Genomic DNA, 72,089 nt, shown 5'->3' with positions numbered 1-72,089 from the left:
TCTTATTCTTTTTTTATTATTATTTTTCTTTTTATTTAAATTTAAATTTATTTTTTATTTTTATTTATTTTCCTTTTCTATTTCTTTATTTTCTATTTTCTATTTTCTTTGCATTTTAATAACATTAAATTAACTTCTATCAATTATTTACCTAAATTTTGTATTTTAATTACTACAAAATATCTCGGACGTTACAATTGTTGTGCCGAACTGAAGTCTATCTTAGGGATTGGCCTTAAGGTAAAGGATTACATTGAAGACCCCTTCAAGTATGTGACTTGATTGGGAAGCATTCGTGTTGGGTTACACGTCAGAGTGCTAGATACGATTGTTTCATCGGGTATGTGAGTGTTACTGTCTATGTACTAGCTTTGTCTTCTGAATAGTGGATATCCTAGGTTTGGCTGCCCCGGAGTGGTTTTTTTCTTAATTGAATTTCCACTTCATGAACAAAATATATGTCTCTTTAATTTCCGCATTGTGATATTTTGTTGCACACTATTGCACACGTTTGATAAATTAGAAGTCTTTTAATTTTCAGTTACATATCGCGTTTCAGCCCTAGCCACCACATCCCTCTTTCACTTTCTCTCAATTTTTCTTGTCCTTTTTGTGATTTTGTTAGTTTTTCTTGTGGGTTCTTGCAATATCTTGGCTCCTTTTGTCATTTTCCATCTTTTGTCTCATTTCCAAGTATTTTGGTATATTCTTTTTAGTTATTTTAATTTTAAGAAACTTTTGTGGAATATTCTTGAGATAAAAGACTGCATATTGTTGTGCAAATATCTACCTAAATAAATAGATAAATATTTGTACATTTTACTCGCAAATACACAAGATCAAAACAATAATATAGCAGGCAAATACGAAATCATTCCCATAAGGATTGGTATAAATTGTATTTAAAGAAATTCCTAAAAGAGATATGTTGAATAAGACGGGATAAAATATAGAATTAAAAATAATAAGAAGAAAATGTAGGGCTTCGATATCCACCGCTAATCATACTCAAATAAGATTCACAATATGCATAATACTATAATCATAACATGATGCTTAGTGTTTACCAGCCATAAGGGAATGGTATCTTCTCCTAAAGTTATTGATTTCCCTGAGCAATGAGTTATGTATGGTATCTACTCTAACTCTTTTCTTCCTTAAAGGATTTAGCATGGTATCTACTAAGTTGTTCTTCAATGAAGCATAAATATATAGAAATCAGTAAACACACTCAGATTGGAATATGGTATCTATTCCAGTTGTCTTTATGTTGATTAATCCAAGAACCTGTGCCGGGGTTCTTTCGTTACTCTATTATGCCCAGGACTCGGTCATCTAAATTGACATAAATAATAAATGCATACCACATGCATATACCACATGCATATGATGGTGAAACATAAACATGCGAGGAATTCAAGAAACTAAAATTAATCAAGTTAAGCATCAATATATAAATTGTAGCAAAGCAAATTGAAAAACTTAAAGAGACATGATTAAAGCTTCAATCGAGCCCTAACTAAAGTATTAGTTACAACTAATATTGACTAAAATTATATACATACAGAAAATTAATAAAGGAAGAAAGAAAAACCAAAATCCTTCTTGAAGTAGCCTCCAATTATTCCTCCCAAGCTTGTGTGTTTTCTCTTCAAAGGTTAGAGGCCTATTTATAGGGATTAGAGAAGCTATAGAAGCCCTAGGAATCCTATAAAAATTGTAAATAGGTCTCCTAGTCCAAATAGAATAAGTACAAGTCTTTTCATTTTTTGAAATTCCAATCCAAGTAGGAAAATGATTCCCAATTCGTACAGATTTGTGGTCCTTTATTGGTAAGAGATTTTGGCATAGTAAAAATCAAAAATTGGAAAATCCTATTTCTGACATATTTGTTCCATTTTTTATTAGCTTTCTAACGCCACCAATTTTGTTTCAATATGATATTTGATCCAAAAGTTATAATTAAATTACTGAGACATGTTAATTCTAAATTCTTTCCAAAAATAACGAATTTTTGCCAACTTCTCTTTTCTTAAATTCAAAATTGATTTGGAGTTGAATCTTTCCAAAAGTGAGTTTTCTGACTTCGTTATAATCTTGGAATTTGATGGATTTTCTTCCAAAATCTGTAAAATACAAGAAAACACAAAAACAACTCAAAACATCAAACTATAACAAAACTAAGGGCTTAACATATGTAAATTAAGGGGCTTGAATGTGTAACATTCAACACTTATCACATATTTATCTTTTATATCTGTTGCTGAATTGGGATTATCAGTTATGGCATTAATTTGGACTGTATTGGATTATATTGCTATTTGTATTTTTTTGGTAAAGTCCATTTTACTGCCGTTATAATGCCAAATTTTTTTTTTTAAGACTAATTGGAACTAATTTCATTGGTATTATTTTTGTCAAAATGGTTGATTTTTTTTTGCAGAATCATGTCTGTCAACAGTTCACAACGCAGAGTCCGACAGAGGACAGAGGAAGATGTGGCAGCTTCCAAAGCCAAAATAATGAACAAGCCAGTCATTCCAAAGAGGAATGTTGTCAAAGCTGATATTCTGATAGCTCCCCTAGATGTTATCAGTGAGATTATCCAGACCTATCACTGGGGCTACCTCCATAATTGCGCCTACATCGTGCTCACCAGGCTTGTCAGAGAATTGTATGCTCATCTAGAGGTGGTGCAGAATGAGGACAGTGGCGATATTCTTCAGTCTACTATTGCAGGGCATGTTATTATGGTTGATCCTCAAGTCATCAGCCAGATTATTAGGGTGCCAGTGCTTCAAATTTCTGCCAGTCCCTTCCATGAAGTTGTGTTGGCACCTTCTTTTGATGAGCTCAGGAAGTTCTTTCATGCTGTCCCACAGGGCGAGGAGCGAGCTTCTACTATCAGGATTGGTGCTTTGTCTCCCCCGCACCGCATGCTCACAAAGATTATCCAGCACAACCTCTGGCCTATTGTTAGGAGAAGTGATCTGATTCTGAAGAGGGCTCAATTCTTGTATGTCATCTAGCTGAGATTGTCGTTCTGCTTGTGCAAGCATATTCTTGGTGTTATGCTGGAGGTCAGAGATGATAGTAGTACCGGTCTCCCTTTCGGCTGCTTGATTACCTAGATTATTGTGCAGTTAGGCATTGATGGCTGGAGAGCCTAAAATGAAGATTCAGGATCCTCTCAGCAAACAGACCATGATGAAGTCCAATGCCCAACTGAGGCGTGAAGATCAGGATGAAGCTCTGCAGCCTCCTCCTATTCATGTTGAGATGCCTGATATAGCATCCTCTTCTCAGATTGGTCCGTCGCTTCCACAGTATAATGCAGGCTATGCTTAGATTTTGGTTGCCTTGGCATCTCTACAGGGGGCATGAGTTCTATGTAGCAAAAGGTTCACATAGTAACCTCTGTGTGGAGCAGTGACAGCTGGACATTCAGGAGTGTCTCAAGCACCATCATCCATCTAGCAGTGATGACGAGGATGATGCACCCATGGCTGAGGATGTTTGAGTTTATTTGATGTTTTGCTTTGTTTATTTTGAGACATTTGGTTATTTTGTTATGGATATTTTGTAAACACTTTATCACTCTTGGATTATTTTTACTCTGTTTACCCTTGTCCTGCTGAGACATTGAGGGGGAGTAATTATTTTGTGGTTTTTCTTATACTATGTTTTACCCTTTGTCCTTTTGAGACAAAAAAGGGGGAGTATTTTTTGTTTTGGACTGGGATTGCATTTTTCACTAGTCAAATGCTTTTTGTCCCAGAATGGCCAAAGGGGGAGTTTGTTAGTTTGTGATTGGCTGCATTCTGTTGGACAAAATCACTTCTATGTAATGATGCTTATTATATAGGGATGTTGTTTTATTCAGAGTCTACACTTTAGTTATGAGCTTTAAGAAGACTCTGTGCAAGATTCAAAACAGCGTAGTTCAGTTCCCTTGCATCCGTCCGGATGTCTCAGCAACACGTCCAGACGCCTTTCAGTGTTCGACAAGTAAAAGGATTTCTTTCCAAAACACAGATATGGGAAGACAGCTGCAACTGTTCGAACGATGTGGCTATTCTGTCCAGACACTATCCTTGATAAGGCAAGTCGTGCAGAAGAAGTTTAATCGTCCGGACGTCAGACTCCATGGTTCGGATGCTCAAGCCTTAATATGGAAATTGCGTGCAGCAGAAGTGCAACCGTCCGGACGCGGCCCTATTCAGGAAGGAATTTCAAGTGAATTTGGAAAGCCAGTTGCACAGTTGTCCGTCCGGAGGTCCTCAGGTACTGTCCGGATGCTGCCTAGGAAAATCGTATCAGACGCGATTTAGGTTTCCTATAGCATATAAATAGAGGCCCCTGGCATTTAATTTGCAAGAATTCAGTAGTAAATTCCATAGTGCTTAGACAGAATATTTTAGAAGTTATTGTGCTAATCCATCTACTGTTTAGCCACTGCCAAGTACCGTTGCTGTGTTTGTGTGAAGTTTATCTTAGAGGTTGGCCCTAAGGTAAAGGATTCCATTGAAGACCTCTTCAAGTAGGTGACTTGGTTGGGAGGCATTCGTGTTGGGTTACACGTCAGAGTTCAAGGTACGACCACTGTATAAGGGTATGTGAGTGGTACTGCTTTGTAACTAGCTTTATCTTCTGAATAGTGGATATCCTGGGTTTGGCTGTCCCGGAGTGGTTTTTCTCTTAATTGAGTTTCCACTTCGTTAACAAAATTCTTGTGTCATTTAAATTCTGCTTTTATATTATTTTATTAACACATTGTGCACACACACATGGTTAAAATGCTTCTCCTCTAGATCATGTATCTTGAGCATCAGTGAACTCTTCTCAGTCTGTAAACTGTTCAGCTTATGGATGTGCTACTTACGAGTCTCCCTCAACTGTTCGAACTCTACATAGAGGATCTTATAGGCCTCTTTGAGTTCTTCCCCGTCTTCATCACTGTGCTCAGAGAAGTAAGAATCCTTCTCGTCTTCATGTGGAGCCACAAAGGCTAGAAATTGATCTTGAGTAGGAGTTTCTTCTTCTTCGGACTCATCACTGAGAGTTGCATTGTAGGCCTTCCCTTTTCCCTGCTTGAGATTCCCACAGTCAACCCGTATATGCCCAAAGCCTGAGCATTCAAAACATTTGGCGCCTCTTGGGTCTTTCTTCTCAGCTTCTTCAGGTTCAGACTCTCCAGGGGCCTTCTTCAGTCTTTCAGAGAATTTCTTCTTGAATTTATCATTCTTCATTAATCTCCAGAAATTTTTGGCCAGCTTTGTCACTGCATCTTCTTCATTCTTTGAATCTTCCTAAGATGAGACTTTGGCTTTCTTCTTAGATGCCTTTAGGGCAATAGTCTTCACCTTCTTGACTGGAGGCAGGGAAAACTCATAGGTTTGAAGAGATCCCACCAACTCTTTAATCTTCATCTCTTCTAAATCTTTGCTTTCTTCAATGGTAGTCACCTTAATTCTGAAACGCTAAGGTAAAGATCTTAGAATTTTTCGGATGAGCTTTACATCCGAGACGGACTTCCCAAGACTCACCATCGAGTTTCTAAGGTCGCTCATCTTAGAGTAAAACTTTCCGAATGTCTCATCTTCAAGCATCTTAATCTCTTCAAATATAGAAATCAACATTTGAAGTTTGACAGATTTAACAAGTTTTGTGCCTTCATATTTTGTTTCTAAGATTTGCCATGCTTCTAGAGCAGTTCCACAGTTTGAAATTTTTGTAAATTTAGATGGTGAAAGAGCTTGACATAGAGTATGGAGGGCTTTATCATTGGCATGTCGTGCGTTTTTTTCAGTAACAAACTCAATATTTGTATCCTCTGGCCGAGTCCAACCAGTTTCAACAGTTTTCCAACAATCGATGGATTTTAAAAAGAAACGCATACGAGCTTTCCAATAGCCATAGTTCGTGCCATCAAAGGCAGGAACAGTCATAAGATTTTGAGACATGGCAAGATAAAATAGAAGTCAAAAGGATAAACACTCAAGAAATAAATCTAAACAGAGTGTACCAAGCTCTAATACCAATTGAAAAATAGATGACTTTTAATTTAATCATGAGTGTGTGCACAATGTTTAACAAAATAATGTAAAATCGAAATTTAAATGACACAATTATTTTATTAACAAAGTAGAAACTCAATTACGAGAAAAACCACTCTGGGGCAGCCAAACCTAGGAAATCCACTATCAGAAGACAAAGCTAGTATATAGACAGTAACACTCACATACTAGATGCAGCGATCGTATCTAGCACTCTAACACGTAACCCAACATTAATGCCTCCCAACCAAGTCTCCTACTTGAAGGGGTCTTCTATGGATTCCTTTACCTTAGGGCTCCTCCCTAAGATAGACTTCAATTGACGAGCACAACAACAACACAACGGCAACGGCTTGAGAGCAAGCACATCAACACAATATCTCCTAAAATATACTCTCTAAGCTCTAAAAAATTCAATACCAAATTTTGTAAATAATACATGCCTAGATGCCTCTATTTATAGGCTACAGAAGACCTAAATTGAATCTAATTCGGTTTTCTCTAGGCGACGTCCGAAAGCAAGATGAAGCAGTCCGAATGGACAACTGTGCAACCAGCTTTCCAAAAAGCGCTGAAAATCTTTCCTGAATAAGGCCGCGTCCGGACGGTGTTGCCCTAGCGTCCAGACAGTTGCACTTCTACTACACGCAATTTTCATAATAAGGACTGGCGTCCAAACGGTGTTGCCCTAACGTCCGGACGGTTGCAATTCCTCTCCACGTCTTACCTTATCAAGGATAGTATTCGAACGGTGTAGACCTAACGTCCGGAAGGTTGCAGCTGTCTTCCCATAACTGTGTCTGCGAAGAAAATCCTTTTACTTGTCGAACACTGACTGGCATCTAGACGGTATTGCCAGGTCGTCCGGACTAATGCACTTGAACATGAATTCTTCTTGAACTCTGAAGAGCGTCCGGACATGTTGCTGAGACGTCCGGATGGATGCAAGCTTGAACAGTAGACACTGATGGGCGTCCGAATGCATGATTGGGACGTCCGGATGGAAGCTTAGGATCCTATTTCTCTTACATGAAATCTGCACAGAATCTTCTTTGAACTTCTTGAAGTACATTTCTGAAACGAAGACTCTGAAATAAACGGTATCCCTGATAAAATTGCAACATTACATAAAAGTGATTTTGTGAAACAGAATGCAGTCAATCACAAACTAACAAGTTGTATGTGTTGGACTTGAGGATAGTCCGTATTTTTGTATAGACTTTAGTATATGGCTTGTGTCGCATGTGAAACTTATTTTGTATATCTATTCTTTTTATGTAAATAATATTTGATTAAGCCTTAAACAGATAAACAAACGTATGGCTTTAATGTTGTATTTATTTATCTTAGTTATGAAATTTAGTTCTGCTGCATTGTGTTATCTCTGATATATTATGCATATATTATGAGATATATTAGGTTGAAGTTGGCTTAATGACTAATCGTCATGCCACTGTGGTGATTCCCTTTATATATATATAAAGCGTTGTCACCCCTATCTTGTCTTTTTCTTTTGTATAGTCATAACATGATTTCCGGTTTAGCTTCCATGCTACATTGTGATGTAATCATTCCTTGCGGAGCAAGTAGGGATTAATAAGGAGTAAATCTCTATTTATTTTCTACACTTTTATTTCTACGCCTTCTACATTCCAATCACTCATGAAAAGGGTATTCCATGACTACCTTCGTAAATTTGTATTAGTCTTTTTTTAAGGCATATTAGTTTATAGTAGCAATTTGGCACATCTGGAGAATGTAAAGATTGTGTTGGAGGTCATAGAGAAGCAACAATTGTATGTAAAAAGAGCCAAATGCGCTTTTGGGCAGCAAGAAGTCTAGTGTTTGGGCCATGTGATTTTTTCCAATGGGCTAGGGTTTGACCCCGAGAATCTGGAAGCTATAAAAACGTGGCCTAAACCAGAGACTATCAAGGCCATGCGCAGGTTTTTGGGACTCACGGGGTACTATCGGCGATTCATACAAGATTATGGAAAAATTGCGGCACCTTTAACCCATAGGTTAAAAAAAATCACTTGGACGATAGCAGCAGAAAGGGCTTTCAAGAATCTCAAGCAAGCTATGGTTTGAGCACCGATCCTTGCTTTGTCTGATTTCTCCAAGGAATTTGTGGTGGAGTGAGACGCATCCGTCGTGGGCATAGGAGCTGTACTACGCCAAGAGTGACCCATAGGTTTTCTAAGCCAAGCATTGCAAGGAAACCAACTTTTTCTATCAACATACGAGAAGGAGATTTTGGCTTTGGTGATGGTGATGGCGGTACCAAAATGGCAGCCAAACAGAGGTTGAATTACTTTAGTTAAAATACTTCGGTTCCTCATTCTTTAATTTTGTAAGGCCATCTCCAGCAGACTTGCTATTTCCTTCAAAATAGTCAAATTTGACTTTTATTAGTAAATTTTCTTCTCCAACAGAATGGCTATTTTAACCATTTCTCTAAACATATGAACAGTGAATAGCCAACACTGGTTATTCACTGTTCATGTGTTTAGACTTTTTTTATTAATAATTTCTCTCTCCCTCTCTCCCTCTCCGATTCCTCTTCGTCCCTCTCCGTCCCTCTCTGCCACTCTTCGTCCCTCATCTAACAATGGAAGCAACAGTATGAGCCCCGATCTTCCATGGATCGACGATGGGTGACGTCCGGTGGATGGGTCGACGCCAGTGAAGCTGGAGGTGGATTCCGCCGAGGTCTTGATCGGCTTCAGCTGTGCCCTTTTTCCTGTGGATCGGTCTTGATCGGTGCTAATCGATGGTTCCGTTGCTCTGGCCGTGGGTGGATCAACGTCGTGTGTGCGGTGGTTGAACGGCGTTAATCCGGTGGTTGAGTGGTGCGGTATTGAAGTAGAGAGTGTGGTGCGGTGGGTGCTTCTTCTTCGTCGTAGTGCAGTGGGTTGGGGTTGGGGGAGACCGGAGAGTGAGAGAGAAATGAAAACAAAAATTAAAGAAAATGATTAAAAAATAATATTTTAAAAAAGTAGAGAGTGAACTGTTAGAGAGAAAATAAGATAAACAGTGGTTAAAGTAGAGAGTTGTTCTTTTTTAATAGCTATTCTAACTTTCATTGGTAGAGATGGCCTTAGGGTTTAAAGTAGACATGAAATATAAAGTAGCTATGCTACTAGTTAGCTCAAGTATAGCTAGATACTATTTGAATTTGGCTCAATAGATCAACTTAAGTAGCAGTAAATAACTTATAGCATTAGCAAGTAGAATTGTAACGCCCCGACTTTTAACACAAATCGTAAGTGGAATTATCTAAATTCCCACATGACGTAACTACAAAAATATAACAGTTGCAGCGGTAAATATCATGGACAAAATGTTTTTCTTTTGTTTTTCAAACCACAAACTTACCTAAAATATCACAACATACCAAAACTGCTAATTGAACTTCACATTATACATAAAAGGACATTGTCATAACAAACTATAATATTTACACCTAGACTTGTTTCAAAAAGAGCAACATTCCAAAAGTAGAGGCCTTCTGCATAAATCTCTCTCTTGTTTTGACGCTAAGAAATGAGTTTTCATTGACATTTTTGCAAAGGCATGTTGCCGCAATAATTTTTGTAAAAACAATGCGTTTGTTATAGAAAATATGTTTATCTTGATTTTGAGAACCATCTTGTATTTCAAATGACTTTGACAAATAAAGAGAGAAATTTTGAAGTAAGACAAGGGCTCTCATTACACACAGTATTGATGGGTTGTTTTGCTCACTGAGTCGTTGACTTACTATTTGTACCTGTAAAATTGTTTAATTTTACAGTTTTAACAGCAGAAGGCAAGGAGGAGCCCAATAGTCATTTGGACAACTATCCTTAGGATTTGAGGAAGGTCCAGCTTAATATACGAGGCAACTATCCTTAGGCTCTAAAATTTTATCTCTATTATTCGTAAGGGAAGAGTGAAAAGGAAAACTTGATGAAGTTAAAATTAGTCCGAATAGCATCTCCCTACTATTTGCGGACGACTTAATGATATATATGGCAACCTGGAAGGCATTTTTCATCAAAGATTTCATTGAGGCTTTGATGCAAGACAAAGGAAGTAGCAAGAAGAATAATAAGGAAATGGGAGGAAAAAAAAAATGATATATAGTCACACAATCCTAAGATAATGGGAATTTGGTGGTGTCACACCACCAAAAAGAAGAGAGAAATATGAAGAGGCATCACACCTCAAAATAACAAAAATTTGTTTATTCATCAATTTTGTCTCTATTGGAGTACAATAGTTCACTAAAATGAAATTAATGACTAAATCTAACTTTAATTTGACTGACTTGGGGCCAAGATCATTATTGTTGAATTACAAAATAACAAACTCTTAAAAATTAAATATTACTAACTAATATAATTAAAATAATATTACATGACCCAAAACACTCATCTTGTCCCACACTAGGCTTATTCCTTTCGGTCACTATCGAAAAATTTGATCCTCTCACTCTATTTTGGGTATCTCAAACCAGCTAAGGTTACATTTGATACACAAAATGACTATTCTATTAAGAAAAATAATCATTTTTATTGAAAATAAAATAATGTGGAATGAAATAATATTGGAGTAGCCATTCTTATGGCCCATATGAGAATGACTATTCTTTAAATTGAGGAATAGTCATTCCCTCATGGGCAATGAGAATGGCTATTTCAAGTGGTATATTCTTATTCAATTAGGAAAAAAAAAAAGTTGCAGATTCTTATCATTATAGTCTAACACCAAGGCGCTATTATATTTCATCTTCTTCCATTCCTAATAAAAGCTATTCCATTTTTCTAATGAAATAGTCATTCCGCATACCTAATATAACCTAAATAATGGAATGTAGCTCTAGTAATAGTGTGGAATGTGATCTGAGCTCACTCCCAAAGGGAGGACAAAATTATGCTTCTCCTGAAGAGATCAGACTACTTTTCTATCAAGCCGGCTTATAATCTCAGCTCTGGAAGCCTAATATTAATAAGAGATTGAAATTGATGAATTGGAAAATATCTTGGAATATTCTTCCCATCTCTGTTATAGATGAATCACATCTCCAATCTCCCCTTTGCTCTTAAGCTACTGAAAACCATTGAGCATTTATTCTTCTCATGCCTCTTTCCAAGGATTATATGGAGACGTTAATCATTCTGGCCTTTGGATATTCTTCATTTCAGCAATCTGGACATTGTGGAGTGGATCAAAATTATTGTTTCTCCCTCTCTCATTAATATTTCTTTGGAAGAATCTCACCATTTCTAACTTTTTGCTTCCATTGCTTTGGTTCAAATTTGGTTCACAAGGAACAAAGTAATCCACCAAGGATTCTCTCCTGATGATATTCTTCTTGCATACCAAGACAAAATCCAAAGCCTTGAGTATCTTCAAGCTTGGAAGCTCGCTCTCTCTCTCTCTCTTTCTCTCTCTCTCTCTTGCCAGAAGTGCAATTGCTTCAATCCCCCAGTCTCCTAATAATTTTCTCAAGATTTATTTTGATGTAGCTGTTAGAGCATCTCCAACATATGCTCTAAAACCTCCATATTGTGTATATTTAGTTAATATGAGGCAAAAATCACGCTCAATAACTTGTCTTCTCGTCATCTAAAATACATATTTTATGTTTTGATAGCTACTTTTAGGCAAGTATTTTAGCTTATGTATTCTTTTTTAATCATTTCTCTCTCTTCTCTCTTGATGGTTGAAGAAAACATTAAAAAAAAAAAAAAAAAAAAAAATACTGAATAATAATACTTAAAATTGGGCTTTTGATTACCTAAAATGTATAACATTGCACTTATTGATGAATTCTCCATGCTAACTACAATTTGTAGATGTTCTAGTGGCTCTTCTCTTCATACCTAGACTAAATTATGCCCTCCATGGGAACCTAATCAAGGGAGGAGCTCCTCATGAAGCTGGAAAGTATGGTTTCAAAAAATTTATTTTGAAAAGGGACTCCTTAATAGTGGTTCTTGCTCTTCAAAACAATGAGCTTACTAAGACCGTCAAAGGCATCACATTTTCAACTACTTTATTGCGGTTTATTAGGTTTTTAGAATTACTACTTACTACTGTATTTTGGAAAATTGTGGGTTTGGATGGTCACCAAAAGGATCGTTTGTAATGACTTACTGCCCGTTTAGTTTGTGGAATAGACCGTTAGAATTGAATGATTATTTTTATAAAATAATCATTCTTTTATTTGGTAGGAACCTATTCTTAAGAATAACATAGAATAACTATTCCCTCACTCATAAAGATGAATACTTTTTTTCTTTTTTCTTTTTTCTTTTTTGAAAAAATGAAGAGGAATACTTATTCCTTTAAAAAATTGGGATGAATAGTTATTCCTTAAGAAATAGACAACGTTTTTCAAAAAAATAAAAAATAAAAAATAAAAAATAAAAAATAAAAAAAGAAAGAAAGAAAGAAGAAGCAATTTTATTTTATTTTAACTCTTCGACCCTTTCAAAAAATGTGTTTACATCGTTTAAATATTGTGGGTAGCCATCCACAGTGAAACCTGTGTCGGCCACACCAACCCTAAAGTACCTCGTGATGAACCCCATAGGTACTCCAGAGCCAGCTGTTATCACCCTTGGAGTCTCTCGGGGGTGGCTGATGCTCTTCAAGGCCACCCCCAATGGTACCAGGGGTGGTGCGGCCACCCCAGGGTTCTTTTGTGGGTGGTCGGCCACCCACATCAATTAAACGCTTTTTTGCCTTTTTTTTTAAAAAGAAAAAAATCATATTTATTCATTAAATTTTCATCTGATTTGGATTTAGTTCTTAAGTTTAAAAAATAAGGTCCTTAGGTTTTGTCCATGTTTCAAATTGATCCCTCTATTAATTTAATGTCAAAGTTAACGATTTTTCAGTTGTAACATGTATTTCATTTGACACTCTAGGGATTCTTATTAGCACCCAATACAATGTCAATGTCCATGTCAGCATCAAATTTAACGGTTTTCCATCTAATGTTACAAATCTAAGAAATTAAGATGATAAAAAAAAATTGTTTTTGATTCTTGAGTTCGGTTTTTTTTTTTTTTTTTTTTTTTTTTTTTTTTTTCTTCATGGATGACTTAGCGTTTAATTATGTGGCATTAATATTAGTTACTGATAGGGACACCGATGTGTCAATTGAGACACACATGAAATATAACAAACTATTAATCTTAAAGAAAAAGTGACAGAGAGGTCTATTTAAAATTTGTGAAAAATCTAAAAATCATATTTTTAAAATTAAAAACTCAATGACTAAATTCAAATAAGATAAAAACCTAAAGACTAAATATGATTTCTCCCAAAAATATATATATATATATATATATATATATATATCATGTGAAATTTTTCAGTAATTTTGATTCAATTTCAATTTCGGCACATCTTTTCACTAGAATAATGAATAAGAATAACTATTCCATTTCACGTTCCTTCAATCCCAATAATTCTAATGGAATACTAATTCTGCCTACCAAACTTGGCCTTAGGGAGGTGGACTATGTACATGTGGAATCCCTTTCTTCAATGAGTCAAACAAGGTTTTTCAATCTCACTGGTTAGACATGAGAAATCCAAGTCTGCACATTATAGGAAAATTTACAGCTCTAACATGAGCATTTCTCAAATAGATTGACACAAAATAAGTTATCTAACCAATCTACATTCTTGCTTAGCATGCGTGAGGCGGTGTGTCAAGTATTCTAGGCCTTCCTCCCTGCCAAAAGTAACTGAATTCCTGGCGATTGCATGTACAAATTCCATCCAACACTTCCACCCTTGATTCTTAGGATGGGCAAGACAACTTTTACCCTCTACTACTCAGCACGACGTCCTTCGATGCCAGTGCTTCTTCCCTTTCTTATGATGCAAGTTGAATAATGGGCTCCAGCTCTTTCTGCGTTTGGAGCTTTCACAAAAGAATCCAGAGGCCAGAGCATGCTGAAGCCACAACTCAAATGCTTCTTCGTCTTCATCCAGCATTTCCGCATCCAAATCCCATGGATATCTGCATGAATTGGATCGTTGAGTTTTCTCTAGACCAACCATGTTTACATGGAAGCTGGGACGATGAGTGTTGGGCCTACAAGCCATTCCCTGCACAATGCAGTTCCAAAGGTAAATACTCAGACATGGAATTGATCCGTGTACAAAAACCTCAATCATTTTCTCAACCATTGTTTTCGTCTTAAGTGAAGCAACACAAACAAACAACCATAAGACTCGCAGGGTTCTATCGGTTGTTCACGGGGTTAACAATCCCTAGTAGCCCTCATTCTCAGATCGCATTCTACTTGGCCTGTACGCAGCATCTCATATGCCTATAAAACATTGCAAGGTATTATTGGCCCGATAGGCCCGATAGGCCCGATAACAACATCCATATTTCCTGCAACTTCCACAAGTTCTTAAAGAGTCCAAATCCAAACATAAATGAGTTGTAGAAAGCTAATTGTCACTTTTTCCATTTTGTTATTACCTTCTTTCCTAAAACATGATGAATTGACAACAAAAGCAATTAAACTAGATGCAGCACACTCGGTCAGTACCCACTAAAACAAGCCAAACAATAGACAGCTGAAATATCAAAAACTAAAGCTATTTCACAGCAAGGCTACAGAATGAAAGGACAGTTTTTCTCCAAACTCAGTTGGAAGAATCTCCTCCAACCCATTCTATTACATTGACATGCATCCAAAATGCATGTGATTCTTACATGCTCTATTAAAAATGCATATCACTCACACATGCTCAATTAAAAATGAATGTAATTCTCACATGCATTTTAGACACGTTAGTTTAATATACCGGGTTCAAATAAATTCCTTGAACCCAGTTTGAAGGACAACTTTGTTCAGGATGAAAATTGAAAATGGTTTTTTTTTATAAGTAAGAAAATTTCATTAAAAAAACGTAAGGTGCCCCTAAGTACACAGGAAGTATACACAGGGTCAACTCAACTAGCCCACATAAAAAATCCAAGAAAACCCACAGAAAACTACAAACCCACAACTCCCAAAAATTGAAAATGTTCAAACTGCCATCCAAGCAAATCACCTTGGAATTATAAAATTTTGTAGTGCAAGAAAAAAGTTATGCATTACGTAATAAGAAAAAAGACGTAGCAATCACACATTGTTACTATTTGCTAGAGCAAGGGCAGTCCACCCAACTGCAGGCGCTTCCATTCCTCAGACAATAGACCATATATTATCATATCCACAGTAAATAATGCAGAAAGGAGAATCAACCAAATTCAATGTGCACAAAAGCTTACACAGCCTCACTCTCCAATCTTAGATTGATCCAAGAAATAAATTAGTATTTTCCCTTCCTGACCTAATTATCCCCTTGTTTTCTCTAATCTAGGCAGGTCTGACAAAGCTTAAGACAGGTCTCCCACATCATACTCTAAAACTCAAAATAACTACATGGTCACCGGAATTATAGGTATGAAGGTACAAACCACTGACCTGACAGATAGCCCATTCTGATACATCAAAGATTTTGCTCTCAGCACAGACGAAAGCACGTGGTATTTCCACCTAAAAGACAAGAAACCAAACTTCTAAATGAATACTGCATGCCAACCACACAAGTATAATTAGGAAACACATGGACAATTATTTGATAATGATTCAGTGCAACGAAGCAAACATGCATGGTCATGGTGGTGAACTACAAATTAGAATAAGCACAAAAGTGGGTTTGTACAATGAACTTTTGAGCAACTTCATCAACATGATATCTAATGGAGACAATGACTTTAAAACTGTATCTTGGGCACCTATCCTCCTAATTAACTTAACAAATTTATTCCAAAAGCAGCATTACTAGGGGATTTCAAACTTTTTCGGCGAAATACAAACATAACTTCTGTTCAACATTTATTATACAACACTTTTGATCTATACATATAAGAAAAATGATAAAATTTGCATAGCATGCAGGAAACAAAAAACAATTAATTTTAAATTTAAATTTAAATTTTTTTTAAAAAAAAAAAAACCTGCTCAATCTATGAGGAAAGTTAACGAAATTCAAGGGAAAATATGATTATAAGTAACTTCCAAACATAATTTTTACAAGCAATGCAACAAAACCATTGACTGCTGCTAGAATGCAGCGACTGTGCTTTCTTTTCCTGCCTTGCCAAGAAAGCACATATGATCTTTAACAGAGCTACAAATTGAATATTAGCTGCAAGCCCTACTTCCATGAAAACTTAAATGTCTTAAGTGGTCATTACTTTACACATCTCTGCAAGCACGTGCAGGCGTGTGTGTGTAGGATTTCAGATGTGTGACGACAAGAGCCTTTTACATTTAACCTCAGCACTAGACCTGAACATAATATACTTATGTACAAATGAATTACCTTCTGAGGACACTCAAAGACCAACGAGCCTCTGTATTCAATCCATCCATCTCCATCCTTAGCTTGATGATACTGACGGCAATCCTGATGCCAAAACAAGCCTCACAACTCATGTCTACAAAGATGAAGTGCAGAAATGGAAAGGTGGCGAGAGAAAGTAACCTGACACCATCTTGCCTTGGCCTTACTCCTATTGGTGCACACCCATATATGTGAATGGCCACATTTGGTGCACTGTATACGCCTTGACTCTTCAGAGTGATAATCAGGATTATCCTGCTCATGGTAGGAGTATGGTTATGAATTTTCTTTTGAAGTTATACTCAGCATCAGTGATTCAACTCACCCACATGCATGGACTTAAAAGTACAGAATTTTGCATCAGCTTTCATTAATTAAAGACATAACCAAAGGCAAGTTTCCATTAGCAAAGATAAATCTTGCACCTAAGAACAATTTTGCTCCCTATTTGAACTTTTGCCTAATTGATTTAACAATGAGAGATCACAGTGCATATAAATAAGATGGTGACAGAAAAAGAGAAAAAATTACATTTACAGATTATGTAACCTAGATAAAGATGTCATATATGTTGTGAATTAATCAAGAATATTGAACAAAATTTATGAGAAAACAGTAATATATTACCTATTATGCACATAAGTATCTAAGATTATTCTTTTTCCTGAGTTTTGTCATGATTTTTCATCCAAAGTTAAAAGTCACAAGTAGATAAATACTCCCAAAAGTCTATGGAATTCCAACAAAAAAAAAAAAAAAAAACTAAGCAATACCACATGATTTACCTGATGTGATGTACTATGGGACTTTTGACAAACGCTCCTAGTCCTGGATTCTTCCTTTCTCAACTGCTCATCATAGTCTCTCTTCTTTGTCGAATCACAAAGAACCTAAATATTCATACCATTATGAATTGTAAAAGGACCACAACCGCAACAACCACCCCCTTAAAGTCATTCAATTCCATCACAGCCGTGTATGAAGTAGTAACTAGAAAACATAATAACAAGAGCATATAAAACTGCACTTTACCATTGATGTTTACCTCGTATGCACATTGAAGTTTCTTAAAGGATTCACTGGCTAGTGGACTTCCCATATTTTTATCAGGATGCACAAGCATGGCCTGCAAAAAATATATGAAAAAATATATATATTAAGAAATAAAAAAATAAGAGAAAAGGCTTAGGTCAAAGTACAGGCGAGGTGGATTAACTCTAGTGCACATCAAAAGCTAATTAAATCTGTTCAATCACTAGAATGATACTCCTTTTGGTAATAGGCATATGCTCAAGCACCTTCTTCACCATAGTAAGCATTTCAAAGCTGCTATCACTCAGATCTTCTAGAAGGTTAGGCGGTTGAGTCAAAGTAGAGAAGTAGACAAACACTATGTTTGTTTGGAATGAGAGGGTGGAGGGGTAGAAGGAGAGAGGGAGGCCGAATCCATCTTTTGGTAGGAGGAAAAAAGGAAGGGAGAGGTGAAGAGAGGGGGAGTGAGGGCTTGTTAAGAAAAATGTGTGAAATTTTACTTTTGTCCCCATTTTAAACCATTTAGATAAGGATATAATAGTAATCTTAATCTTTACAATAACCTTCCTTCTCTTTTCCTTCCCTCCTACCAAACAGCATGAGGGAGAGAGAGACAGAGAGACAGAGAGATCCTAATAGGTTCTGAAAAAACAATAAGAGAAGGCCAAGTGGAAATTATGCATACCTTCTTCCGGTATTCACTTTTCAAAATCTTTGCATCAACCATTTTGTGTCGAGGGAATCCCAGTGCTTCATAATGATCCGCACTACTTAATATTCTTTTCATCTCATCAACTGAAGTTGTGTGTTCTTTGACCACCTTGCTAGTAGTAGACTCTTTGTAGTTTCTAGTGACGGATAAAGTCACAGGTTGCTTGTTGGATGATTTACATGAGTGCAAGTTTTCAGATTCACTAGTAGGAACAAAGTATTCACATTCTTCTGAAAAGTCATCACCCATAACTCTTTCTGATGGTTTCTCCTCTTCAACGTGTGTACTTTCACTCATATTATCACACCATTGGAGCAAAAGCTTCAATAAATCACTAGATAAGAATGAAAGGTTTATCGAAAGAAAAACACCAAGCCATCCAACTTGAACTTGGACACAGTAACTGGCATATATAGCTGCCATTAAGACCACCAACCGTGCATGATTTAGGGAGAATAAATAACCTGCATTTGTAAGATAGAGCACTTTCCTTAATATAAATAGAAAAGCTGCAGTTGTGCAAGAAGATAAAGGTCAATTTAGGTGCATAGTTATTAGTATCTCACATCGCACAATAGGTTTTAAAGCACAATTCACCTTTTAACCATTTCTTACATGCATTTTATAGGTGTCTCAAATGTAAGGGTATCTGCATGATAAAATACACATGTTTTCCAACATGATACCTAATAATTGGGGGTCTCACTTGTATACTTCTTATGTATTTGGATTGTACCTCTTAGCGATTTCTAATAAGATTGAATTACTTATAAATTAAAAAAAAAAAAAAAAAAAAATGATATGCAATAACAATTGATAGTGTATCGCCGTATCAGGCGATACACTCAATATGCTTGATTTACATTATTTCATTTACTTTTTTGTAAAAGTTTTCATAATTTCTTTTAAAAAATTTCTCCTCTAAAACTAAATCGGAGTCTTTCAATGTGTTATTGTTAGTTGTATATGAGATCTCATGTAAGACTGGTCTGCACATTTTAGTATTGATAATAAATAGCAAAAAGAAATTAAATAAATAAATATGCCAAGAGAGAGAGAGAGAGAGCAAAAGATTGAAAGTTAGGTGAAACCATTATTCCAAAAAGAAAAGGATGTTATCATCTAAATGAAACACCATTTAACACTACTCTTGAGAATGCTTGTGAGAGAGAGAGATAGAGAGAGAATAGTCGGAGAAGATATGAAAGAAAATTGTAAAAGATAATAAAAGTAATAAAGGAAATGCAAAATTTATGCAGTGTGAAATGAGAAATTATATTGAAGACAGTAATGTTTTACTTTATGCTTCATTTTTCAATATGTATCTATATATATAATCATAATATTTTATGTATTTGTCAAGGAACACAAAACAGGATACAATATAATATATGATACAAAAAAAATGTAACTCATTTTTATGATATTATTCACGATTTAATAACCATATCTAGAAACTTCAAATGTAGAAATGAAACCTCATATGGACAGACGGTTTGTACAGATAGATTAAAGGAATTTTATTTTTTGATAAATAATGTCATATCATTAAAGGAAATTGTCAAGTGAGTTATCATGGATCACATAATGAGAATGAAGCAGATCTTTCCTATTAGAAAACTCCAACATAGGAATGATACCATGCACAACTGTACATAAGCACAATTACCAGTGGATAGCATTTTACCAAGAGCCATATGATACACCCATAAATTTTTTACTTTTTGTTTTTGTTTTTTGATGAATAATAAGAATTTGATTAAAAAACGGCAAATCCCTCTTGCATGAAGAGTAAACAAGAGAACCAAAGCTCTAACAACTACTACAATCTACAAACAGACATAAATGAGCAACATCTGGTATGCTTGGAGGGTCTTAACATATTTATATATAACTTTCCAGTTACCACCTGCTAAACATTGCAGAGTTCCACTATTTTGAGTAATATGCCATGGAAACTTGTTTCCATCAGAAAAAGAAGTTACTTTACATTTTGATGTTCATACTTCCCAAGCCAAAAAAAAAAAAAATGGCCACGAGTGTGTCCAATTTGATTTAATAGCGGCATCAAGATTTTGTCGAATATGATTTAATAGCAGCATCTAGTTTGGTCTAAATTAAAGAAGTTATCAACAACATAAACTTTATAACGAAATTGATATTTCAATCCGTACTTAAAATTTTAGCTATTGACTTTGAGCAACTACAAAAAGGAGCATTTCAATGCTTAAAGTAAGTAATCACATTAACCCATACAAACCCTGCATGCTTCATGAGGCATAATCTATGTTTTGCAGCTCACACATGAGGGTATCATGTAGAAAGTTTCAGCTCCTAGGACCATCAGGCTTTGGTAGATGTTAGTGGAAGATAGGCAGCCTAGAGGAAGAGCTCAGAAAGCAAACTTGGGATGCTTCTTATCCAGTTGATCTTTAAATTTCAAATATATTGCTGAGACTTGTGATTTTGCTCTTTATTAGCATAATATTGGTATATGAAATAGATGGTTCCAGCTGGGTTTAGGGAAACCTACATGAAACAGTTATTCCATAATATGGAAACTGTGATTCTATAATCATATTCTTATTGACAGTCACTTATAAGAGAAATTATTAGAAAACAAAAAGAACCAAGAAAAAAAAAAAAAACAATGCTTATCGACTTTCAAGTGACGCCAATAGAGCAACAAATCATAAAAGCAAAGTTTCTGATACTTTTTGTTTTCTGAAGTGCACTTTTGCATAGAAGCCAATGAGTAGATCATCCCACACCTTGTTTTGCAATACCATCAATATAATGGGTAGACCACCCTCATGATCTTCACAACAGATGATGAGGATGGTGGGGATACAAGATAGTGAAATTAATAAAATTGTTGTACAAATCAATTCAAGTTCATAGCAAAAGAAACCAAACCATACCTCCAACTATAAACAATGTTCCTGTTATCCAAAAGTTAGCATACATCCACAAAAGTAGAATAGCAAATAGCCCCACAATAAAAAGTCCAGGAGTGTAGCCCAAGTACTTAATAGCAACGCCAGCAGCTCCCTGAAATATCCAACCCAAAAATGACATTGTTATCACAATTTCATTTATAAGATCAATTAAGTTGCTGCAACTCAACAAAGTAAATACACAATAATTTTGTTTTTAATTTTTTAAGGTTTCTAAATCAAGCTCCACAGTAACAGAATACAAGCATAGACGCTAAAAGTTTTCTTATTAGAAAAAAAAAATGAAAAAGAAAAAAGAAGCAAGCTTATGAAAATGTGAAATGGGCAACAATCTATAGTAAGACTTTTTTTTTTTTTTGATAAGTAAGAATTCATTAAAAGGCACAGATGAGCGCAACCCTAGTACACAGGAAGTATACAAAGGAGCCCCTAAAAAGAGGACTGAAACGAACAAGAAAGTAAAAAATCAGCGTACGGCATACTACCCAAGCTATGCGCCGACACCCAAAGAAATAACATATTAAACACATTTCTACAAAGAGCCCCAACCTGTACCTCCACATCCTCAAAAAGCCTATAATTTCTCTCATGCCACAAGCCCCACAAGACACATAGAAGAACCTGCTTCCAAATACGGTAAACAGGACCACGACCCAGCAAAGTGCCCCAAGCACTCAATAAATCCACAACACTACTAGGCATAACCCACTCCACCCCAAACAATCTATAAAAAGAACTCCAAACAATCCGAGCCACGTCACAATAAAGAAGAAGATGATCAACGGATTCCCCATGCTTCTTACACATAACACACCACTCTACCACCACAATATCACGCCTACGTAAATTGTCATAAGTTAAAATCTTCCCTAAAGCCGCTGTCCAGACAAAGAACGCAACCCGCTTCGGAGCTTTGACACGCCATATACTCTTCCAAGGAAAGGAAGTCGTCTCGTGACAAACTAAAGCTTTATAAAAAGACTTCACTTCAAAATTCCTCCTCTTGGAAAGAGTCCACACCGCCCTATCAACCTCCCCATGCCGAACCCTAGTAGAGTATAACTGTTCGAAGAAGGACATCACCATCTCCACCTCCACCTCCTTTCTTGAACATTGCGCGTAAAGAGAACATTCCAATGAGCCACGCCTCCTACCACAAACAAATTATCCACCACCCAAGCATCAGGAAAATGCGCAATAGAAAATAAAGCTGGAAAACCAAGCTTGAGAGGCCTATCCCCACACCATAAATCATGCCAGAAGCGAATATGAGACCCATCACCCACCTCAAAACGCAAAAACTTGGCAACATTAACCCACCCCTTTCGAATAAACTTCCAAACACCGACTCCAAAAGGCCCCGTCACCGGCAAAGAACACCAACCTCCCCTCACACTCCCATACTTCACCTCAATCACCGATCTCCATAAAGCATCGCGCTCCTGAGAAAACCTCCAGATCCACTTCCCCAATAAGGCATGATTAAAATTGATTACTTTACGAACTCCCAGTCCACCAGCCTTGATTGGAGTACAAATACGATGCCAATTGACTAGATGAAATTTAGTCTCATCACCCATACCACTCCACAGAAATTCCCTTTGAAGCAGCTCCAATTTCTTAGCTACACTCACAGAAATAGGGAACAAAGATAAATAATAAGAAGGAATGCTAGAGAGAGTAGTGTGAATCAACGTCACCCTACCACCCTTGGATAAATAAAGTTTCTTCCAACTAGCCAGCCTTCGTTTCACCTTCTCAATAACCCCATTCCAAATAGAAATAGACTTGAAAGACGCCCCCAACAGCATACCCAAATAAGTCATCGGCAGAGACCCAATTTTACAACCCAGAATATGTGCCAAAGACTCCACATCTTCCACCTCGCCAATAGGGACCAATTCGGACTTGCCTAAATTGATCCTCAACCCTGACACCGCTTCGAAACATAAGAAAGTACACCTCAAATTTCGAACATGCTCGGCCTGTGCTCCACAAAAAATTAAGGTATCATCCGCAAACAGTAAATGATTCACCACTAAAGCTTCATTACCCCTAAGACCCACTGAGAAACCTGACAGCAAGCCTTGGCCTATAGATGCATACAACATCCTGCTGAGCGCTTCCATAACCACCACAAACAGCAAAGGAGAAAGAGGATCACCTTGCCTAATCCCTCGCGAGCTCTGAAAGAAACCAGAAGGGGTACCATTAACCAAAATGGAAAATTTTACTAACGATATGCAAAATTTAATCCATTTCCTCCACCTCTCTCCAAACCCACACCTCTGAAGCATGTAAAGAAGGAAATCCCAATTCACGTGATCATAAGCTTTCTCCAAATCCAGTTTGCACAATAACCCAGCCTCCCCTGACCGCAATTGGCTATCCAAACATTCATTGGCTATAAGAACTGAATCCAAGATTTGCCTTCCACCAATAAAAGCATTCCGAGAGCTCGAAATAATTTTCCCCAACACTGATTTGAGCCTGTTAGCAAGGACCTTAGAAATAATTTTGTAGACCCCTCCCACCAAACTAATAGGCCTAAAATCCTTAACCTCCAACGCATTTGCCTTCTTAGGAATAAGGGAAACAAAAGTTGCATTCAAGCTCCTCTCAAACTGGCAACTATTATGAAATTCTGAAAATACCGCCATAATATCTTTTTTGAGAACCTCCCAACATTGCTGAAAGAACGCCATAGAAAAACCATCTGGACCCGAAGCCTTATCCCTGTTCATCTCCCGCACCACCTCCCACACCTCAAGTTCCTCAAAACCTCGTTCTAACCAAAGACACTCGTCCGCATCAATGGAGGAGAAAGAAATCCCATCCACCCTTGGCCGCCATGAACTTTGCTCTGTATACAGTGAGTCATAATAATTCACAATATGATCCTTAATTTCCACTGGATCCGAAGACAAAGCCCCATTGATCCTTAAGACTCCCACATGGTTGAACCTCCGATGCGAATTAGCCACCCTGTGAAAGAATTTAGTATTATTATCCTCTTCCTTTAGCCACAGAGCTCAAGATTTTTGCCTCCAATTAACCTCCTCACACAAGAGACTTTTTTCCAGCTCCCTGATCATGTCTGACTTCTGAACCCACTCCTCCTCCACTAGCCCCCGAGCTTCTTCAAAACACTCCAACTCATTAATACCTTCCAATAATTCCTTCTTCTTCTTCCCCACATCCCCGAAAACCTCCGCATTCCATTTCTTCAAATCCACCTTTAAAGCTTTCAACTTGTTAGCCAGCACAAAACTTGGCAGACCTTGAAAAACATAAGACTCCCACCAACGTTGCACAAGATCTACAAAGCCATTGGATTTGAGCCACATGTTTTCAAATTTGAAGTATCATTTCTCTTCTCTTTGTGCTCCACAATCCAACATCAAAGGAAAATGATCCGATAAAAGTCTAGGCAAACGCCTTTGTGACACATCAAGGTAATGTTCTTCCCATTCCGGAGATAAAAGGAATCTATCAATTTTAGACCATACCTGATTATTGGACCAAGTGAACTGCCCTCCTTGGAGAGGAATATCCACCAAACTCTGCCCATGAATGAACTCTGAGAACTCTTCCATAGCAACAGAAAAACCACCAGCACCGGAACGCTCACTTGGAAACCTCACCACATTGAAATCTCCCCCAAAACACCACGACCTATCCCACCAACTCATCAATCCAGCCATCTCATTCCACAACACCCTCCTCTCCCCATCATCATTAGGCCCATACACACCCCCAAACGCCCACAAAAAATTATCATCAACGTTACGCATCGAAACAGCTAACATATATCGTCCCACGCAATCATCCACCTTCTCCACAACCCTCCTATCCCACATAATTAGAATCCCACCTGACGCCCCACTAGCCCCCATAAAACACCAATCCACATGACGGCAACCCCATAAACTTCGAACCACCTCTCTAGAAATGACTTCCATTTTAGTCTCCATCGAACACACCAAATCAACCTTCCAATCTCTAATGAGCCCTTTAATACGCAATCTCTTGTCTAGCTCATTAATCCCCCTAACATTCCACGATAGAATTTTAAGCTTCATTAACACCAAACAAGCCCCTACCCTTACCTCTCCTTCTATAAGATTGCTCCCCCTTCTTGTCATAGTTAATGGAACAATCCAACCGCTTAATCTCCCTCTGACCTTTCACTCCTGACGCAGTGGGAACCATAGCCAAAGAATCGGCCCGCCTGGCTTCAATTAGTTCAAACAAAGCCAACAATTTATCTTCAAATTGGTCACAAGACACTCCTATTAGTTTATAGTAACTCTTCACCCTCTCCATCACCCATCTAGGAGACACATTCAAGCTTGAATCCTTGTCCAACTCCATTGCCAGAGGCAGAATTGATAACGGGCCCAAACCCTCCACCTCATCACCTACACCACCCTCCACCATCGCAGACCTTAGAACAAATTGAGCACCGAAAGAGGACCTCTCCTTTGAACCCTCCTACTTACAAGGAATGCCCCAAGAAAAAAACTCCCTCCTCCGGGATCGAAACAATATCCAACCCATTCCTACACCCCAAACTAGAACAAGACTCAAGGGAAGGGCCATAAACCAACGGAGAAATAGAGGGGGAAAACTCTGAAAGAACCAAAGAAACCGGAGGGTTCGAACCAGCCCCGACACCCAACGCATCTTCTACATGCACCGGAGAAACACCCGAAACAAGATTGGTCTCCAGACCAAGAACGGACAGCGAAATCCCAGAATTAGGTTCCGGTCGGGGGGCCAAGCTAGCCAAAACAGGGATAACTGTGGAAGAATCCGACCCACCGGAAATCTCTGAACTCACCAGAGAGAAGCCCAGCAACTCAGGCGAACCCACTCCATCCTCCAAAACCGCTGCCCCGTAATCAAGCCGAGGACCTCGCACGGGTTTGGGAGACCGAAGCTCCGGACCAGATAGACCAGATGAAAGCGACATAGAATAAGACCCACCGGAAAACTCAGAGACTGCCGGAAGTTTCTCTGACCCACCGTAACCCGACGTCGGCGACGGACCCACCTCAGGACACACAGACGAATCAGCTAATGGGTCCGAGACGATGGGTTTTGGGACTTTCGGGACCCAACGCAGTCTCCTCTTCTTTTTCTTGGTCTTGTTCTTCCGCCCAACTCGTTTGGACTTAAGGCCAGGCCCAAACAAAGAAAGCCCCTCACAAACTCAACTAAGAACTTGGTTCACTTCATCCTTCAACTTCTCCAGCTGGCTTTTCCACAACAAAAGAGCGGGGAACGTGTGAACCACACCTGTCAGCTGAGAATCTGCAAAGTGATCACCAAGGAAGATATCCTACTTGCCTCGAGCAGCAGAATTTTCAAGCAGCCAACTGATTCTCTGCATCACAACGGTCACAAGGGACCTTTACCGAAGGCTTCTCTGAACGGTACAGCTTCTTCTCCTTCACTGAGAGAACACGGTGCTTTGCCTATACCGGAACCACTGGGAGAGATAGCTTCTTCTCCACCTCCAGGCAATTGGCGACCCTGCACAGAACCTCCACGAAGGAAGACTCTGATTTTGCCGGGAGAGACGACAGGGACTGAAGGGGCAGAACCTTCAATATCAACATCACCTGCTCTCCGCATCTTCTCTGGATTTGATGTTGAACGCAGCAAGCCATGCCCATCCGGGATATTAAGAAAATCTATGACCTTCCCCAACTCAATAACGACTTTCCTCCAGCCCCACCCCTCATACCCTTCAGGAAAGTAGATAATCCCTCTCCGGCCACCCACAGCATAAGCTGCCACTGCGAGGAATCTACCATCTGCGTTACCACCTCGTCTAACAATAAGCACCTTAGACCCCTCTCTACAGGACCTAACAAAGTCCTTATCCCCCGGGTACCACAGGAAACTCTCCATCGTCGTCACTAGCCAACCAACACTTTGAGCACCAAGCAGTACCAGCCCTGAGAAATTCCTCCTCCTTTCTTCCAGTCTCACCACCGAGGCTCCTTCTACTACCATAAACACAAACGACTTTGCCTCCACGCAACACCGCCTCTCCATCTCCTTGGTCGTACTTCCACTTACAATGATCCACATGCAACATCTGTTTATCACGATATCATGGCTCTTCCTAAGATTGTCCAAGGTGAAGATCTTTCCAAGAGCCGCTGACCACGAAAAGAAGGCTGTCTTGAAGGGGCTTGGGTCCGCCACACACACTTCCAGAGCCTATAGTAAGACTTCCTAAGATAGTGGTGCATTTTAAAGAATGTATCAAAACATACGATATAGATAAAGTAATATGAAAAGCTTATACATTTACTTATTTTTTTGATGAATAATAAAACATTAATCACGTGTTCTTAGTGAGATTTACACCCCACCCCCCCCCCCCCCCCCCCTCGGCAGAATGCAAAATAGTATACTTCATTCTTGTCATGGATGTTAATATTGAGGGGCATGAAACTTCGGTCTCGAAGTTGAAGCTTTTGTTTTTCTGTTCTCTCAAAGATCGGATGGTAGCTTCTAGTTGCTTCTCTTTTCCAATTGGAGTTTTATTGACTTTTTAAACATCAGTTACTAGATCCTTTGTAGGTGTTACACCTCCCGTGTCATAGGTTGTGCCGCTTTTTGCTCTTTTTTTCTTGACAAATTACTTGTTTATATAAAAAATAAAAAATAAATAAATAAAAAATAAAAAATAAAAAATAAAAATAAGAACAAGAACAAGAATAAAGAGTGAAAAACTGGCTTGTTTAAAGAATGAAACCCATATAAGGATGAAAGTCTTATCAATGAGACGCCAATAATCCTTTATTTTTAATAAATAATAGCAAAAAATCAAAATATTGCAACTTGCAAATGGATTTCTTTCAAACAGATAGCCATTGGAGTAGAATTTAAGCTAAGAATTGTAGATACCTCCAATCTTGATGTTAAACTTACAATCTAATGAATATAGTCTAAAAGTTTACAATTTTTTCAACATTCTGATACAAAGTCTTCCAAATCTATAAAAATAAAAATAAAATAAAATAAAAAGAAGAAAAAAACTAAATCCAAGTTCTCAGAACATATAGTTTGAAATTTTGCATCATAGTATCACCCTAAAAACCACCAAACATGTCAAGGCTCTTATCTTTATCAAGTAAACCTATACTAATAACATCAAACACGAAAATGGAACATGGAGTAAACCTAATGAGGGCCAACAGTGGTATCATAGAGAACATGTGAATGCTTAATTACATGACAAGGCTGAAACTCTTTAGAAACCTGTCCCACTATAGTTTAACATATAATTCCCGTTGAGCATTTTTAAACCTAATCTTTTGACCAAGTATAACCTTCTTCCCTAGCCATAATCACCTAACACATTCATTGACCATAGCAATAGTACTTTTTCCACTGAACCTGGGACCTAGTTATGTTCTTACACAGTATCTTTCTATGTGCATGTGGAAAACAAAAGGCAGCACAAGCATCCAAGAATCACATTGTTGGGGCTTATGAGAAAGAGGAATGCTATAAGGAAAGACCTAGCATTGTTATCCTAAACTAAAAGCAATAATAACTTGAGTAGTTGTTTTATGCATTCTGGGACATCCCTTATATCCACTAACACCATGAATCTCAAATACTTAACCAAAAAAAAAAAAAACCTACAATATCAACCAACTTTAAGATTGCATCATGTCACAAAACTCGGTCAAACCAAACTAAATAAGAAGCACAAACCATATCCAATAATTAGTCACTAGAATAGTAAACCACCCACTGCAACATGTTTCATTGAACCCATAAAAGAAAAGAAAACACGCAAGTCCAAACAGGTTACAAGCATGAATATCATGTACTATAATAAGAGCGATCAATGTTGAATGGGCTCACATGTACCTTCACTAAAGCCTTCAAGAACATAATATCAACTAAGTGATAAGAAACCGAGATACTAGAATGTCTAGGATCTGTTTTTCCCTCTTAAAAGAAAATTTTAAAGGTATATTCATTAGACTGAAGGAGAATTTTTTTTTTTTTTTTCCTAGGAAGGAAGAAATCAAATATTTAAAGCTTGCAAGGACTTCAAGTTTTGCCAGTGGCTTTGTGTCAGTTTTGTATAATAAGGAAATAGTAGATGCAAAATATGGGGAAAAATATTCACCTTCATGTGTCAAAAAGGAAACTTGTACGAACTTATCTTAAAGCCATAAATGGTGAGTCCAAAATTAGAACTGTAAAAAGATTGTAGGTGTGAACCACATTATTGCTACTGATAGGCTTTAGAATATCAGTAGCAAACGTTATTGAAACAAATTGTTGACTAAAACTTTTAGGTACAAAAATCTTTCTACTAGTAGCAAAGTTATTGAAACTTGTGGTTGACTAAAGTTTAATTCTATTGACAACATTACCCACAGGGGAATCAGTTCAATGTAGATCAAAAGACTAGAAACAAAATTAACAAAATGGCAGTACTGAGAAATGCATAAACTCAATAAATATCATCTACTTAGTCGTTATCAGCAATGAATCAATAAAAGAATCAAATCCTCTCATGGATTTGCTACTTTCCGCATTACCGTAATAAGCCATGTTAAAATCAATAAACTCATCTGCATTTCGATTTTTGTCATCCAATTGAAAACAAAATAGAGAGGAAAACCATAAAAAATAAAAAATAACATACCATACTGAGAAGCACAAAGACTAAGCAAGAGATTGAAGTAAGACTAAGAAAGCAACTCCACATGATGAGCAGCAGCGCCGCCGAACCCAATGCGATCAACGACCGAAACCCCCTTATAAAACAGTCCCTCCATTGCAGCAGCAAGAAATGGAGTAAGCTCCCGAGACTGACTGCCCCGGTGCACACCGTGGGCCAATGCCGCTCCAGAAACACACCAATCTTGTCTTTGCAACGACCGAGTGCGATTCGCGCGCGCAAGCACGCATCTTTCTGCGATCGCAGCCATTTCCAACCTTGCTTCACCAGCCGTATATCCTCCATCAGTACCACTAGACGATATTGGCCCTAGAGAAATCCCGAATCATACAATATGGCGGAATTTGATGCTAAATCTCCCAAGTTATCCATAGTGAAAATCTCCAATCTTCCCCCCCTAGCTACTCAAATCACTCAAAAAAGAAATCACGGGATGAAGATCCAGCGGCTCTTTTAGGAGCAGTGAATTAGCTCACGTTCTTCGCTCAACGCTAAAGTTTGCTTCATAAATACGTTTTCATGAAAGCAATTTTTTTTTGTTCAAAAAAATAAAATGCTTCTTTGGTGACAGTGACCAATGCCTTTTGGTCTATGAAATCAACAAAATCCGAAGCATAAAAAAAATTAAAAAATAAAAATAAAAAAAAGGCCAACTATTTGGGCTTCTCCCTCTGCCACTGGGCTACACCGAAAATAAATAAATACGTATACATATAAACATATATATATATATATATATATATATATATATGAAAAGGAAATGAGTTACTGCGGCAAAGAAGATCTGGCTCTGGATATCCGAGAGAGAGAGAGAGAGAGAGAAGCACCGACAGGTAAGATAGCTTTGGCGGGGGCGGAACCCTAGCTTTTTCAGGGATTGCTCGTGAAAAAGAGAGATTAGTTTTCAAAAAAGTTTCAGAAAGGTGCTGCTACCTTTGTTTATGCGGGGAGAGGAGGAGTCAGCAGAAGACCCGGCCTCTCTTTTTCTCTGTTTTTACTTTTTATTTTTCATTTTTGGGAGAAGGGGTTGGTAAAAGATTTAATGAATTGGGCAAGGACTAGTTGGCTGTATCGTAACGTAAGACAGTGACCCTCCCCTCCATTTTCTTCTTCTTCTTCTTTTTTATTTTATTTTTTTTTAATTTTTTATTTTCCTTTTCCTTTTTTGTAAGGGCATATATTGGAAATGAAACTACTTACCATCCACGTCACACCCCTGACCCTTGTCGTATTTAAGAGCAGAGCATTTCCCTTTAATTGAATTAGTTAAAGTAACTCCTCAATCAAATTTTAGTAAAGAGCATTTTCTACTGGTTTAGTTATTTTCTATTTTTTTTAACTAAAATACCTAAAATAAATTTAAGTAATAGCATTTTCTAATGGTTTAGTCATTTTATATTTTTAACTAAAATACCTCCATCTCGATTTGTGATTTGTATGATTTCTCTCTTTATACACCAACTGATTTCTCTGCGATTTGTGATTTTATTATCAGGCGATTTGCAATTTTTAGATAATTTCATTTGATTTGTGTGATTTTCTTCTGATTTTTTATTTGCCGATTTCGTCTGACTTGCTATTTGCAATTATTAACTTAATTTCGGCTGATTTTCATCTGAACAAAAAATTTAAAAAATAATTTTTTCAATAAAAATAGGAAAAGAAAATAGATAAATAATTATATAGAAAAGTGGTTAGTTAAACTAAAAATAATAATTAATTAACCATTCTGTATTAAAAAAAAAAAAAAAAAAAAGATAAATTACTGTAAACGGCATGCTCTTTAGGATTTGACTAGTATAATGGGATTCAGATGATGATGTGATTCAATTGGTCTTTTGGGAATACCCACCGACCACTCCATAATCACCACCCAAGTAAAGGATGTGGCATTTGATTACATTCTCTGTCCTTTGCTGTCCTTAAAATAAAAAATTAAAAAATTAAAAAAAAAATTAAAAAAAAAAAAAAAAAAAAAAAGGGAAATGATATCTACGTGCCACCTCATCCTTACAAGTTTCCAGCAAAAGATTGGTTAAAGCTAGTAAATATAGAGTAGTGAGATGTGAGTTGAGAGTTTAATCTCTCCATAAATAGTCGCAAGAGGAAGAGAAGTTTGGTTATGGTGGGCGGCGTTTTCCTTTTACTGTGCGGGCTATCAATGATGCCAGTGGTGCCCACCACCAGCAACGCCCTTTTTCTCTTTTCGCCGTTGGCTGTTTTCACCTTGGAAGGTTGCCCACTTGGCATCGTACCATTTATTGTCAGTACTAGAAGGTTTCAACTTCTGCATTTTCTGGGTTTCCTTTTTTTCTTTTCTTTTTTTGGTAATAAAATATTAAATAAATCAAGAAATAAGTGCTAAAAAGAGATACTTGAAATGAAAATTCAAAATAATACGATACACATACAGCATTCCATGGTGGAAATTAAAAAAATTTATCGAATTAAAAAAAAAAAAAAAAATTGTTTACCTAAATATTTAGCACGCCAAGCGGTGGATGGCAATTCCACATTTTGCGTCAAAAGGTCTAGACATAATAAATGTCTCAATTATATGAAGTGTGTTAGTGATAAAAATTAATAAAATAAAAAAAACAGTGGGCCTACACATTTTAATAAACTACTTATGAATAATTATATAAGTGGGCGTCATACTAAAAGCATGATATTAAATCTACTGTAAAAAATAAAATTAAAAAATTAAAAATAAAATAAAATTGTCTTTACTAACAATGCAGCCTAACCATGTGGCAAACTTTTGGGGAGATAACGATGGGAATTTTCTTTAAACTTTTTTTATGACAAAAAGTATAATTAAATATTAATGGTTGCATTATTTATATCAGATCTTTGGGTAAGATTATTATAATACGGTCCCGTATTGGGAAGTGATACTGATATCCTAATCCAATTATAATGGTCAGTATTGAATAGTTAGATGCATCGTAACGACCAATACTAATTGTTACTGAAGATAATATTAATTGATACCAATACTTATACATTAAAGCTATGGCAGTTTCTTTTACGAAATTTATTTCATGACCTAAGTGTCCGTGACTTGTAATGACTATACACCTTTTGCAATTAATTTTTTAACTTTACTACTATATTTTTTTCTTTGAATAATATTTAGAAAATAAGAGATAAAGTGAATAGATTGAAACAATAATTCAAATAACAAAAATAAATAAAAAAAATCCTACATGTGTTATATGATAGAATTACGAATTAATATACACACAATATTCTATCTGGTGATACCATTTATTGAAGGCCTACTCAAGCCCCTCTAAATCCATTTACCCCCTAGTCCTGCAGAGCCTATTTGCCCTCGAGCTGGATTGTGCCCGTTGGTTGAAGAGGACCCATGCCGGCGGGTTAGTCCTAATATTCCTCAAGAGAATTGTCAAACGACAATCTCCAGCCCAATGATCACATGGCAAAGGGACCATTGACAAATGATAGAACCACACTAGCAATTGTGCCAAGTGAAGCATTTGCCAGCCACTCAACCAGGCAGGGCAGTTCGTGCTAACAGGATGTCGGTAGCTTAGGAGTAAGCAGTTCGTACTAAGAATGTCAGCCATCCAGGCGGTGCAGTCCGTACTATCAAGATGCCTAATACCCAAGGGTAAGCGGTCTGTATTACCAGTGTATTCTGCAACCGGACGGTGCCACGTGCCCTCGTTAATTACTACCCCAACTAGAAGGTGTCATGCAGCCCAGCTAACTACACCTCCTTCCCTATAAATAGAAGCCCATTCTAGCATGTAAACAATCAGAAACCTTTGACATCTATATAGCTCTTTATTTCTCTAAAAACCTCCATTAACTTAGGCATTAAAGTTTCCCTCGTCAACACCTCCGACGAGTCACCTTTGCATATTTCTTGTCTTAGTAGGTCTCATCAACTGGACTAATTGTAACGACCCGATTTAGAAACATTATTTTTTTTAACCAGGTCGTCACAATAACCTATACATACTATCGTCATCTCATCCATGAACATATCATATCAACGATTTACACATAGTAGTGGAAACATTAATCTTAACAAAAACTTACATAATACATATAACTGACAATACATCTATATAATTAAAGCTTAAACATTGTATTCATTATGTTGCAAATAATGACTATTCAAAAGTGTCGCATGCAACACAATATATATATATACATACCATAAAGCTCTATGGACATGACAAGAGACATACAAAAGATTGACTAAGCTATCAATCACACCCCAAAACGTCCAGCATCCCAGACCTCGGTCATAATAACCTAAATATGCGGTTATCAGATACTCATCCAAATCCTCGATACTTGCAGCAACAATATCACCTAAGCGATCGTGGAATAGCCACGTTCGCCCAGGCGAAAATATGAGTCCACAAGTTCAACGAGATAAAAATCACTAAGTTTTCACAATGAGCCGACTTTTCACTTTCTACGTGAGTTTACAACAACAATTTACCTTTGGTTTTACATTCTTTTAGAAACAATTTGTAGATGATAGAGTAAACATTGTAGTTATGAAAACCTTTGAATGTAATATCTTAGCCTAGTGTATATGGGCACGTTTCAAACTCACATTCGGAAACATACACATGCGAACCCATCTAAGTCATAATATTGTACATATATATAGCATAGCTCAATTACATATTTATATATATGTCACACCCTCTGGAGTAGAGAAACGCAAGCATATATGCGTATCTAAACATGGAAACATATAGCATCGCAACTCAGTTACAAACATATACATGTGTCTCACCCTCTTAAGTAGCATAACACAAGCATACAAACATATCTAAGCATGAAACCATAAACATCATAACTCAGCTACACCCATTTACATGTGCATTGCCGTCTTGAGTAGTGAAACACCCGCATATAAGCATCTGTAAGCATGGAATGTATGAAAGCATCATTTGCAACCAACCGTAACGGTATATATATGCTCTGTCCCATTTAGACACATATACATACTGATACATCTATCATAGAAACCCTGACAATTCATAGCATATTCACCATCATAAATTATGCTATGCATGCTTCCATTTATTCCTTTAGTCTTTTACATTCTTTCTTGCTTATCACTTTAGGAACTTGTCTGATGGCTTTTAGGATATCCCTTCGCATTACATATATATCATCATGAGGAACTTATCCTTAAGAAGTGAGAGCTTGCTACTAGGGGTGTGCAGATTCCACTCGTACCCGCGAACCCGCCCTGCCTCGCACCAACCTGCCCCGCCAATAACGGATATAAGATATTTCCAGAAAAGTGCAGACCCTAAATATGTCAACCCGTGATTTATGGGGCCGGTTGTGGTATTAAATTTTTTTCCACCCACACACCCGCCTCACCCCGAATCCCTTTATACTCATACTATCAAATTTTTCCCAAAAAAAAATTATAAGAGTCACGACTAGAGGTGTACCTTTGATTTCATCAAATTTTTCTCAAAAAAATTACAAGAGTCACAACTAGAGTCACGATTAATTGCCCAGATTGTGTACCTTTGATTTTATGCAATACAGTTATGAAATGTACAGTTCTGCACTATCCATTTCATTTCTATTCTTATTCTATTCTCATATAAACTTCCATCTCTACATTCTCACATACACATACCCATTCAATCTACAATCACATAAAAGAATAAAAAAAGTTCTTTACAGTTGGGTTTTGAACTGGGTTAGCAAGATTGTGAATTATTTTTCTAGTTTTGGGCCCCAAAAAAAAAAAAAAAAAAAAGGAATACCCAAACCCGCATGAACCCGTCCCGATCCGTGCTACCCGAGGCCCAGCGGGTTGAGTAGTCACTATGTGGGCTGCTGATCTCGATTTTAAAACCCGTTCACTGCGGGTTGGGTTGTGGGAAACATGCAAATCCGGCCCAATCCGGCCCGCGCCCACCCCTACTTGCTACTTACTTTTTTCAAGGACTTCTCCTCCATAACATAATTAAGTTAACAACATCGAGGGCTTGCCCCCAAGGACTTGTCCCTTAGTGTAATGCTGGGGACTTGTCCCAATACACTAATCTGTTATGCACATTAATTCATTCTTGTTCATGATTATGGTTCATGCCATAAAATTATCATACTTTTGCTTTCGTGTTCATGTATCATTCAACAACATTTCATCACTCATAATTCATCAAACATATCTTGACCATACTTGAAAACATCAAAAGTAACCATCATACATTTGTCAATACAACATACAATCGACTCGATTTCAATTCATACATCATGCTTTCGAAATCATCTTAAAACTATTCTTTTGCTCAATAAGTAAAATGTTTACTAATCATTAAGACGTTAAAACGTAGTATCTTTTCTCAGTGAGTAATATACTCACAATATTTGCTTGATGCTTGAGATGGATCCCCAACTCAAGCTTTGCAATGCCTAGATGCATTTATACATTGCAAATACACCATAAGACTCAACTCAAAACATGACATACTTGGGTTCCTCAAGTATAACACTCTCATGAGAACCCATAGCAAGCAAGAATTTACATTTACCATCCAAAAGTTAATAAGCTAACTCATAGAAAAATTCTAGGGTTAGGCATCCACAACACCCAATTTACATAACTTTACAAAAATTAGGGTTTGGCTCTATACCTTGCTCAAACAAAGGAGATGAAGTTTCTATCCATGAAATCTCAACGTGAAACCTAATCCAAGACAAAAAGTCCCCAATAAGTAAAAACCCTAAAGAAATCATCAAGGTTAAGCATTTTCACTTTAAAATGTAGCTCAACTTGACTAAATTTAGAGTTCATGGATTTACCTCAAAACGATTAGTGAAAAAGACGCTCTAGCACCAAGAATCGCGTTTTCCTAGTTAGATTCGGCTCTAGAACACACTTGGATTCAATACCCAAGCATTGGGTTCAAACCCTAGAGAGAGAGATGAGAGAAAAATGTTTAAGGGAGAGAGACTTTAGTGACAAAATGGCTGAAAAATCATGATTCAACCCTTTTATAGTCATATCTGGCAACCCCCATCGAATGATCTCAAAATAAGATAAAAAAATGAGACACTTGTTTGTCTCTCATTCAAAGGAGGATGGAACGAGACCTTTTACTTGATGCCCGTTCAAACAGAAGTGGAATGGGAATGGAACGAGACTTTTTGAAACACCTTGGAGCTCACCGTTTGAACGAACTTGGAACGAGACTTGCTAGAACACATTTTTCTGTTCATTTAGACTCCCTATTTGAACGAGAATCCTCCCAATTCGAAAGAAACACTAAAAAAAAAGGGTTTTTCTACAAACTTTTCAAGCAAAACTCGTATGTTATTACTTCTAATTGTTGTTTAATTCATGACAATTGTAATAAACCTTCTAATTATCTTCTTAGGTGTTACACTGCTTGTTAGTTTGTAATTGGCCACATTCTATTGGACAAAATCACTTTGTTGTAATGATGCTTTTTAACAGAGATTCTGCTATTCATAAGTGCTTCCAGAAGATTCTGCACAGTTTGCAAGTCAAAAAATTCGATTCCCTGCCAGTCGTCCGGACAACGTGTCATACCGTCTGGATGCCCATCTGTCCATAGCATCATCCGTCCGGACGACGTGGACTTCTATCCGAACCTTCCTTTGTGTCGAGAAGCTTCGAACTGCTACAGCTTGCATCTGTTCGGACGTTTTAGCAGCCCGTCCGGACGACCCACAGTGCTCGACAAGCCTCAGGATTTCTTTTCAAAACACAATTATGGGAAGATTGCTACAACCGTCCGGACGGGAATGGATTCCCGTCCGGACACGCTAAATCCATAAGGCAAGTATCGCAATTCAAATCCAGCCGTCCGGACGCCAGTCATCATTGTCCGGACGAGCGAGTATCAAATATGGAAATTACGTGCATCAAATCACCTGTCCGGACGACCAACCTCCGGGTCCGGACGCGCGAAGCCTCTATATGGAAATTACTTACAGTGGGCGTGAGACCATTCGAAAGACAGGGCAACACCGTCCAGACGCGGCTCTCAAACAAAGCGAAATTTTTTGAATTTCGGTCGCACAGTTGTCCGTCTGGACGACGCCCAGTTTTATCAAGCCAGACGCTCATTTGAACCCTCAGCCTATAAATAGAGGCCCCTAGGCTTGAGAACTGCAAGAATTCGGTATTGAATTCCATTAGCGCTTATAGAGCTATATTGTGAGGTTATTGAGCTGAGTTGATGTCTCTAAAGCCATTGTTGTGTATGCTGTTGCTGCGCTTAATCTGAAGTCTATCTTAGGGGTTGGCCCTAAGGTAAATGATTCCATTGAAGACCCCTTATGGTAGGAGACCTGGTTGGGAGGCGTTCGTGTTAGGCTACACGTTAGAGTGCAAGGTACGACCACTGCATTAGGGATATGTGAGTGCTACTATCTTGCAACTAGTCTTGTCTTTTGAATAGTGGATATCCTGGGTTTGGCTACCCCGGAGTGGTTTGTCTCATCTTGAATTTCCACTTCATTAATAAAAATTCTTGTGTTATTTTATTTCCGCATTATTTTGTTAACACATTGTGCACACACGCACTTAATATTTATTAGAAGTCAATTTACATTTTTCACTGCTAACATGCGATTAACTATGTGAACAATTTAACGCCATCTGTGGGGACTGACAAGCACTTGCAATATCCCTAGACAAAGACCCATGCCACAAACTAGATTAAAAAATGTTTAGTTGGATGGTGTTGGCACCTCGTATCATCCAAATCACCATGATCAGAGGTTCGACGGCTGAAGCACAGCTGTGGGACCTCGCTTAAAACATGGACATTGTCCTGTAGCAAAACCACGAGCTCAGGAAACACCTAAACCATTCCTCAATCCACAATGAAGAACCTTCTCCCTCCAGACCCCTTGAAGAAGAAGTAAAGGGCAACGACCAACAAAGTGTTATAAGGGCTAAGGGAGAGTCTCCCCCGTCCCAACCATAAGATCCCAAGGTGAAGAGATGAGTAGAAGGAGACACCCACGAGGCAGGCATTGAGGTTGATGCTTGCTTCAAGGACCTCCAGGATAAATTCGATACTATGGTGAAGACAATCAATGGCAACCGGACCTTGACATTCGAGAGCCTGCTCGATGGGACGAATCTCCCTTTCACAACCAAGGTGATGGAGTTCCCATTGCCCTCGAAGTTCAAGATGCAAAAAGTGAAAGGCATACGATAGCAATAAGAACAACCTAGACCATATAGAGACTTATAAGGCCTACATATTCTCCAAGGGCCCCCGACGAGATCATGTGTCGACCCTTCCAAACCACTTTGAGAGGGCCCGCTCGGAGGTGGTTCAGAAGTTTGCCATCCATTTACGTGGGATCGTTCAAGAACTTGGGAAAGTAGTTCCTGATGCAATTCATCGGAGGGAGGAAAAGGAAGAAGCTTGCGGCTTTACCTCCTTACCCTTAAGCAAAAGGAAAACGAAATGTAGCACTCGAAAAATAAAAGTATTCATGACACATGTCATACTTTGAGACCCATGAAGGCAAAATGTTACATGGATTATGACATCTTCATGCCATACCTAAGAAAGTCTATCCTAGTCTTATTTGAAGACATATTGGTCTATAACAAGAGTTGGACTAATCACATTTCATACTTGAGAACTATTCTTGAAACCCTAAGAGAACACCAATTTTTTGAAATGAATTTAAATGCAAATTTGGTTGTGCAAAGGTGGATTACTTGGGGTATGTCATCTCTAACCAGGGAGCTAGAGCAAACCTTGCCAAGTTAGAATCTATGATTGGTTAGCCAACACCTAAGACCTTAATATCTCTCAAAGGCTTCCTAGGGCTCACATAATACTATAGAAAATTCATAAAGGAGTACAACCACTTTGCTACACCCATCACTACTCTCCTTTGGAATAATGCCTTCCAGTAGAGTGATGCAGCTGCACTTAAGCAAGCAGTTTCTATCCCCCCCCCCCCCCCATGCCCAGTATTGGCCCTTCTTGATTTCTTTAAGCAATTTGTAATTGAATCTGATGCCTCGGTTTAGGAGCAGGGGTTGTACTAATGCATGAAGGGAGGCTCATTGCATTGATAAGCTAGGATTTGAAAGGAATAACCCTACATTTGTTTACCTATGAGAAGGAAGTATTGGCACTAGTGCTTTGTAGTGCCCAAGATTATTAATAGGATTAATTAGGTCTTAATTGAAAATTATGACTTTTTGACTTTTTGCGTTGACCGAACGTTCACTGAGAACCACGAACAATTGAAGTTCCCACAACGAACATTCGATGACATGTTATACTATATGTCAAAAGGAGTATCTCACACAGTAGGTGTGTACAATAATAGTATACGAATTTTCAAGGACCATACAACGAACGTTCGAAATAGTACGCGAACGTTCGGAACCTGAGTGCCAAACGTTCGATAGGTGGCAAATTGCTTCATCCTTATCCATTATGACCTTTACCATATAAATACACCTACCCCTTCATTTATTTTGTGTATTTCTGACCCTTGGAGCTGGTGTTACTCTCTTAAAAGCGTTTGAGATCGTTTCAGTGTAAAGGACATTTTCGGTTTAAGGAGGTAACTCCCTTACCTTAAACTTGTTCTTTAATATCCATCATAGGTTTAATCATCTCGTTGTTATATTAATATTAATGCAAGTTTGATATTAAGTGTAGTATTTTGATGCTTTAGGCATTATAATTCTTGCTTGATGTAGCGATGTGACTTAGGACCGTATTAGGAGTGTTATTAAAACCCTAAATCTTGCTTAGTAGTAGCTTAGATTGGTTTTAGTTCGAATGCAGTTTCTGCTAGGAGCGAACTATTGATCTTTCATGCTTCGAACGATCGTTCTCGTAGTACGAACGTTCACACAGCGTATCATGAATGTTTGACCCTTGAACACGAACATTTGAAAAGTAGGCAGAATACCCATTCTTGAACTTGTTATAGCATAGGTTTAGCTTTTAACTTGGGATTAGGTCTAACAATATATATATATATATATATATATATATATTTTATTTTGTGGTTATGGAGCCTTATGAAGAACTTTCTAGAGGAGCCTTGCAATATGATAGGAACCAATGACTAATTGAATAGAAATAGATAGATAATGACTCCTTTCGGGTAGGAGAGACCACAAATGAATCCAATCCCTTAACAACATAATAGCATCCACTACCCACAAGTAAAATCCCGTGATCTTCACGTGTGCGCTTGGTGTAGACGTAGGACTCCATCATTTGTCCCCCCTTGAAGAGGAACCTTGTCCTCAAGGTTCATGTGTGGAAATTGATGAGAGGTTCAACCTCTTCGGTTCCACACTTACCACCCACAATTTTGGTGTCGCCATTTTCGAACTCCTCAAACCTTTCCTCTGTTGCAGAAACCTCAATAGAGAGTGCTTGAGGTGTTTGGCAACGATGCCCCGAGGTGAACTTTTTATTGCAACCAAAACACAGGCCTTTCTCCCTTCTTTTATGCATCTCTTCCCACGACAGTTTCTTGGCAGCACCCGATGAATATGGGCGTGTAGTATGTGTTGAGTATCCGGCTGAATTTGTCGACACAATTGGCCTTTCACCGCTTGCAATCTTTCGGTCTCTAGAGAGATTATCATCTCTCATTCATGCTAGCTCAATGGTGTCACGAAGGTCTTCGGTTTGAACATTTGCACAGTAGATACAATATCCTATTTCAGCCCTCTAAGGAATGTTCCCATGAGTGCCTTTTGACGCCACCCAACCACCCGGTTTGCCAAATGCTCAAGTTCTTGTTGATAACCCCGCAATGTCCCTTCTTGTTGGATTCTTGAAAGTGCCTAGTCAGAATCTTCGACCTCGATAGGACCAAATTGAATCAACAACTCCCATTCGAAGGCTTCCCATGTGATGGGTACTTGTTCTTCCTTGTACAACTTTTGAACCCATTGCCACCATTGATTGGCTTCAATTTCGAGATGAAAGGCTGCCAGGGATGCCTTTTGCTCCTCCGGTATTTGCTTATAATCGAAGTACTGGACTACCCGGTTCAGCCACACGTTGGGGTCATCTCCCGAGTACCGAAGAAACTCCAACTTAGTGAAATTACTCGATTCTTTAGAACCATTCGAGTGCCCAGAAGAATGATTTCCGTGACCTTGAAACGAGCTGTTTCCTTTGTCCGTAGATGATTCACCATGTGCAAAACCCTTGAAGAAGAGTTCCTTAAGCTTTGCAAAGCTGGACTGTGATTTCGTATTCATCTTCTGCATTACTTCTTTTAGCTCCTGCATTTCTAATTCCAATTTCTTGATGCGATCCTTGTTGGGAGCCATGCTCTGAATGGTGGAACAGCTCTGATACCAAGTTGATAGGAACCCACGACTAATTGAATAGAAATAGATAGATAATGACTCCTTTTGGGTAGGAGAGACCACAAATGAATCAAAAATTAGGGCTGGATATAAACCACAATGACAAATGTCAATACAATATTCAACAATGAACCTTACTCCTAGTCCTAGTCTTATACTAACTTAACAAATATAACTACTGATGTGGACTTTTGTTTACCAAAATATATTAATAATAATATTACCACTCGCAATAGTACGAATCCTTGTAAGATAAGGCTATAGAGAGAGTGTTGAACCTTAAGGACTGCGTAGGAATTGCTATCAAGTTTTTCTAGATTAAATATAATTTAATTAAAAGAAGTTTGATTTTATTTTATTTATAACTAAGTTAAATGCATAAAAATAAAGAGAGTTGTGATGAGAGAGAGAATAGGGGTTTGATTTCACCACTCAACGCATAACAATGGTCAATCATAAATTAACAAGAAAAACTTATACTATGTATGATATAGGGCTCGTTTTACTCGAGTAGTCAAGAAATTACCTCTAAAGAATCAGAATAATCCATCTTCGGTTGGCACAGACCGTCCACCTAACCACTAAGATGCAGTACAACCCGTTTTCCTTGGGGGATGGATTAGCTACGTTTTTAATAGGATACGCACAATCAATAGAATAGTATAATCCATCTTCAGTTGGTACGAACTGTCTACCTAAATTACACTAAATTAGAGTGTAGTGTAATCCACCTTCCCTAGGCATGGCCTATCTAACCATCTTGATCATATATCAATTAAAATCGTTGTATAACAATCATTTACATAATCACAGAAAATATGAAGGATTGAGTTCAATCAATATAAAAGACTTTCTAAGACAAGATAAGAAATTCATAATAATTGAATATAAACATTAAAATCAATTCTCACAATTATATAACCATCATGTATATAGAAAATCCCAAATTAAAATACAATTAAACCATTGTTACTTGGAAAGGGCTACATCAACAACCTAGTACGAATTTAGCCACTCATCATGGTGCTGGGATGGCCTCCTGCCATGTTCTTCTCCTCTTCAACTTGTCAAGCTTCCAAGAAGAGTTTTATGTCTAAAGCTAAGCACAAGCACACATTCTCTTGAAGCTTAAGGGTCTATTTATAGAAACTATGAGAGGCTTAAAAGCTCTATAAACCCAAACAAAAATCGGAACTTAATCTCTTAGTGCAAGTAAGAGATTGAAACTTCAATTCATGTAAGAAAATGATTCCAAATTCGTCCAGATTTGCAGTCTTTTATTGCGGGGCGATTTTGGCATAGTAAACGTCCGAATTAGGAAAAAACTATTTCGTACATATTTGTTGCATTTTTTATTAGATTTCAAACGCCAACAAGTTCATTATAATCCAATATATGAGCCAAAAGTATTGATCAAAACACTGAGACATGTGCATAATCCAAATTTGAATCCAATCCGATTTTGACTATTAGTAGAGAAATTATGATTTAATCCTTCCCTTGATTTGATTAAACTTAACCACATTTTTTAAGTCTTCTCAAAGTGTGCTTTAAGCCCAAAATCAATGGAATTAATTGGATGTTTATTTAAAACCTGAAAACAATAAAATAACACAAAATTAAACAAATAACAATGCTATGGAATTAACATATGTAAGTTAAGAAGCTTGAATATGCAACATTCAACGCGTATCACACCCCCAAACTTACATATTACTAGTCCCTTAGCAATACAAAAAAAGAAATAAAACTGAAAAACAATAAGATAAATCCTTCTTTCGTGGGATGTACGATTGCATTTAGCATATGCAACAAGCCTTTTAAACCCTTAGGACTCCCTGGTGGACGAGTGAAGTCTCGTGAGGGTTTGTCAGGAATGATACCCACAGACATTTTTCCTACCATGTTATCCCCAAGAATGTAACATCATAAAAATAATGGTTCTCATTTATTGGCAAGCTTAACAAAATAAACTTCATCTTTACAATTTCATAGAATTCAAAATTAAGCTACCAATATGGCATCATGAGATATCACAAGATTCAACTATTGTAAAGTAAACTTAACACATTGTAACGCCCTGAATTTGAGCCTGCAAATTCGTAAGTAGAAACCTCCGGTTTCCACGTGACATTACTACATCAGAGATAAACTCTCGCAGTGGAATATATATTTTTTTCTTCTAAAGCCTTAGGAATTGATAGCATAACACATTTAGAGCTGACTGAAATACCTCGGTACATTTATTAAAAGTTACTTATGTTTATCTTTACATGTTATATGCACACTAGGTGCATCAAAATTAGTGCCACAAACAGCACATAAGCTTATAACATAAAACATGCTAAACATGACACCGTTATACATATTTACATGCCATAAAACAAAACATAAGCACAACTAGTAATTTCTAAACTAGAACATAATCGCTCGTTGAATGGTTTCAAAAACCATCAAAACTGGCATATGGGTCCATGCCTTCATTCTCCCGATCTGCATCAGTAACTATGCAAATATGGCGTTATCATATTTGCATAGACAAACAAGTGAGTCATCTATTTTCATATCTATGTTACCATCAATCTAATAACAGTTCATATAGAATGCAAATGTAAGGGTTGTATGAATATGCATCGTAGTAACTATTTAGTTTGTGTTTTAGGATCATCTTACTTCAGACCTCTCGTTCTAGGTTATCTGAACCCGTTCACGTCCTTTGCCTCACACTTAAAGTCTTACCTGTTTGCACTGGAATCCTACCGGTCCCAGCATTAGTTATATATTAGGACTTCGGACACCCCTGGGTCACTCTGAACCCCCTGGATCCACTGACTAGCCTTCCTTCCCCTTGCTACTACATCAGCTTGTTGATGGCTATCTCATCAGCCGTTATATTAATTGGACACAACATGCAATGCATGAACAACCACATGCAATACACACACACCACACAGTCCTAATGAAACATAGAATCATTCCTCAGTAAGTACATCCATACTTACACTCTTCCCCGTGTAGTCCTTAGACTTCTTTTCTGTATAAAAATCCATCCATACAATAATATACAAATCAATTATCTATCAAACAAATCATTGTTTATAGACCATCATCTCTTTATATTTATTATTATCCATCACTTCATTATATTTGAGACGATCACTTACGATAATCGTAAAACCTTGGTTCATAATTTGATGATGAGGCTATATGACCAATACCACCAAATATGAACTTGAAGGATTAAAATATATCATAATGACAATAAGAGTAAATACGATCAACTCATGAAGGTCATAAGATCAGTCATGAGGACAGTGAAATTTAAATATGAAATATAAACACGATCAACTCATGAAAGTCATAAGATCAGTCATGAGGACAATGAAATATAAGTACGAAATATAAACACGATCAACTCATGAAAGTCATAAGATCAGTCATCAGGACAATGAAATTTAAATACGCAATATAAATACGATCAACTCAAGAAAGTCATAAGATCAGTCATCAGGACAATGAAATTTAAATACGCAATATAAATACGATCAACTCATGAAAGTCATAAGATCAGTCATGAGGACAATGAAATGTAAAAGCAGTTTATATTACCCTTTACTTTAATTCTTTTATCTCTTAAGCTTATTGGGTCTTTTAAACAATTCATAAAAAAGTAATGAAATCAAATAGTAAGGAAGAAGTGTCAAGATTTACTTACCAATTTGATTTGGAGAGAAAAATAACTTCAAGAACACCGAAGTGGTTGTGTGGTAGAAGGAGAGAAAAAGGGAGAGAAAACCAAAGCACAAAGCTTTCAAGGAAGTTGTCTAGGATTTGTGTGGGAAACAAGGAGCCTTGCATGCTTATTTATAGGAGGAAGGTAGGGGTATTTAGGTCCAAAATGTAATAAAAGAATTAGCTTATTGGATAATGTCTTGTAAATTTGGAATTTAGAATTTTCGTCCAATTAGAGGGCAGCCTACTCCGAGAATTATTTCGATGGTCAAACCTACTCCGATTGATGTGAAATTTTGAGGGTAGATAGAGGACTTCATGACAAACATTTTCTCTTTTTGGTTCGTCTCATTTTGAGTTCGTTTTGATGTAGTTTCGGTCAAGTCAAAGTTTCTGTCTATAAAGCCAAAATATCTTTTATCCCCTTTTTGCGTTCACACTTGCTTTATTGATTTTTCCTCCTTTTCATGATTACTTTTGAGATATCCTATCATTTCATCATTACTCTTGTTTTTTATACATAAATGTTTCTAGAAGCATGGAGATATTATTCTTGACAGTTTTTCGTTTAATATCGACAGTTGGGTTATTTAGGCTCGGGTCAAAAAGTCAACTGGTGGACTTTTTACTAACTTTTGCCATATGGTAGATCTTTCTTTTGTAAGTACAACGGTTTTTGAATTATCTAAATCTGAGTTCGTTTGACCTATTTTCGGTTCAATCAAAGTTTAAAGCTTAAATGTAACTTTTAAGTTTTTAAGGGTTTTTAGGTTTTGATCTTTTAATTTTTCGAAACAACTTTAGGTTTGCTTATAAAAACATGTGGATATTGTCTCCTCAACAATATCAATGATTTCTTAAGTACTTGAAATTACTGGGCGTTACACACATAGTCATGGGGTTTCAAAAACTAATCTCAATCATGAATGGTTCAATACTCAAAATTTGTTGGACTCCCTATTAAATAAAACAACCAAGCCTATATATATATATATATATATATATATATATATGCAGGCTGTGCAATGCTTATCTCCCTTAAGCTTTCTAATTGACCCATGTAACGAATGTTAGGTCAATGACTCCCAAACCAGATGATTTCAAGGTACTAGGTGTAAAACACCCTAAAGACTTACTAACTAGAGTAAAAAAGGATACGAAGCTAAACTTAGTCACTCTATCAATCAAAGAAAACTTCCACTTTTTGACGTGAATACTCAATACTTAATGAGGCAAGAGATCCGGTTACACAGTGAAAAACTCAAAGTTATTAATATTATTCTCTCTCTCTCTCTCTCTCTCTCTCTCTCTCTTTTAAGACAAGGTTATTCCTCCAATAAGTTACCTAGTTGCATCCAAGATATTGATAACAGGCATAACTTATTTCAAATTTCATACCCCACAGACTACGTGCTAGTGTGCTTGTGAGAATCAAATTGAAGCAAGTAATATCTTATGCTGCCAAAGAAAATAACAAAACTCTAAATTCCCTAGTCAAGTGATTCCTCGGCAACAACGCCAAAAATTGAAGTGGTCTTTTGTTTACCAAAATATATCAATAATAAATAACAAATCGCAATATGACAAATCTTTGTAGAATAAGGTTATAGAGAGGGTGTTGAACCTCAATGACTGCCGGGGTATTGCTATCAAGTTTTTCAAGATTAAATATAACTTAATTAAAAGAAGTTTGATTTTATTTTATTTATAACTAAGTTAAATGCATAAAACTGAATACATAAAAATAAAGATTGTAGTGATGAGAGAAAGAATAGGGACTTGATTATACCACTCACCGCATAACAATGGTCAATCATAAATTAACAAAGAAAATTTATACTATGCATGATATATGGCTCGTCTCACTCGAGTAGTCAAGAAATTACATATAAAGAATAAGTATAATCCATCTTCGGTTGGCACGGACCGTCCACCTAACCACTAAGATACGGTACGACCCGTCTTCCCTAGGTATGGATTAGCTACGTCTTTAATAGGATACACACAATCAATGGAATAGTATAACTCATCTTCGGTTGGTACGAACTGTCTACCTAAATTACACTAAACTAGGGCATAGTACAATCCGTCTTTCCTAGGCATGGCCAATCTAACCCACTTGATCATATATCAATTAAAACCATTATATAACAATCATTCACATAATCACATAAAATATGAAGGATTGAGTTCAATCAATATAAAAGACTTTCTAAGACAAGATAAGAAATTCATAATGATTGAACAGAGCCATTAAGATCAATTCTTACAGTTATACAACCATCATGCATATAAAAAATACCAAATTACAATACAATTAAACCATTGTTACTTGGAAAGGGCTACATCAACACCCTAGTATGAATTTTTAGCCGCTCATTGTGGTGCTGGGATGACCTCCTGTCATGTTCTTCTCCTCTTCAACTTGTCAAGCCTCCAAGAAGAGTTTTCTTTCTAAAGCTAAGCACACATTCTCTTGAAGCTTATGGATCTATTTATAGAGATTAGGAGAGACCTAAAAGCCCTAGGAATCCATGTAAAATCAGAGCTTAATCTCTTAGTCCAAGTAGGAGATTGAAAATTCAATCCAAGTAGGAAAAGGATTCCAAATTCATCTAGATTTGCTATCTTTTTTTGCGGGACGATTTTGGTATAGTAAATATCCGAATTAGAAACAAGCTATTTCTAGCATATTTGTTTCATTTTTTTATTAGCTTTCTTACGCCACAAATTTCATTGCAATCCGATATCTAAGTAGAAAGTTATGATCCAAACATTGAGACATGTTCATAATCCAAATTTGAATCCAATCCGATTTTGACTCTTATTGGAGAAATTCCGATTTAATTCTTCCCTTGATTTGATTAAACTTAACCACATCATATAGGTCTTCTATTATGATCCATATTTTCTAGGTCTTCTCAAAGTATGCTTTAAGCCCAAAATCAATGGAATTAATTGTGTCTTTATTTAAAACCTGAAAATAATAAAACAATACAAAATCAAAGAAATAACAATGGTAAGGAATTAACATATGCAAGTTAAGGGGCCTGAATGTGCAACATTCGACGCTTATTACACCCCAAACTTACATATTGCTAGTCTCTTAGCAACACAAAACAAGAAATAAAACTGAAAGACAATAAGATAAATCATTCTTTCGTAGGATGTACGATTGCATTTAACATATGCAACAAGCCTTTTAAACTCTTAGGACTCCCAAGTAGACGAGTGAAGTCTCGTGAGGGTTTGCCAGAGATGATACCCATAAACATTGTTCCTACCATGTTATTCCCAAGAATGCAGCATCATAAAAATAATGGTTATTATTCATTGGCAAGCTTAACAAAATAAACTCCATCTTCACAATTTCAGGGAATTAAAAATTAAGCTACTAACATGGCATTATGGGATATCACAAGTTACCCAGCTGCATCCAAGATATTGATAACAGACATAACTAATTTCAAATTTCATACCCCATAGACTACGTGCTAGTGTGCCTGTTAGAATCAAATTGAAACAAGTAATATCTTATGCTGCCAAAGAAAATAACAAAACTCTAAATTTCCTAGTCAAGTGATCATGTGTTCATCATGTTAAGCTCACCAATGAAATACAAACCAGAATTTAAGTTCAACAGCATTCTTAGAGATAACATTGCAAAATATTGGACAGTGTTTCACTCTTTCATACCCCAAACTTGAATCACACATTGTCCCTAATGTGTTTATAGAATTGAACATAACAGTAAGAAGATAGGAATATTTGAATGAGCAGATGTGGGGCATATCATACCCCCAAACCAGATTGCAAAAATACATTTCCTGAAAAAGAGAGTAATACTCCAACCAAATACCAGTCAAGTGCAACACATTGTTGTAAAAATATAAACCAAGAATGAAACAACAATGGAGAAGATAAACCTGGAAGGAGATCATGTACCCTGGCCTGATGGAGGACTTGAGCGCACATGGCCTATGCTCGAACCTATGAAATTGACTCATTTAGTCAAATATGTGGGATCCGCCAAGCTAATGGAATCCACATCCTTGATACGCTCAGTGCTCTCTGACCCTTAAGTTTAAATTTGAAACACCAAGCTTTTCTTCTTTTGGACCAAAGAGAATAAATTTTACCTACAGAAAGGTAATTCCGAATGTCCGCATATCAAGGTAGATCATTCTGAGTATTCTCAAACAGTTTCTCATCCGGAAGGGAATCATGAACTGGAATAGGGGTTCAGGGTTCATATGGCTTTTTGAGAATAAGAATGGATGATGAAGGAGCCTCAGTGCTCACTTCCTCGCCTTTCGCCCTATGTAAAGCTTTTGAGGCCTCAATTTGCTCCTCCCTCCTATTTTCCAAGTGAGATTCAACCACTTCTCCATTCTTCAGTATGGTGATAGCTTGCTCATGAGAAGAAGTACTCTCATCCACCTTGTAGTGTCCATCAAGATTGGCCATCAACTGACTTTGAAGCTCTTCTTCTCCTATTTGATTTGCTATCTGCTCCAACTGAACTTCGATCCTGGCTATGGATTGAGAGTGAGAGTTCAATGTCTGACTGAGAGAGGTCACTGTCTGAGTGAGAGAGGTCATTGTTTGATCCATCCTGCTCATAAGTTTCAACATCTGATCTTGAGAGTCAGAACTCATCGAATGAGGTGGTTCAGCCTGAGACTGCTACTGTGGAGTTGCTTGATCATTGAACTGTAGATATGCCTGATGGTACGATTCATGAAATTGTGGAGCATAATTTTCAGGAGCTTGAGCTTACCACGAGATACTAGACTGGTTGCTCCATGCCGGGTTATAGGAATCAGAGTAAGGGTCATTCTTCGGTCTAGAGAACAGTGTGTTTATATGCTCATAAGAATAGTTAGAAAATTGTTCTACAGTAAGACAATCTCTAACATTGTGATAAGGACTATAACAATACGAACATGGTCCATGGGGTGTTGGAATGCCTCCCCACATAAAATAAATTGACAAAAATAAAATAAAATAAAATAACAAAAGAAAAATAAATATAAATAAATAAATATAAATAAAGAAACCAAAATTAGAAATAAAATAAAAGCAAAAAAGAATCAAGTTAAATTAAATCTTTAAAACTTAATAACATAATCGTTTGCAGTCCCCGGCAACGGTGCCAAAAATTGATTTGGTCTTTTGTTTACCAAAATATATCAATAATAACATTACCACTCGCAATAGTACGAATTCTTGTAGGATAAGGCTATAGAGAGGGTGTCGAGCCTCAAGAACTGCGTAGGAATTGCTATCAAGTTTTTCTAAATTAAATATAACATAACTAAAAGAAGTTTGATTTTATTTTATTTACAACTAAGTTAAATGCATAAAAATAAAGAGAGTTGTGATGAGAGAAAGAATAGGGGATTGATTTCAAAATTCAACGCATAACAATGGTCAATAATAAATTAACAAGGAAAATTCATACTATGTATGATATAGGGCTTGTCTCACTCGAGTAGTCAAGAAATTACCTCTAAAAAATAAGTATAATATTCCATCTTCAATTGGCACGGATTGTCCACCTAACCACTAAGATGCGATACGACCTGTCTTCCCTAGGTATGGATTAGCTAGGTCTTTAATAGGATACACACAATCAATGGAATAGTATAACCCATCTTCGGTTGGTACGAACTGTCTACCTAAATTACACTAAAATAGGGTGTAGTACAATTCGTCTTTCTTAGGCATGGCCTATCTAACCCTCTTGATCATATATCAATTAAAACCATTGCATAACAATCATTCACATAATCACAGAAAATATGAAGGATTAAGTTCAATCAATATAAAAGACTTTCTAAGACAAGATAAGAAATTCATAATGATTGAATATAAACATTAAAATTAATTCTCACGGTTATACAACCATCATGCATATAGAAAATCCCAAATTAAAATACAATTAAACCATTGTTACTTAGAAAGAGCTACATCAACACCCTATTACAAATTTAGCCACTCATCGTGGTGCTGGGATGGCCTCCTGCCATGTTTTTCTCTTCTTCAACTTGTTAAGCCTCCAAGAAGAATTTTTTGTCTAAAGCTAAAAACAAGCACAAGCACACATTCTCTTGAAGTTAAAGGGTCTATTTATAGAGACTATGAGAGGCCTAAAAGCTCTAGAAATCCAAGAAAAATCAGAACTTAGTCTCTTAGTCCAAGTAAGAGATTGAAACTTCAATCCAAGTAGGAAAATGATTCCAAATTCGTCCAGATTTACGATCTTTTATTGCGGGGCGATTTTGGCATAGTAAACGTCCTAATTTGGAAAAAGCTATGTTGTACATATTTGTTGCATTTTTTATTAGATTTCAAACGCCACCAAGTTCATTATAATCCAATATATGAGCCAAAAGTATTGATCAAAACACTGAGACGTGTGCAGAATCCAAATTTGAATCCAATCCGAATTTGACTCTTAGTGGAGAAATTCTGATTTAATCCTTCCCTTGATTTGATTAAACTTAATCATATCTTTTAGGTCTTCTCAAAGTGTCTTTACACCCAAAATCAATGGAATTAATTGGATGTTTATTTAAAACCTAAAAACAATAAAACAACACAAAATCAAACAAATAACAATGCTAAGGAATTAACATATATAAGTGCAGGAGCTTGAATGTGCAACATTCAATGCTTATCAACTACCCACTAAGGTTGCATGACTCCATGTATCCCACTACTACCTAGTAACATAATGATAACATCCCACTAACATAACTACCCATGCACTATGGGAATTAAACTACTTGTATCACGCTTCTTCCCACGTTGACTAGTCGTGGACAACAAGGATACAAAAGGATAACTCTAACAATAATAATAACCCTTAACAACATAATAGCATCCACTACCCACAAGTAGAATCCCATGATCTTCACGTGTGCGCTTGGTGTAGACGTAGGACTCCATCACGATACAAGTGAGGCAAAACTCACATGAGTACTTTTTATTTTATTTTTTTCAGAATAGTATGATTATTTTGTGTATAAAAAACTCATGTTTACAACTCAGATGAAATATACTTTTGATTACTAAGAACTATACTTTGTGAAAATGAGTAATTAATGACAAGATAATTGACCTTTGAAATGGCTAATGGGTTTGATAAGGTGCGTTAGGGATTGTTGGAAGTAAGAATGTTAATTTTGTTCTTGGTCAAACGTTCGAAGTGGGATGGCCGAATGTTCAAGTCAAACCTTTGTGTTGAATGTTAGATGTTGGATGTCCAAACAATCATTTGTAACCCTAGATCTAAACATTCGATGTTGAATGCCTGAACGTGTAGATGAAGACGAGAAGACGATCTCTTGAATCATTCTCCTCACTGATTAAACTAAACAATCATTCTTTTTAAACGAAAAAAAAAGAAGCAACAATCGTGAAAAGCAAAGACCTTCGTAGAGCTAGATTCAACTTCCCCCAGCTTGATCGAGGAAAGATAATCGAAGAAAGTGTGAAAAGTAATGTGGCATTTTCATTTAACTTTTTGAAAATAAAATATGACTTCTAATTAACCGTGTGTGTGTGAACAGTGTGCAACAAAATATTAAATGCAGAATTTAAAGGAGACAAATATTTTGTTGACGAAGTAGAAACTCAGTTAAGAGAAAAACCACTCTGGGGTAGCCAAACCCAGGATTTTCACTATTCAGAATACAAAGCTAGTTACAAAGCATTAGCACTCACATACCCCTGATGCAGTGATCGTACCTTGAATTCTCACGTGTACCTATATACGAACGCCTCCTAACCAGGTTGCCTACCTGAAGGAGTCTTCAATGGAATCCTCTACCTTAGGGCTCCTCCCTAATATAGACTTCACAGCTGATCAAATCACACATTGGCAACATCTAGAGAGCTAGCAGATCTTCAAATCTCCCAAAACACCCTCTCTAAGCTATAGAGAATTCAATACCGTATTCTGTAAATAATATATGCCTAGAGGCCTCTATGTATAGGCTACAGAAGACCTAAATCAAGTTTGATACGATTTTCTCTAGGCGGCATTCGGATGCAAGCTGAGGATGTTCGGACGGTTAGCTGTGCAACCGACTTTCCAAAAAGCGCTAATTTTCTTTCCTGAATAAGGTCGCGTCCGGACGGTGTTGCCCTAGCGTCCGAACGGTTGCACCTGTGCTGCATGCAATTACCATAATAAGGAATAGCATCCGTAAGGTATTGCCTTGACATTCGGACGGTTGCAATTCTTCTCCACGTCTTGTCTTATCAAGGATAGCGTTCGAACGGTGTAGAGTTGTCGTCTGGACGATTGCAACTGTCTTCCCAAATCTGTGTGTGCGAAGGAAAACTTAATTCTCCTCAAACTCTAACTGGCGTCCGGACGGTATAACCATGTCGTCCGGACGGATGCACTGGAGCGTTGGAATCTTCTCGAACTCTGAAGAGCGTCCGGACGTGTTGCCATGACGTCTGGACGGATGCAACCTTGAACTGTTTGAAGCTTCTCAACACTGATGGGTGCCCGGACGGTATTGCCACGTCGTTCGAACGGATGTTACTGACTGATGAGACGGATGTTGTTGACTGATGAGCGTCCGAACTCTAAACAGGGTCATCTGAATGAAATCTTGGGATTCAATTTCTCTAAGTTGGAATCTGCACAGAATCTTCGTGGAACTTGTGAAATAGCCTTCTTCATGCTTGTGACACTGAACTCATCTTTAGAGAAATAAACTCTAATAAACTGAAGACTAGAAAATACGGTATCCCTGTGAGAGTAGCAACAATACATGATAGTGATTTTGTCAACAGAATGTAGACAATAAAAAACTAATAAACTCCCCCTTAGGCCATTTTGGGACAAAAGTCACTTGACCGGTTTGAAAATACATTCCTGGTCCAAAAACTAACGTACTCCCCCTTGACCACAGTAAAAAAATACTCCTCCTTGATGTCTCAACAGGATAAGGGTAAATAGAGTATATATAAAATTTACAAACAAAAACGTTCTAAAATCCAAAACAAATAGGAATAATGGAGAAGAGTCTACAAGTGGCCCAAAAGAGTGGAACAAAAATCCTCCAAGTACCAAATCCTGTTAATCCATTGAAAGCAAGTGGCGGAGAGAAATCCGTACAAAAAGCTGGATTTGTGCTACTTCGGCTTCTAGCTCTTTGAAGCCAGGTACCATAGATTGAAAAACTTTCAGTCGCTTGATTTTGCAAAGCCTAAAATTGGTTATCCGCAGATTGACTTCCTCTAAGCAACTGGTCTGCAAGATAAATGTGAAGATTCTCCATTGAACCTTTAACTGATATAGATTTGAGGAAGATGCTACAGAAGGCTATGCATGAGCTAAGGGAAAAAGCTCATCTTAAATCCTGAGACAAAATTTTGAACATATGACCTCAAACAAAATTAATTTTTCAAAGGGTCCATCTATCGGACACTGTGCTGGGAGCCGTTGGATGACATATTTCTGAAACAAAATTAAACAGAAATATCTCCAAAAATAACACCACAAAGAAATATTAGTTCATGTTAGTTCCAAAAATAAAGTGGTATTATGACAGCTTGCAATTTAGATGCGCAAGAATTAGAAAAGCAAATATAGTAATCCAAATAGCATGGATATATCAATATCCACCCAACACATAGACAGAAAATGATTTGCATGCACAATATCTCAAGAAAATATTCCAATATTCTAAAAAGCACAAGATCTTAAAAGAATAAAGGAAGACATAACAAATACCATGGAATGAGAAGAGATATGCAGAGAATGCTAAAATCTCGGGAGAAATTCACGAGACAAACACACGACATGACATGATAAATCAATAAAAATGCAATGGTGTGCAGATGGCAGAGAAAGTAAAGAGACGGATAAGAACCTGTAAGGATCGCGTCCAGACGTGGTACACACTCGTCCAGACGGTCCACTGCTAGATTAGCAATCGGCAAGACCGCGCTTGTCCGGGCATGTTACTTAACCGTCAGGACACAAGAGTAGGTTCGTCCAGACGCTTCACATTGAAAATCTAAAATTGGAGGAAAATTTGTAGACAAAATATTTTTCTTAAAAATAGCTTCAGAACATGCATGTATAATCAATTGATAAAACAGTCAAATAGCATTTCAAAAAAATGCAAAGATATAATTGAGAGTTAAGTATTCAATAAATACAAATTTTCCTGCAGATAGAAATTTTAAATAGATTACTCAACTCATGCAATGCGTGTGTGTGTGTGTGAAAGCTTTCTCAATAAGGTATGATGTTTCCTGATATGACTTAAAGCAATTGAATTTTCTAAACAAGAGAGAAATATTCAATGAAGAATCAGTCAAAAGTCAAACCTTATTTTACTAGGGCCTAGCCACCCTCAATTGATACACTCCCTCTAAGATGCAACACTTTTCTTTACTTAGTCCTTTAGTGACCGTCTATTTCCCCAATAATTTAGTCACTGACTGTTTCTGTAGGGACAAGTGCAAGTACATATTTATAGCACAAAAGCAGTTGATCTTTTTATTTATCCATATTTATTCATTTTTGAATGCTTTTTTATCACTTGGTCCTGCAACTTAGAGAGAATGCTAGAATATTTAGGCTCTAGGTTCAATTAGCGAGTTGGTCAATTTGACCATCTTAGCAAAAAAAAACTCTCTCTTATCAGAATTTCCAGAAGCTTAAACTTAGAGTAAAAAAAATGTACCTTAAGGGAGCTTTGGATAGTACACAATTTTCAATTGCATGAGAAAATCAACTATCTATTATTAAGATGCAACAAGAAAACTTAGCAGATATTAGGCATAAACTCTCAATCATATAAAAGCATAGTCAATCAGTGCACAATGAACTGAGATATCAGGCAAAAATACATACAATATCTGTAAAGCTATTAAAAGAAAAAAAATAAAATTCTGCATCTTCTCCCCTATTTTTTTTTTATGTTGAAAAAAAAAATAGACAGAAAAACAACAAAATCATGCTAGATGAAAACATGTGATGTCTTTTCTCATTACAACTTCCAAATTGAGAATATTCCATGTCAAGGATATGATGAAAGTGGTAATATGCGTGGTAAATGAAGTGGGTTACAAGCTTTATTTCTTAGAGAATGTTCGTATACATATTATGTGCATTGCTTGGCTCATAAACTACAATTAACTTTAACTGCAAAATCTAGAGAAGCAAAATATGTTCATCAGTTCTTTATCCATTTGACTTCTATTATCAATATTGTTGTTGGTTATTCTAAATGTAATGATGATTGCAATCTGCTCAAGCTGCAGAGATTGAAAGTATGATTACTTCTAATGAAATTGAGACTGGAATGGGAGCAAACCAAATTGGTACTTTGCTACGAGCTGGAGATACTCGATAGTCTTCTCATTTTCAATATGTTTGTAGCTTGATAAGAATGTTTGGTGCAACTTGCTCAATTCTCAACACTACCTCTAAGAAAGAAGCCAATTATTCTCAACGTGGTGATACAGAAGGCTTACATGGTATCAATGCCATTTGAATTTATTTTGATATTTCATTTAATGAAACCGATTATGGGAATCACAAATACTCTTTGCCAACCTTTGCAACAAAATTCTCAAGACATTTTAAATGTTATGAGTGTAGTTTCAACTACAAAATCACTTATTCATTAGATGAGAGATGATGATTGAGAGCTGCTGCTTAATACTATTAAATTATTGTGAACAACATGATAATGATGTTCTTAATATGAATACTCATTGCGCTATAACTCGAGGTCGATCCTGTCGTCAAGATGGAAAATCTTCGACTACAATGGAGCATCATTTAGAGTTAACGTTTTTTACTACTACAATAGACTTCTAATTGCAAGAACCGAATAATAGATTTAGTGAGCATGCAATAAAACTTTTTATTCCTAGTGTCGCTTTAAGACCTAAAGATGCATACAAATCATTTAAGATTGATGATATATACAACTAACTGATAAGTTTTACCCCCAAGATTTCATTGAGCAAGAAGAAATCTATTTGAGATTTCAATTCCACAATTATGAGCGTGATGTGCCAAGGCATCTGGATTTTCAAAATATGTCTACTTTGTCTGAGTTATGCAAAATGTCTACTCTATCATTTGTTTGACAGGTTGATTCGTCTTGTGTTGACTTTCCATGTTTCTACTGTCACTACCGAACGAGTTTTTTCTCCCTATTTCGTCTAGTTCTTGTTTCTTCATGCGTAATTTCTAAAGTATTCCATGCATCCTTAGCAATTTCCCACTAAGATATTGTTGGGGTTTATGCTCTAAATCCCAATGTATTGTTGACATATAAATTTGTTATGAATAAAGTTGTTATTCATTGATATATTTTTTACCATAAGGCATATGATATTTTACATGCTTAATATTGATTTATGTATACTTTGCATGTGAAAGGCTATTGGATTACATTGAATATGGTCTATGGTGTGAGTAACGGCGCTATCACACAAGATTTTAGTCCATAATCCTTGTAGTCTTAAATTTTTTTTATAGTTCACAGTCGGTAATGGAATTGGGCATTCCAATTGCGAAGACGGTTACACATTGAATCTCTATGATTTATCTTGATCAGGCGAAGTTGGAGGCTTTGGGTTGATGTGCAGTTGTTATGCGCTAAACGGACCATGGGAGTTGTTTTTCCACTAAAATACTATCGATAGGAAAAACCCATGCTCCCAAGACTACTAATGATATTGATTCTAAATCTTGAAAGGATTGTGTACTTAGATGTGTAGATCACTTTGATGCATTATGGGTGAGACCCAAATGGTGGTCAACATTCTTGGTGCGTTGGGTGGTCGCAATTAACATTGTGAGAAAGCTTTTCTCAAGAAGGAAACCAAGTCCTCTATTAAAAGATAAGAAATTTTCCCTTAAGATAGATTTTATGGACTGGATTATTCTCAGTCTCTGGCTGGAGCTTTTTGGTATGAGATACCAAAATATAATGTACATGTGATTAGACTTTCACGAGTATGAGAATAATGGATAAAATTAGTGACTCAAGGATAAAGAGGTAGAGAAATAAATGGCAATATCTTGAATTTAATTATGCTATGGAAGATTTCATGGAGGAGTCAAAAGTCAATATTAAGTAAGTTTAAAGGATCAATTATTTTTTTTAAAAAAATATATAAATTAGAGTGCAATTAAAATTGTTTAATGGAATCAATTGTAATTAAATAGTGACTTAATAGTCGGAACTATTTTGGCTAGTTTTATTTTTCCTTTAGGTCCTTTACCAAGTTGATTTAATTTAACCATATGAGGCTTTTTATTTATTGAGCTGCTTGTTTTTTATTTATTAAAAAACATGTGCTTGAGAGAAACTGTGTATGGGATACAAAAGGGGAGAATGGGCATTGGGATGAAACCGAAGCCCAAAGGAATAGCAGATGATGCATGGGCCAAGATATTAATCACTTAATACATCTTGTCCCACATTACTTATATCTCACACTTTTCTAGTATTGAGAGCCTATAAATAGATATGTTTGTAGTTCTTCAAAAGATATAAGCAACTGCTACAGTTAGGGCTGAGCATGGGGCGGGGGGGGGGGGGGGGGGGGGGGCGGGGATGCCCATTTTTTGGCACCGCCCCGCACCCCTGCGGGTTGCGAAAATCGCACCCGCAAACCGCACAAAATGGGGAGAACCCGTGCGGTGCGGGGGTGATGCGGGGCGGGGGTGCGGGTTGTGCGGGTATATGCGGGTTTTATACCTAGGTCTAGAAACATCTAGATTTTCTCAGGAACCAAACAAGAAAATTAAATTCAAACAATACCACTATACCAGATTCAAACAATAAAATCACAAACAAATCACAAAACCCAGATTCAAACAAATCACAAAAAAGGGTTGAGACTTAGAGATCAGTGACCTTAAGATCGGTGACTCGGCGACGACGGCAAGGCCTCTTGAGGCGAGCGTCGACGATCTGCCGGCCGTTCCCGGTCTCCTCGGAGCGTCGACGATCTTCTCGCTGTTCCTGGTGACTCAGCGAGGCCAATCAACTTCCATAATTCCATTTGAACAGATGTAGCACGCATGATTCGGTAGGAAATCGTGAAGAAGAAGAAGAAGAAGATGCGAAAGGGTGTGTGCGGCGCTAGGGTTTACGAAGAAAAGAAAGGAAAAATATGAAGGGGGGAGGGGGGGTGCGGGCGTGCGGCACTGTAAGTCTGTAAATGTGTATTTTTTTATTTATTTTTTTTTAATGTGCGGGGCGGGTGCGGGGCGGGGCGGGTCCCCGGGGTTTTTAAAAACCCCAACCCGCAACCCGCCCCGCCCCGCACGGGTTTACCAGTTTTTGACCCGCACCCGCAAAAAATCAACTAAAACCCGTGATTTTTGGGGCGGGGCGGGGCGGGGCGTGCGGGTTGGGGCGGATCCGCGGGTATTTGATCAGTCCTAGCTACAGTTATTTAGTTTTTACTAAGAACTAATATTCTTAAGATAACTCTAAAAAATAAGTTTAATTTTTAAGAGCAAGTTGAGAGCCCATTCTTTTGGTTATCATCAATCATTGGTGAGAAGATCTCATCACACGTTTTTCGTCAATGAGCAATGAGCAAAATCTTGCCCATAAAGTTAAGGAGTGGCCGAATTCTTCAAGTAAGTATTTTATGTTTTACAATTTATTTTAAAATAACATATTTCTTCACATGTTCTTCTTAAAGTTCGATCTCGGCTTAGTAATTTTATTTTCCGCCATGCAAACATATTTTTTCAAACCAATTCCCAATAGATATATGTGTGAATTCATCTAGTGAAACTGCCATGAATATGAAATTCATTGCTTTATCATTTTCAATACAGCTTGTCTGGTTGTTTCCATCCAGACTCGACGATAGTTCAAACGTATATAGACTTGAGATCAACTCTTATACAGATTTTCCAATAAGCATAATTGGATCTATCAAAATAGGGAATGGTATTGGGAGCTAGAGAATGAGACATTTGAAGCGGAGTCAAAGTTCACACCGAGGAAATTAATCATTCACAAAGTGAACCTTGATATGGTACCCATTTAAAAATATAGCTTAAAACTCCAAACAACATAGAAGAGAGGTTGAATAGGTGTTCTCAATATAATGTCGAATTTAAAGGTTATCAATCACACAAACAATCACCAAATATTTTGAAAGCAATAAATCAATCAACATAAGTAATTTTGTGACAAAGTAGAAACCTTTTAAAGAACTCTTTAAAAGTAAAATCACTCTGAGGTAACTAAACTCAGGAAATCAATCCACTATATAAGAATGAGAAATTACGAGATGTTCATACTTACAAAACTTTTGCAATTGACACACTTTTGTACTAGACAAGCGACCCACTTGCTCGCTACCACAATAGTTCTCCTAGAATCCCTGGACAATTCTTCTAATTGATTTCCTTTACTGAAACTTTGATAGGTTGAAGGTTGTTTGATGATGAACACTGTGGTTTGAAAGAAACACTCCAAGAGAAGAGGTAATGAAAGCTCTCTAGACATGAATTTCTCACAAGAAGGAGATAATTAGGCACCGTTTAGACTCAAGAACATGGATGAAAAATCTTGAGACCAATAGTGAAATAGCCTCTCTTATCCACCCAAAGTCATGGGTTATGATGCTCATATTGACAAAGGAAAGACAAGGTTATTTGAGCAAAGTCGGCTAGGGTAAAATTTCATTGCAAAAATTTTGATAGATTCAATTTAAATTTGATCAATCTAATTGTTTTTGATTGATCCAAATTTGTGAGATTCTCAAACGAACTTTTCCTTGTCTAGACATATTTGATCGATCCAATTTGAGTTTGATTGATCCAAATCTTCAGCTCTTGATTTATCTTCGTTTCAGCTCCAAACTTGTCTTGAACACAATCCTAGATCTAAAACTTACATTCAAAATTCCTTTGTCACTGAACAAGACAATTCAAAAACTTAACAAATTCCATCCATATAAAAAACCAGGAAACTTTCTTTCAACTTATCAAAAACCAGGTCCATTGATTTACAAGAGGGTTCCTTTGGCTATTGGTCTGATGTGAAAAAGAACAGAGAGAAACAAGGTTGTAAAATTTATACAACATAACAAGCCTCGAAAAAAGAAAAAGAAAATCCTAAAACTAGTATAAATTAAATTTTAATTGAGGGATTTTAGGTCTAACGTGAAAAGGTTTGGAGAGAAACAAGGTAGTAAAATTTACACAAGATAACAAGCCTTGAAAAACCCAAAACTAGAGAACAAATAAAATTTGAATTGACAAATTCTTCATGTTGATGTTCAAAAGCTCCGGTCACATAGTGCAGTAAAGGTCATAGTTGCAGCAGTTGTAGTTCCTAATGACACCGTTGAATTCTCTAGGTTGCCAGAGGAAACATTATAAGATGTATTGTTTGTTTCAGGCTTATTTTTCTGATCGCTTCGCACTTTGAGGTCCATGAAATCAGAAATTAATCCTGGCTTTGTTATCTCCTTGTCATCAATGTTCACCTCACCGGTTAGCATCTTGACGACAGTTGACATGGACGGCCGGAGCTTCGGACTGTCTTGGGTGCAGAGAAGACCAATCTTTAGAAAGTTACAAGCCTGCTCAGCATCAAAATCACCGTTCAGTGCTGTGTCTACCAGTCCAACCAGCTCCTTTCGTTCATAAAGTCCCCAAGTCTGCAACAGGAGAATCCACATGTCATGACCAGTCCCTAAAATGATTTCAAATAATCTATCCAGTACAACTAAATTCATCTTTTAATTTTTTAAGATATTTCTTAAGAAAACCCAGTCTGATTTTCATGGTAAGAAATCTTCACACTCGTACAATTGAAACCCTATGAAAAGTTCAGGCTTTAAGATGATCTTGAAAGATGACCAACTTTAAATAAAAGTTGCATAACATATAAATCCCAATTAAGAATAGAATGGTTTGATTAACAAGAAACGCTGGCAATGGCAGAGCTGTCTGGAAGAAGACGATTAATTCCATTTCCAAGGAGACTAAATATTATAACGATATCAACATTAAGTTATTTTTATCTCTCTATATATAATCATCATCTTAGTAAAATTCGACTATGCTTCAGTAAACTAATGCTATTTTTCCTAATACCAGTGCTAAAAGTTTAATCTTGTATTTTGGGGACAAAATTCTTCTTTTCATTATTATAATGTGAACAACTATCTCATAAAGATTCCCTTTTAATCTTTATAATGCAAGCCACTCCATCCTAAAGAAAAACAGTTTACTTTTAAGAACAGAGAAATGCATTTGAGAAAGAGAGTCATATTTGATTGGTGGGAAGCACTTTGACTGCAAACAAACTAGAAAAATCAACATTATCACAAAAATTCCACCAAGTTGATGCTCCATCCTAACCACTTCAAAACCTTGAACACCACACTAGCTAGAAAAACCAATATTATCACAAATATCCACCGCTCCATAATCTTGGCTCCCTATGGAATCAATATCAGTCACCATAACATCCACCATCATGATATATTCCAGCACTAATGTATCTATCAGCACTTCAATCTTTATCTCTTGTTCCATCCAATCTCCTTGGCAAATATGTATTCTACATCATGTCCGTATCTCCTACTACATTTGTATCTTTCATTTTTTTGTTTTTTTATTTTTTATTTTTTAAAAGTAATTTTTAACCCCAAGGGGAGGGGAAGGGGTGATTAGATCATGTTTGTATCACTCATTACACCTGCATCCTTTGATATTTCTGTATATGCTAGCATGATGGTATCTTTCGGCATACTAATATGTTTCAACAACGTCGTATCCACTATTACGTTATTATCTTCCAACGTTGTCCAATGATCAGCCACATCTATAGCATCGTCATCAATGCAAATAGGATTGTCTTCACAGATAGATTGCCTGCAAGCCCTATCATTGGTGCGAACTCTGTTGCTAAAACTTAAAACAACCCCGATTAGATCCTTTAAGGCTAGTACTTCCCTTTATTTTTATAGTAGCAATCCTAGACTCGACTCGGTCAACATAAGAAATAAAATAAGATTAAAGTCTTAAATCTCCTAGATGACAGCCAATGGTCTTGAACCCTCCAAAACAAAGAAGATAATTATGCTAATTCCTATGTGATTGACCTCAATTCCCATTGGTCACACTAAACATGACTCATCGTTTCTGGGTAACTCTTCTGTCCTACATCAACTCATTCATAGATATATTTATTACATAAGAGTCCACTAACACCATCACTAACAAGGAAGAGGAAGGTTCAAGATTTTATGTAAAGTGGCAAATGTAACCATGATAGTTTATGCTGACAAAGCATGTGCCTTGAGGGCACACTAAAAATACAACACAGGTGCCATTTAGTGCACGGATATACTAAAGGGCACTTCAGACTTTACCATTGAAATTGGGTTTTTTCCCACAAAATGTGTTAGATTGGGATCACTTTTAGGAATTAAAGACTTTACATCATCATAATACACTACTAACTCAACATGATTATTTTTACCTAGATGCCTATACATATTTCACAACAATATAAGAGAACTTTTTTTTGACAATTTCACAACCAGGAAGTCACCACTTAATTTCATCTGACAAAATCACAGAATATCTATGCAATTTCCATTTTTAGGAAAAGGAAAACATCTGACAATTTCTTTAAGGGGTCAATAAGAAATTCATACCCTTTCTAGGAGATACTGTTCTTCAATAGGTAATCGTGTATTTGTGTTACATCTCCCACTGACTATTTCCACAAGCAGGACACCAAAACTGTAAATATCTGCTTTCCGCGTTAATTGCCCCCTTATTGCATATTCTGGAGCAAGATAGCCTCTAAAACAATAAATGTAAATGTAAAAAGAAGACATTAGTGTTTTCTAAACCCAAAACAAAGAAAAGAAAGGATGCGAAAGAAGAGATAAACAGGGAAGAGGGGTCGGTGGACAAATAGAGATTTCACTTGATCATTTTATGAAAGAATATGAAAGAAGCTTGTCACATAGGGATCCCACCAACAGAACCTCCTACACGATTATCAACCAAATTGACAAGAGTGACTGTTAAATATTTATCGTTCCAGTTTTCTTGGGGTTATACTAGATGGTTGTTTCTCAATTCATTCCATCTCAACTGCAAAACCGGACATGAGAATTTCTTCTCATCCAGGAATGCTAATGAGTGCTTTTCCCAAAAAAAAAAAAAAAAAGGAATGCTAATGAGTGGCCCCAAAATTGGATGACTAAGACAGTCTGAACAAGATGGCTTTTCATTTTCATTCCATCTCAACTGCAAAACCGGACATGAGAATTTCTTCTCATCCAGGAATGCTAAAGAGTGCTTTCCCCCCCCCACAAAAAAAAAAGGGAATGCTAATGAGTGGCCCCAAAATTGGATGACTAAGACAGTCTGAACAAGATGGCTTTTCATTTTCATTTATGGGCCCGATGTTAATCCCTCACCAACTGTTCATTACTTTCACAGAATCCAAAAAGACAGTAATAATAAAAAAAAATTAAGTTACGTTTCAAAAATTATGTACTCAGAATAAAATTGATAAACCATAGTTCTGAATTTAGACTAAACAATTAGTTAGAAAACCAAAACACAATTAAGCAAGGTAAAAAAATACTAGAACTTACATCGTTCCTGCCACACGTGTGCTAACATGAGTCATGTTGGCTGGGATAAGCTTTGCAAGCCCAAAATCTGAAATCTTGGGTGTTAGATCTTTATCAAGGAGAATATTGCTTGCTTTGATATCTCTGTGAACAATATGCGGTCGTACTTCCTCATGAAGGAAGGCAAGCCCACGTGCAATTCCAATGCAAATGATCAGCCTTGTTCTCCAATTAAAGTAGATATTACTCTGACTTCCACCTGGAAGTGAAAAGGTTCTAGGGCATTAGGTGCTGGTTGATTTAACAATTATCAGTGCCAGTGTAAGATCCATGTCCACTAAAAATTGAATGCTTTTATGCTGATTATTTTGAAGTAATAGATATATATTAGGAAAGGAAATTTTAACAAATATGTATTCCTGAAACTCTTCCCATAAAAGAATTTCTATGAAAGAGAGATTTCTCCATGGCACAAAGCAAAGGTTCAATAGTATAATACTAGTAAGGACTTCCAAGACAAGGAAATCAAGAATTTACCGAGAAGAGTTTGTGCAAGGCTATTATTCTCAAGATAGTTGTAGACCAAAATTCTATGATTTCCTTCCACACAACAGCCATAGAGCTGAACCAAATTTTCATGCTCTATTTCTGAGATCACGTTAATCTCTGTCAAGAACTCCCTCACTCCCTGTTTTGAATCAGCTGAAAGAACTTTTATTGCAGCAATCTTCCCATCTTTAAGCCGTCCCTGACAATCCACAATAATATTTTTAAGGAGGTATAAATCATGAGAAAAAGAATAAAAATAATAAAAAATTATATATCATGCCAAATGCTTATATATATATTTTGACATGACCAAATGCTTATATAAAGTACATGTTAAAATAGTAAATCTGCAGTTACCTTATAGACAGAACCAAAACCACCCTCCCCAATTTTATTGGCTGCACTAAATTGTTCTGTGGCAACTTTCAATTCTTTGTAAGTGTAAAGATTCACATTGTGAATGCTTGAAATTTCTGTTCAGAAAAGCGAGGAGAAAAATCAGAAGTTATTCTGTTTGAAGAATATTTATTCTCAGAAAGTGATTATTTGGTGAGGAAACAAAATAAATTGTCCTCAAATATCTGATATTTTATTATTGTTTGTTGAACCAGTTCATGGGTTTACCATCATCAACATCAAAGCTTTCATTTGGCTTCGATTTCCCCTTCCTACTGAATAAGAACGGAAAACAAGTCATAACTGAATGATACACCCGTGACCAGCCTTTCAATGTCAAACTGTCGACAATGGCTTCAAATGAAAACACTTCCAAGACCTGCCCACTCAACCATTGAAAATATACATTACTCCTTATGCATTATCAGGAGGAAAGGAACATAAAAAAATTGAAAAGGATGTCATCTCTTTGAGTAACAATCCGGGTGATTCAAAGTAAATGGTCTACAAAATTTAATGGAATTTGAAAGTAAAGCATGACATGCAAAAAGTCAAAAAGAAATAGCCTCTTTGTTCCTACTTGGAATGTGAATTCTTAAACATTGGGGTTAGCCTACTCTAAAATTGAAGGAAAAACACAAAACAGCTAAACTACAGGCTTTAAAAAATAAATTTTATGATGGTCTTGGAAGGGGATATTTGCATCTATCATCCCACACAGATTGAAAGATACACTCATGCATCTTTGGCTGAAGGGAAAATCACAAAAGTGCTTTGTCTACGTAATACTTTCGTTGTAATACACCAATCTTCACAGGGCATTAAAATGTCCAATTGATTGCCTAAGAAACTAAAAGTTAAGACAATTGGAAGAAGCCAACAGTACTTCAGATAGGAACAGAATAATTGGACCCCCTAAAATTTCAGGCTGACCAGGCAAGAAGTAAAATAGTCCTGCCCAGACCAATGGGGTCAGATACGATGGAAGAAATCAGATATATTTACACCACCAGCGGAAAACAGAAGCTTCAAACATAATTAAGATTTTAGGAGTATATATAAAAGGACCAAGACATCTAGTTTCAATTTGATTGTGACCAGAAACGAGTTATTTTGGCAGCTAAAATTTTGAAAGTGGGAGCATATTTAGTAAGCTGCTTACATGACTGCTCTCTTTATCACCAATCAAACTGTTATTTCGTTACTTTCTCTTTCCTTCTAATTTTTTTTAGAGAACAAATTGACACTTATTAAAGAACCAAATCTTTCAAAACTTGGCAACCAAAGGAACCATTTCAAGTTTACTTTCTTGGAGGAGGTAGTGTTCCATATTTTCCGCCACATAAGCTGTCCAAATACACCGTTCATCTCATAGGATAAACTACTGACTGTTCTAGTATGTCACTATTACCACCCTAACCCTGGCCATCAGAAAAATGAAAACCACTACCAGCCTAAATAAGCAGAAGTAAAAATATTATTGTCGTTCCCTTTCCATTTGATTCATTTTCTTTTTTTTGATAAGTAAGAAAAGTTTTATTAAAAAGCGTAAAGCGCCCATAAGTACATAGGGAATATACACAGGAATAACCAAAACCAATCCACAAAAAGAAACCCAAACAAACCCACAAGGACCTAAGCCCTTAAACTCAAAACCCACAACGAGCACTCAAAGCAACAAAAAAAAACTCAAACAAATCCACAAGGACCTACCCTTAAACCCGAAACCCACAAGGAGCACTGAACGCTACAGTACCTGAGCCTTTCCTTTCCTACTCCTATAGGACACGCTTGCATCGCCGTAGTTGATGGAGCTTTTCAAATTCAACACCTCTCTCCTCCCTTTAATATTAAGACGCTTACCCTTTTTAACCCGATGGAAATCCTCTTCGATGGCACCCAACAACAAACCCACAACGAGCACTCAAAGCAACAAAAAAACCCACAAGAACCTACCCTTAAACCCGAAACCCACAAGGAGCACTTAACGTTACAGCACTTGAGCCTTTCCTTTCCTACTCCTAGAGGGCATGCTCGCATCGCTGTAGTTGATGGAGCTTTTCAGATTCAACACCTCTCTCCTCCCTTTAATCTTGACGTCTTCCATCAGTAAAGACATCAAGATTTTGAATTTAAATGCTAAAGAGCAACTGCTATCGTTTCTTATTTGATAGATGTACTTAAATCTAAAATTTGATGGCCCCTATATAATCTCATTCCAAATTATACAAGATGAAGGATTATTTTTTTTCACCAAGCTACAAGATGAAGGAATTACTTTTATAAAGTACTGTCCTAAACATTATTCTAGTAGGGACGTTAGGCTATTACATAGGATTATATACTTGGAAACTCGACGGACCTGTTTTCTGATTTGAAGCTTTTGAAATTAAACATAACTTTGGTGATAATTTAGTGGGAATAGAGGTCAAGTTCAAACAGGGAAGAGAAGTTTTTCAGGTACTTTTGAATCACCACCTATAGAGTATGGATTTCTTAGATCCTTACAATATCAAAACAAGTAAATTTTTCACATAATTATTACTTGGTGATTCAGTTACTCATCTTGTCAATCAGTATAAAGCCACTTCTTATAGGAGGCTAGCTTTCCATTTTAAAGAAGACCTGAAGTAACTATCCAGGCAGTAGAATCTCCTATGATTGAAATTCAAAATCATTATCGTGACAGTTATGGCCAGTCTACAGTAGCAGCATTTGCATCAGATAAAACACATTGAATATTTCCTTCTATTTGCGAAGTATTAGTTTAAGTGCACAAGAGACCAATCCTAATGCACTGTGTTTTCAACTCTATATGATTAAACTTCCTTGAACTCAACCTTCTTAATAGACATAAATTATTTATACTGTATTTGTTCATTGCTTTTATAACTTTGATTTTCCTTCATATCTTGCTTCTTTTTGGATCAGCAGTATTGCATCTCTTGTCTAGAGACATGTTTGATGCTTCAGGTCAGCCACACAAAAGGTTAAATCTACTCGGTATACATAAAATTAAAATGGCTCCAGTACACATTATGATCAGATGAAGGTAGAGATGCCCTTGCATCCACATGGAATCTAGAGAGAAGCCTGGGCCAACTGAAACATTATCAATTCATCAGCCACTTGGAACAACAGGTATGTTGCCATGTTGCATAAAAATGCAATGAAATGCATACCTCTGCAACTACTCTTCCATGCTATCATTAATAAAAAAAAATAAATAAATAAAATCCAACAGATTGGGTTAATTCAAAAACCAAAAAGTTGAGAATGATGTAGGTCTTGCACATCGCAACTACTAGCCATTAACTACAAAACACTTCTGTCAACCAACTCTATATGATTTTTATCATAATTGAGTCGCAAGTCATCATGTCTTTTATTAATCCCTCAACCAACATATGCTATGCCTTCTGTCCTCTGAATGTTGGAATACTTAAATAAACATATCAAAACATTTCGATAAGCTTAGCTTTCAGAGTAATTGCTAATTTAACACGGGCATTTCACCCTGGACCAAATCATTCAGTTTTGATTCAGATGACCGAAAAATTATAGACAAAATCCCCCAAGGCCTAGACTAGACCTTGATTTGGTGCTAACTTTCTCTATTCACAAATGGATTCTAGACAATTTTCCTAGAATTCAATTTTTAATTTATCAAAAATTCTTCAGGTTATATTCAGGCAGTTAGGAAGATTGCTATTTGGTATGTATGGTCATCATAAATGGAAAATGTAAGGTATAGTTGTAATTCACACAACACAAATGTTACATGTGAGTATAGTGTTGTGTCAAATTGCTCTTCAAATAACAATACGGGTATTTAACTTTACAATTCATATTTCTGAACCATCCTTTCCTTAAGACTTGAGAAAAGGTACAAACCCAAAGATCTAACAAGCTTTCTTTCCAAGATGATCTTGAATCTACCCATTTGTTAAGTAGTACATACAAGAATCAGAGGCAATAATACCGAAACAAAGACATCTTAGCGCTAAAAAAAAAAAAAAAAACAGTCCCTTTTACAACATACTCAACCAAATACAGAAACATGGAGCTTCAAAAGTAAAAGAAGAAACCCAGATGTGAAACTCACCTCAGGAGCTCAGAGAAGGAAGAGAAGAACACGTTGACGGAGTGGAGAGAAAGAAAGGATGAGGGATGCGCAGGTTAAGGGACTCTAATACATAGGCAAGAGGGGTCTTCACAACGTCAGTGAACAGACGCGTAAGGCATTTTGACTTTTTCTCTCTTCCGTATAATAGAGATCAGAATTATTAGAAGAAGACTGACTTTTAGGAATGAGGGAGAGATGCCCACAGGCTACAGAGGCTGTTGGTGAGACGAAGTCGCACGTAAATAATAATTTGTCAACATGTCTCGGCTGCTGTGCTGGTAAATGATATGCCCAACAACCAGTCACCCACGGCAGACTACTATCTGTCTATCTTTGATCTTTGATCTTTGATCTTTGAGGTACGTACGGTTTCAAAAAGTACCTTTTAAAAATATTTATTTTTATATTATTAGATTTAAAAAATATCTTTTTGTTAAGATTCCTTTGCGTTTTCTGATTCGTAATTTTTTAAATGCATTCTTAAATGACATGTTTTATGTGACAAGATGAAAATGAAAAAGGACACACCCTTTTGTTTTGGCAACATGATTTTTTTTAGATGATTTTTAACCGGAGAGAAGCCTGATAGTTATAATCAAGAGTACTTTTATAATTTTATGACATAAAATTATAACTAATTGGCTCGATCCCCATCCTTTGTTTACATGAAATTATAAAAATACTCTTTTAGTTATAAAACTAATTGGCTTCTGGATCCTGATCCTTTGTTTTGGGGATTCCTCCTAGTTCCAGTCAATATTTTGAATGCCTTGTATGAACGTTATTATTATGCATTTGCCACGTACGTAGAGGGAGAAAGGGTAGAAGAGTGTTTAGACGTTCTTTGTTCACATTGAGGTCCAACAAAGTCTGCTCAAAATCCTCTCTCTCTCTCTCTCTCCCTTTGATGTCATGCCCGCCTTTTAAAAACCAAAAAAAACGCATGCCTTTGAATATGAAAATGTGTAAAAAGAGTAGCCGCCGCCACCAGCAGCAGCATGTGCTGTCAACTCTCTGTGACTTTTTCTTTTTCTGTCGTTTGTTAAATATTCTAATGGATCACTTTAATTGGCAATTGTCTGCATGCTTCAATATGACCATATCCAATTATATATGAAAGAGTGGCATTTCAAAACATAGGACCTTCCGGGATTTCCTCATCTTTAGTGTATATATATATATACACCAATACAACTGTACAACAACCCCTCATATGAGGTTGGGCCTCAGTATGTGGGACTCACCCTCATGTGAGGGGTTGTTGTACAGTTGTTGTATTAGTGTTGTAAATATAACATTTTCCTATATATATATATATATAAGAGCCCTTTTACACATCTTCCCCTCATCCCCTTATCACCCTTTTAT

At 36.8% G+C, this 72,089-nt stretch overlaps 2 protein-coding genes across 2 annotated transcripts; both read right to left on the bottom strand.

The window, feature by feature from the left end:
• Positions 1-13,476: 13,476 nt before the first annotated feature.
• Positions 13,477-30,889, bottom strand: LOC133875548 (uncharacterized). Its single transcript, XM_062313716.1, has 9 exons — positions 29,866-30,889; positions 21,138-21,267; positions 18,190-18,680; positions 17,518-17,598; positions 17,258-17,362; positions 16,614-16,727; positions 16,452-16,535; positions 15,548-15,619; positions 13,477-14,171 (listed from the first exon to the last, which is right to left on the bottom strand). Exons 1-9 carry the CDS (start codon positions 30,184-30,186, stop codon positions 13,896-13,898), a joined length of 1,674 nt encoding a protein of 557 aa, XP_062169700.1. The 5' UTR covers positions 30,187-30,889; the 3' UTR covers positions 13,477-13,895.
• Positions 30,890-61,994: 31,105 nt separating this feature from the next.
• LOC133875298 (cold-responsive protein kinase 1) lies at positions 61,995-70,933 on the bottom strand. Its single transcript, XM_062313390.1, has 7 exons — positions 70,701-70,933; positions 66,824-66,974; positions 66,557-66,672; positions 66,188-66,398; positions 65,672-65,909; positions 64,715-64,865; positions 61,995-62,704 (listed from the first exon to the last, which is right to left on the bottom strand). Exons 2-7 carry the CDS (start codon positions 66,894-66,896, stop codon positions 62,321-62,323), a joined length of 1,173 nt encoding a protein of 390 aa, XP_062169374.1. The 5' UTR covers positions 66,897-66,974; positions 70,701-70,933; the 3' UTR covers positions 61,995-62,320.
• Positions 70,934-72,089: the final 1,156 nt, after the last annotated feature.

The sequence above is a fragment of the Alnus glutinosa genome, chromosome 8 (assembly GCF_958979055.1).
Source record: "Alnus glutinosa chromosome 8, dhAlnGlut1.1, whole genome shotgun sequence".
Lineage (NCBI taxonomy): Eukaryota > Viridiplantae > Streptophyta > Magnoliopsida > Fagales > Betulaceae > Alnus > Alnus glutinosa.
This window is presented reverse-complemented; position numbering and strand designations above follow the sequence as displayed.

Excerpts from the sequence above, each read along its gene's own strand:
- LOC133875548 (XM_062313716.1), bottom strand. The coding sequence starts at position 30,186 with ATGGAGGATATACGGCTGGTGAAGCAAGGTTGGAAATGGCTGCGATCG. Across the intron at positions 17,599-18,189 it reads AAAGTGAATACCGGAAGAAG|GCCATGCTTGTGCATCCTGA; the intron begins GTATGCATAATT and ends TATTTTTTGCAG. Across the intron at positions 14,172-15,547 it reads CAGAATGGGCTATCTGTCAG|GGAATGGCTTGTAGGCCCAA; the intron begins GTCAGTGGTTTG and ends TGCATTGTGCAG.
- LOC133875298 (XM_062313390.1), bottom strand. The coding sequence starts at position 66,896 with ATGACTTGTTTTCCGTTCTTATTCAGTAGGAAGGGGAAATCGAAGCCA. Across the intron at positions 66,673-66,823 it reads AAGCTTTGATGTTGATGATG|AAATTTCAAGCATTCACAAT; the intron begins GTAAACCCATGA and ends TTTTCTGAACAG. Across the intron at positions 62,705-64,714 it reads AACAGTATCTCCTAGAAAGG|ACTTGGGGACTTTATGAACG; the intron begins GTATGAATTTCT and ends CTCCTGTTGCAG.